We start from the raw sequence: 72,089 nt of genomic DNA on the forward strand, positions 1-72,089 counted from the left end.
CGAAGAGAGAGGAAAAAAAAGTTTCGTATCTAATTTAGGAAATGCTTCTTTCGGAGGACAGTTAGGATTAAATACAGTATGAACATATGGATGGTTAAATAAAGAACAATTTTAGGTAGGAAAATAAGTATTTGGAATTAAAAATTTTTTTCATTCAAATAGTTTGGGGATGTGTTCATATTCTTACTAAAGCTTTTAACATGACCAATTTTTCTTTAATTAAGAGGTATGTGATATTTTATAGAATATTTTTTCTAAACAGAGAAAATTACACATTACACCTAACTATCTGACTTCTGATAGACAAAGCTTTTAGATTTAAAAACCATTATTGTTCATCACACGCTATGTACAATAACATATTTTTCTAATAACTTTTGATTGGACAGTTTGCTTTCTAATCCATAAAAACTCTTTTAGAAAAATGACTTTTCTGACTGCTGATATTTTGTTTTATGTTGTACTACTTCTTGAAATAGGGATTCTTAAAATTGTATTGTGAGTAGGTCTTTTATGTGGCGTGTGAGAAATGATTCCTAATCCTGAGCTCAACACTTTCAATTACCACTTTGTCTATTATAAGGAGTAGCAACCAATCAGCTTCCTTATTCTCCTTATCCTGACAAAATTGTTGAAAATGATCAAACACATGATCACCCAGCACTTCATTCCTCACCAAAAGTTAATCAGTTGGTGGCAATACTTCACATAATAACATTTTCACTTCACCTGAGTATTGTTAGTAATAATAGTGGCAGGTTAATGAAGGCAGAATGAGTAGCACTTGGAGAATTAGTCAGACTTTATAACAAATTTGGAAAATTCATGCATATGATTTTGTTTCTCTACAACCATGTTCAAACCATAGGTGCTAGACTTCCTTCTCTAGAGAAGCAAAAGATATGATAATCATAAATATAATAAACAGAAACATTTTTATCAAGGAAATAGCTCACACAGCTGTAGAAGTGGCTAAGTCCAGTCTGGTTCCAAACACAGAGTGTCCGGTGTTAAGCAGTCGTCTTTTCCTGACCAATGGAGCTTTGTGGGTTCAGTGGTAACAACATGGCTTCAAATGTGGATGAAGTCAATGACATTAGATCAGGCTTCTCACTGGAGATGAGAGCAAATACAAGGCTCACAGGTCAGAGAATTGGTTGCCTATAGCTCTCAGTATTAGCAGGCAATATGGCAGGTCATTGGTTCAAGTCCAAAGAATAAGAACTCAACAAGACAGATGCAATAAGAAGGCCCATCAAGAAGCATCCACATTTTTTCACAGCATCCACTTGTATGAGAACTGGGCTACACACCCAAAGAAATGTGCTTGCAACTGGATCAGGGCTGTGACCGGAGGGAAGAGGTTGCCATCTACACTCATCTCCACAAGCTCATTGACTGTTAATAGGAGACCTCGCACTGGCATTGATGACATTATGTTACAGAACATCATGAAGGATAACCAGGCCTTAACTAGCAACTCACTGAGAATACAGAGCATTCAATGGACACAAACCAACTCTGAAAAACATGCCAATAAAGTTCCAAATCAAAATACTTAGCAAGACTTCACTTTAGAAAAAAGAATCAAAAGGTAAAATATTTCATACCAGAATTGATCACAAGAAATGTTTCCTGAATAGGAATTTGAAAATTTGTATCTCAACGTTTTCAGGTTTGAGAACAATAGTAATGTTGTTCCTATGGGATCATTGTAGGCAGGAATATTCTGTGACTAGCAGTGGAGGATATTTCATGTTTCAATCTGCAGTTGCCCTAAAAGAATTGTCTGTGGAGGACACTGTGTTGAAACAAATAAATGCCTATGAAAGAAATATACAGGACACATTGATGTATTATGTATAAAAAGAAAGCAGATAAATTTGGGATTAAAAGCAGATATGCAAAATAATAAAAGTATGATTTAGATATTCACAATATTCAGCTCTCTTTCTTATGATTAGCTCTCTAATCAAGAGATTTTTTTCTGCTGTGTAGAGAATAATTTTCAACTGCAAAGTTTCCCTAGGGCCTGCTTTATGTCCTTGTTTCTAAGAGTGTAGATAAAGGGGTTCAGCATGGGTGTGCCTACAGTGTACATTACTGAGGCGATGGCACTGGACCTGGAATTTTGAGTAGCAGCTGAACTGAGATAAACCCCAAGAGCAGTACCATAAAACAAGGAAACCACGGAGAGGTGACACCCACAAGTGGAAAAGGCTTTGTACTTGCCCCCAGCTGAGGAAATTTTTAAAATGGGGGACACAATCTTCATGTAAGATAAAAGGATCCCAGTGAGTGGAATAACACCCAGAAGCGCAGTTGCAAAATAAATTACTAAGGTATTGAGGAATGTGTCAGAGCAAGCAAGTTGCACTACCTGGTTAAGTTCACAGAAAAAATGGAAGATTTCCAACTCTGTACAAAAGGACAAACCCAAAACTATTAACCCATATAATAGAGCATCCAGTACACTCAATACCCAGGAGGCCAGAAGCAGGAGACCACAGCATCTTGGGTTCATGATGACTGTGTAGTGCAGTGGGTGACAGATGGCCACAAATCTGTTATAGGCCATCACTGTCCAGAGGAAATGATCCAGTCATGTTAAAAACAAGGTAAAAATACATCTGGGTGATGCAGTGTTCATAAGAAATAGCTCGGTTCTGCATCTGGATGTTCAGCAGCATCTTTGGGACAGTGGTGGAGGTGAAACAGATGTCAGCAAAGGAGAGGTTGGAGAGGAAGAAGTGTATGGGTGTGTGGAGTTGGCTGTCCTTGATGATGGCCAGGATGTTGAGCAGGTTCCAAGTGAAGATGACCCAGGACATAGACAGGGACAGTCCAAAGAGGAGGGGCTGCAACTCTGCCTCTTCTGAGAGCCCCAAAAAGATGAAATGTTGAACATGTGTGTGGTTTCTTGGTTCCATGTAGCCGAAGAAACTCCTGGAAAAGACAAAAGAGCAATGCTAACTTAGACATAAGAAGTTAATACCAATTTAATGGATATGCTGTATATTCTATTATAACATGTAAATTAATTCCAATATAATATTAAGTTGAGAATGTCACAAGTCCCGAATGCTCAATCTGTTGATAACACACCTCACTAGCCTTCCTTTCTTCAAATCACATCTTTTTAAAAAAGCAGTATAAATTCTACAACTTCCATGAAACTTTGTGTTCTTCATTCAACAAACGTGTCCAACTAATTATTGTTTGCCAAGTATTTTCTCTTTTTTTCAATTCTTTTGGGGGCTTGTGCAGCTCTAATCACAATGCACACATCCATCTATTGTGTCAAATACATTTGTACACAGGTTGACATCATCATTATCTTTAAAAAAATAATTTTATATGGGGCTCATGCAACTCTTATCACTATCCATACATCCAACCAGTGTGTGTCAAGCACATTTGGCCACGTGTTGCCTTCATCATGCTCAAAACATTTGCTTTCTACTTGAGCCCTTGGTGTCAGCGTCAAATATTCTGGCAGTCACTGAAACCTGCAATAACATTTTAAACCATTGCCCTAATTTGATGAGTAGTAACTGCAGTATTTCAAAGCTAATAAGAAGTCAGCTGAGCTTTACCTACTGAAATCTCCTCATCCAGAAGAAAGAAGAAAGGTGTAAATTGAAAGACACATGAAAAGAATGAGGCAACGAGACTCACGGGGCCTGCCAACATCAGTCTCCACAACTGTGGATCAGCAGAAGTAGATGATGCTGGTCTACAAATACCATCTGCTCCAAACAAGTTCAGGTTAGAAGATCTTGGATAGAATGGGTTGGGGGGGGGGGATGTTTCCACATCAAAACTCAAAATCATACAAGACACCAGGCTTACTGGCCAAGACAGACTGGTGGAACCCTAGCTCTATAGAGCCCTTATTTTTTCAGACTAGAATTGAATGCACATCCATCTATAATAATTAAATATTTAAGATCAACAGGGCAGAATTTCCTCAAGGACAAAGTTCAGAAATATAACAAAGAAGAAATGGACATAGGAAATATAGGGAACATGTGTGATTTGTAAGAGATGAGTTGATTCAGAATGTTTATGGATTATTGAATGCATAACTATGATCTGATCTATAAACCTTCATCTAATTCATAAAAAAATTATATATTTCTGTCCTCAAATGCTTTTTTTAGGACATATATGTATTGAAGGTGGAAGGTGAATCCCTTAGTCTCACTCTCACATCAACTTGATGCCAACTCATATCGACCCTGTGAGGCAAGCTAGAACTGCCCCTGTGGGTTTCCAAGACTATGACTCACCATGAGTAGTAGACCCAGCCTTTCTCCTGAAGAGAGGCTAGTGCTTTTGACCTGCTGACCTTGCATTTAGCAGTACAAAGGGTAACCATTGCTCCACCAGGGGGCCAGTAGACTATTAATGATAAGTAAATGATTTATAATTATTGCCTTGATGAAATAAAGTAAAGTAGGGCAGTGGCAACAAAAGTTGAAGTCCCTCAATGAGATGGATGGATACAGTGGCTGCAAAATATGTCCTCGAACATAACATTGTGACCATGGTGCAGGATTGGGCAGATTTTCCTATTGTTGTATTCCTGTAGCTAGGAGTCACAACAACAACAAACGGCTATACCTTGGAATGGAAATGCATCGTCGTAGAACAAACCCCACTGTCTTGAATCAATACTGACTCAAAGCGACCCTCCTGCTGGTTCCTGAAACTGAAACTGTTTAAGGGAATGGGAAGCCCTGTCTTACTCCCATGTAGCTGCTGCCGGTTTCCAGATGCCAACCCTGCAGATGTCAGGCCAACGCATGAGCACTACTGCACCAGGGCTCCACTTCGTTGTACAGTCATCTTTAATAAGGAGACTTTGAGCAGAAAGTCTGAAGGTATTTAGGATGCTAGTCAAACAAAAAATGTGAAAACATTTTAGACAAAGAAATAAGTAGTGCAAAGTCTTCAGTACAAGAATATTGCTCACATGTTGTGGCAATAACAAGGAGGATGGTACGAATGAGTGAAACAGGAAGCTGGATTGAGGTTCCAGTTAGGGGTAGAGAAAAACAAGGGGGTCTGATGATCATGATGCCACAGAAGACAGCATGACATGGGACCTTAGAGTTCAATGAGTATTCTTAGATGTAATATTGTATCACATCACTTCACAATACAGTGGATGTTACTGTATTAAGATTACTTGGTGTTATACAATTAAATTATTCTGACCCCCTGGTGGGAGAAATGGTGAAGCACTTGACTGGTACCAGAAAGGTTGCCAGTTGCAGCCACATCAGAGGAGCCTCAGAGAAAAGCCTACTGGCTAGCTTCCTAAAAGTCTCTGCCCTGAAACTTTAGAGAGCGGTTCTGCTCTGCACGCATGCGTCTGCCATGAGTTTGACTCGATGCCATCTAACAACATTATGTTATTTGTATACACTAATAAAAGATACCTAAATGATACATAATTCAGCTTTCTATGAAATGGACTCTCTCTCCTGTTTGGAATAACATTTCCATGTTCTGATTATAGAAGATAACTTAAGATGTTTGCTTAAGATATTTGATCAACGGTTGTCTATTCAGGCATATCTTCTCCTACCCCCTCCACTTTCAACCATAATATTGAAATCTACACCTCAGGCTGAGCTCCTCCAGCAGGAAACACACTCTACAAATGAACTAATCTATTTTTCCCTCCTCTAAGAATTGAATTGCATAATTCAGGTATTCTGAGGGGACAGTCATGGTTGTGGGAATATCAAGGACCAGTCAACCCGGTCGCAGAGATCTTTTGTATTGTAATTGAACCATGTAATAGAGAGAGAAAGAAAGCTAGTCTACTGAGGGGAAAACATGGTGTAGACAAAAAGAGAAGAGAAGAGATTATTAAAATATATGAAAGGATCACAGTGAAGAAGATAGCAGCCTCTCAATCCCTACTTCTAAATTCCACAATACCAAGAACAGTAATATAAACACTTTGTTCTGATAATCTGGCATTCTCTGATGCTCACTTTCCCTACATGATCGCTGACGATATATTGGTGCAAATGGAAATACGATAAAGAAAACTGATGGTGCCTGGTTATCAAAAAACATAGCATCTGGGTCGTAAAGGCTTGAAGAAAAACAAGCGGCCATCTTGCTGAGAAGCAACAAAGTCCACATGGAATTATTACACCAGCCTGTGTGATCAAGAGGTGTCAATGATAACAGGTATCAGGCATCAGGCATCAAAGATCCAGAAGAAAAAATTATATCAATGTGAAAGAGGGGTGGGGTGGAGTGCGGAGTGGAGACCCAATGGCCATCTATAGACAACTGGACATTCTCTTACAGAAGGGTCCCAAGAAAGAGATGAACCATGCCCTGTGCAGTATAGCACTTATAAAACATACAACTTTCCTCTACTTTAATGCTTCCTCCTGGCTACTATCATGACCTCATCTCTAGTTTACAAATCTGATGAGACCAGAGGATGTACACTGCTCCACATTAGAGCTCGCAACACAGGGAATCCAGGATAGATAAGCTCCTCCGAATCAATTAGGAGAATATAGATACCAGGATGGTAAGGTGAAGGTGGGGGAAGAAATAGAGAATTGATCTCAATATGACTCTTTTCAAAGGAGATGGGAATAAAAAGTGGGTGAAGGGAGACAGCGGTTGGTGTAAGACAGAGGGGGAATTGGATTATAAATTTATAAATTATCAAGGGTCCATGATGGAGGGAGGGTTGGGAAGAAGATAATGAGGAGTTAAATCAAGGGTTCAAGTAGAAAGGAAATGCTTTGAAAATGATCATGGTTATATATGTGCAAATGTGCTTGACACAATGGGTGCATGCATGTATTGCGATAACAGCTGTAAGAACCTCCAATAAAAATGACTTAAGAAGAAAAAAAGAGATGTCTCAGTCCAGTCCGACTCAATCCATTATTCCCATACTAGTCCATAAGTCCCTGTTTAGACTCATGCGGCCACGTTCAGTGTTGCAGAACGCATGATCACAAGCTGGGTACAAAGTTGCATGGATCTGAGGTCTGTTGAAACATGGCAGGTCCCCAGCTGTTCTGAGGGTGGCCAGCAAGCAGGAAGACCAAGGGGTGGAAGGAGAGAGAGAGCGAGATGGTGAGACTGGCCCTCAGAGAGTTATTTATCTTCATAACGCCTCAAAGGTAGGTCATCAGACTGGCCTGATTGACAGGCTGAACTCCACCATGTCTTCTTACAGGTGCCGTGTTGGCACAAGAAACCTATCACAGCAGGGGTAGGAAGGAGACATAGGGAAGGGAAAGCAAGCTGCTGTAAGGGAGGCTGATGCTCACTTGGGTGAAGGAGAAGACAATATCCTACAGGAGGAAGAAGAAAAAAAACTGGGGGAGGGAAAAGGTGACAAGACCAGCGATGCAGAGGTTTGATAAGTTGTTGAATACAAAACTGATGTTCTGAAATGGAAACCCTTATGTAATTCAAAATGAAAAATTAAAAAGGGATTATCTCATGATTGTTACTATTTCTATATGTAATTTTTAAAAAGAAAGGCCATTTTCTGGTGAGACTGTTTAGTGAATGCATGTGAATCCTGAGACAAATAATAACCTATTATCTCGGCCAGAACAAATGTCTGTTTCTTCCTATTTGCTTAACACCAGTTTGTAATCTAGAGTCAAACCTTGAGACTTTTCAATCTTTTTGCTGTTTGTCTTTTGTAAAGTGAAAAAATATATTTATTCAGGAATGTAGATTTTGCCCAACTTTCACACTTTCTCACATCCTGTTCTTTGGACCAAAAACACTCCCCATCTTTTAGCAATTGCCTTCAATGGATCCTCCCCTGAAGGTTTGTGCTCACCTCTCCTAATATCTTCATGTCGACTGGATCCGTCACAAGATGCATACAGAATTCTTGGTAATTTCCCTTCATAATATAGAATTCTGGGGCTCAGCATATGAATCTGATTTACATTAGAAACTTATCCTTGTACACAATAATATAATTATTTGTTTATATTTATGTTTCACAAAGAAATCCCAAATTCACCGACATTGAGTTGAAGCTGACTCATAGGGACCCTAAAAACAGGGTAGAACTGCCCCTGTGAACTTCTGAATGTTTCACTGTTTGCAAGATTAGCAAGCCTCTTCTTCTCCCACGGAGTGAGTGTGGGTGGTTTTGAACTACTGACCTTTCAGATCCCAGTCCAGTGCATAATCACTATGCCCCCAGGGCTCCTATTTGTGTAGTGAGCTATGTGAAATACATCATATTCTTAACATGTTGCCTACATGATATATCCTGTTCTATGATGATATTATGAAATAACATTGAGCAGTACGTATAAAATATTCTTAAAATTTTATTTTATTTTGTTGGGGGCTCTTACAGCTCTTATCACATTCCATGCATATATCCATTTTTGTCAAACACTTCTGTACATAGGTTGTCATCATCTTTTTCAAACATTTTCTTTCTACTTGAGATCCTGGCGCCAGCTCTTCATTCCCCGCAGTCCATTTGTCCTTGATAATTTATAAATCATTCTTTTTATTTTCCTGTCTTGAACTGACTGCTGTCTCATTTTACCCACTTTTCTGATGTCTGTCTTCCTGGGACAGGGACCATGTGTGTATCATTGTGATTGGTTCCCCGTTACTCGCCTGACTCCCTTTACCCTCCTAATTTCACTCTGCCCTTTATTGGTCCTGGGGGTTTTATCTCTTATGGATTCCCTGTGTTGTGAGTTCTTATCTGTACTGGTATACATGTTCTGGTCTAGCCAGATTTGTAAGACAGAATTGGGGTCATGGTAGTGGGGCTGGAGGAAGTATTAAAGATAGAGGAACGTGGTGTGTTCAGTGGGTGCAATACTGCACCTGACTTTCTCTTGCCTTCCTTGTGGCCGCTCTGACAGGGGGTGTCCAATTGACTACTGATGGGCTTTGGGTGTACCACTCTGCCCTTTCCTCATTGCCACTGATATGATTATTGTTTGTTTGTGTTGTTTTGTATCTTTGACGACTGATACCTGATCCCATCGGCACCTCATGATCACACAGTCTGGTCTGTATTTTCCACGTGAACTTTGTTGCCTCTCAGCTAGATGACCCCTTGTTTATCTTCAAGCCATTAAGACCCGGACACTGTCAGCTTTCTTCATCACATTTGCTTATGCACCCAGTTTGTCTTCAGCAATCATGTCAGGGAAGGTGAATATCGTAGAGTGTCATGTTATTAGATCAAATTGTTCTTGCATTGAGGGAGTACTTGAGTGGAGGCCCAGTGTCCATCCACTAACTAATACTTTATAAATAAATATATGCACATTGATCTATTCCCCTGTCATTGTATATAAATATACTTACTTATATACATGCCTGTAGTTAGACCTCTATAAACATCCTTTGCCTCCTAGTTTCATCCTCCATTTCATTTTACTTTCTTCCTGTCCCACTATCATGACGGTTTTGGTAATTCCTCTCAGTGACATTGCCCTTGATCGAGCCCGCCAAGCATCCTACACCCTCCTCAGCATCAATTTTTGAGAACTTATTCTTCCCTTGTCCCTGGGTTTGTTGGCACTCCCCTGCTTTCCCCCATCCCTCCCTCTCTCATGTCTTCTAGGAACCGTTGGTCCCATTGTTCTCCTCTCTGGATTGTGCTTCCCGCCTATCTTGTACAGATGGACAGTAATAAACACAAACACAAGGCAGAGGAAAACATAACAAAAAGAGAAGGCAGAAAATAAACCCACAACAGCTAATACAATAAAACAAAATGAAAACAAAACAAAACAAAACAAAAAGAATACCAACAGCTCAAATGGAAAAGCGCTGAAACAGTTTAAGATCTGGATGTTGACCTTTATGAGTGTTTCCGGTTGAGTTCTGGGGTGCCAGGCCCTGACCTCCAACTCCAATTTTGATATTCATTTGAGACTTAGTTGCTTTGCTCCCCTTTCTGCTCCTCTGTACACCCTTAGTGTTCACCGTGGTCCGTTGGTGTCTGATCGGGCATGCCTGTCACAGTATGAAATAGTCTTATAGAAGATCCTCTTCCTGTCTAGGTAGAAATCTAAAGTTGTGTCATCTTCTCTCTTCATTTTTTTGTGTCCTGTATATGTGTAGAGACTTCTTTGAGATAACTCGATAGTCTTCTCTACCAATATCTCACTAACGAGGATGACTTTCTTTTTATTCAAGTATTATTATCAATTCATCACAATGAAAGATGTGGTAAAAATACTGTGGTTAGACTGTGTGGAGTTGTACGTGTTCTTAATAAAACTCCTTGGCCTCAGTGAATTACGTCCAGCTATGTTCTTTAGCCCTCCAGTGAAGGAAATGCACCCATAGCACAGTCATTGTGGGTTACCCTGGATGCCAGAGACACACCAAAATAGAAAGGACAACCTCCTTGGAAGAAGGAGTTTGATGGGATAAAAGGTGAACCTGGAGCTGCAAGTTGTCTTCCCAGGGTCAAAGTGGAGCAAGTTTGCCTTTTCTTTTTCTCTGAGACCCAGAGAAGTAAATTTCTGAAGGTGCATAAGACAAAAGAATACTTCCTTAATGAGGCTCATGGGGATTTCTCCGCTAAAGCCACAGGACTGTAAATACTTCACCTCTCCCGACTCACGGAATTGACAGTTTCAGGTGGTGAGGAAACTCAGTTTCATCTTCCAGAGGCCTCACGAGTACTTACATCCTCATGCCCTTTCTGCAGACACCACTTCTCACTTTAGCAGCCGCACGAGGAAGATGCAGCGCTGTTGGACAGAGACTCTTCCACGAAAACACCTGGATGACCTGCGGCAGCCTCACAGGTGCTGGGACGGGGTGTGAGTGAGGCACCTCACTGTGCTAGCAATGGGGGTATCAACTGCACTAACATATAAAGCAATTTTAATAATACAAAGTCCTGCTAAGTTAAAGCCCCAGGTTCTGAAGGATGATTCTGGATACACTAAATGTCTTCTTTCTCTATTCTTTTTTTTTTGGTGTTGGCTCATTCATGGAATTTCTTTCTTTTTAAAACTTTTTAAAGCAGTTTTATTAGCACTTCATCCACATGCTGTACAATGCAGTAATTCAATCACAGCAAGAAGAGCTGTCAAAGTGTCACCATATTCAATTCTAGAATGTTTTCTTCTTCCCTGTAGTCATTGTTATCAATTTAGTTTTTCTCTAATTGTAGCAAAAATATGCACAACAGAACATTCTCCATTTCCAAAACTTCTACCTGTACAATTCAGTGTCGTTGATTATAGTCTTCACATTGCACAGCCAACTTCTTTCTCTCAACAGCCCTTATCCTTATCTCACCACATCTCTTTCTCCCATGTTGTTAGAAGGAGCCACGTAACCTCACTCAACTATTTTGCTCCTCCAGCAATTCATGAAAGATTTATTTAGCACTAAATTATACTCTGGAAACAAAGAAATGGGAAGATATTGCTCCTGCTCTCAGGAATCTCACAGTTTTCAAAAGGTAATAGACATGTTAAAAAGTAATGGCCATGTCCTAAAATGGTTCAACAATTCTGGTGAATTTGGTCATATCAATGCCTCTTCTGGGAGGGTGATGGAGAATTCACAGAGAAGCTCTTAATCATATTGAACCTCAAAGGAGGTGACAACAGGGGAGCAATATTGGGATCATTATTAGAACTGTCATTTATGCTTAGGAAATGGCATGGACTAGTTCATATCTGATGACCATTGAAGGCAAGGACTGAAAAGTGGTGGATGAGTGTAACCAAGTGGGCAGCAGGGAGATAACAGAAAGCCGTATTCTTACCGCAGGATTGACATTCTGAAAGTTGTGGCGAGTCGGTACAGAGACTGTGGCAGAGGGTGTGTGCAGTCAGGCTCGCCCTGTGGAGAAATCATCTTGGTCAATGTAAGCAACCCAGTCTTGCTGCTGCCAAATCCACGCAGAGAGAAGAGGTGGAAATAACACAGGAGAAGTGAGGGATGCGTCATGTGTGACAGGTTGCAATATAATTCACCCTGGAACCCACTGAGTAGTGGGAGGCACGCTTGACATTTTAAATTATGTATTTTATTTAATTTCTTATCTCCTCTCTGAAACTGCCGTCATGAGTGTAATTTAAGGGATGATGGAGATGAGAATTGTCACAGTGACTCTGCTTGTCCAACGCGTGTCATGGGTCTGGGTGAAGCTTGTTTCCAAGGGGTTTTCATCTAACTCATGTCTCTTATTTGACTGAATTTTATTGTGCGAACACTTTTATGATTACAGAAAACATGCAACTACAGTAAGGTAGTTCTCTTTAGCCTCATCTGTAGTTCCTTGTTATTAATATCTTCCATGAAAAGTCCATGATTGCATTTATTGTTCATGATCTGCTTAGACTCCTCTGGCTGACAAGCACTTCTTGATTTTGAGGATCATATTAGTGTTGAGGCAAACTGGTCAAGCATTTTAGAGACTGTCTTTCAGTTGGCTTTTGCCTAATGCTTGTCACATGCTTCAGTTTATTACGGGATTTCTTTATGTTTTTATGAACCACGAGTTATGTGTCTTATTCACCTATCCATTTAACAACAGCTGTAAATTTACTTGGGTTTTGATTGTGATTGTGGTAAACCTACAGATCAAATTGTGAAGGATTTATATCTTCAGAATAATTAAGGTCTTTCCAATTCATGAACAAAATACATCTTTAAATTTTCTTTTAGAAGTATTTTATAGCTTACATTCTATCAATTTTGCTAGACTTTTATTAGACTAAGTCCTTTGTATTATTATTTTTATTGAAGTGCTTTCTTTGATTGTTGATATGTAGAAAACAGTTCACTGTTGTATATGTTATGATTGTTTCTCTGGGATTTCTCTGTAGACAATGATGGCTTCTGTGAACAAAGAGTGCTTTATTTTTACCTTCTCAATCTGTATACCTTACTTTTAATATTTTTTGCTGTTGTTCTCCCTAGGACTCCCAGAACACTTTAAATGTGGTCATCCTTATGTGTGTCAGGAACTAAAGTGGAAATTTTTTTGCATTTTCAACATTGAGCATGATCCGTATTTGCAAGATTTAAGCTATGTTCTTTATGAATGTAAGGAAGTTTGTGGAAAAAATAAAAACACAAATCTTTATTTTAATTTGTACCAAATGCTTATTGCTCTTCAGTTGATATGATATGACTATTTTTAATGTAGCTTATGTAAGACATTACGTAATCTGAATTTCAAACCTTGAATCAGTCTTTAATTCCTGAAACAACTCCTAATATTTGCATTGTATAATGATTTTCATAAGGTATTTGAATTGATTTTCTAGGATTTTTCTGAGGATATTTGTATTTATGTTCATGAATAATATTGATCTGCAGTTTTGCTACAATTTCCAAATGTGGTTGTGGTATGACATCAATGCTAACTTCACACAATAAGTTGGGAAATGTTCCCTATGCTTATTTTCTGGAAGAGATTGAGAGGATTAATTTCATTACTGTCCTAAAAGTTGATAGAATCCAGTAGCATATATCTAATATGTTAAACAATTATTGCCTCCCAAACATTGAATTTTGAAAAAAAAATTTGAAATCTGCATTTATATTCTCTTGTATTTTTTCCTATGTATATTTCAATTATTTACTGATGTTTGAACAGTATCTTTATAATGCGAATATAGGAATCCTTTTATGTCTTAAAGTTTGAAATATTTATCTAGTTATATTACTGTTCTGGGTATTGTGGGATTTAGAAGGAGGATTTGAAGACTGCTATCTTCTTTAGTGTGATTCTTTGATATCTTTTAATAATCTCCTGTCTTCTTTTTTGTCTACACCAGTTTTCCTCTCTCTAGCTTTCTTTTTCTCTCTATTACATGGTAGAATATCAATACTAAGGATCTCTGCGACAGGTTTGACTGGTCATTGATATTCCCACAACCATGACTGTCCACTCAGAATCCCTGAATTATGCAATGCAGTTCTCAGAGGCGGGAAAAACGAACTGGCTCATTGTAAAGCGCTTTTCCCTGCTGGAGGAGCTCAGCCTGAGGTGTATAATTCAACATTATGGTTGAAAGTGGAGGGGGTAGGAGAAGAGATGACTGAAGTATTGATCAAATATCTTATGCAAACATCTTAAATTGTCTTCTATAATCAGAACATGCAAATGTCATGCCAAACAGGAGAGAGAGTCCATTTTATGGAAAGCTGAATTATGTATCATGTAGGTATCTTTTATTAGTATATACAAATAACATCAAGTAACATAATGTAGTTTTTTTGTATCAAGTCAGTTCCAGCTCCTGGCAGACGCGTGCCTGCAGAGCAGAACTGCTCTCTAAGGTTTCAGGGCAGGGACTTTTAGGAAGCTAGCGAGCAGGCTTTTCTCTGAGGCTCCTCTGATGTGGCTGCAATTGGCAACCTTTCTGGTACCAATCAAGTGCTTCACCATTTGTCCCACCAGGCTCAGAATAATATAATAATGCAATACCAAGTAATCTTAATTCAGTAACATCCACTGTATTTTGATGTGATACAATATTCCATCTAAGAACACTCATTGAGCGCTGAGACCCATGTCACGGTGTCTTCCGTGGCATCATGATCATCACACCCCTTGTTTTTTCTCTACTTCTAACTGAAAACTGAATCCAGCTTCCTGTTTCACTCATTCAGGCCGTCCTCCTCGTTATGGCCACAACATGTGAGCAATATTCTTGTACCAAGGACTTTGCACTACTTCTATCTTTGTCTAAAATGTTTTCATATTTTTCATTTGACTCGCATCATAAATGCCTTCCGACTTTCTGCTCAAAGTTTCCTTATTAAGGATGACTGTACAACGAAGCGGAGCCCTGGTGCAGTAGTGCTCATGAGTTGGCCTGACATCTGCAGGGTCAAAAACCGCCAGCAGCTCCGTGGGAGTATGACAGGGCTTCCCATTCCCTTAAACAGTTTCAGTTTCAGGAACCAGCAGGAGGGTCTCTATGAGTCAGCATTGATTCAAGGCAGTGGGTTTTGTTCTATAATGAAGCATTTCCATTCCTTGGTATAGCTTTGTTGTTGTTGTGACTCTTAGCTACAGGAATACAATAGGAAAGTCCGCCCAATCCTGCTCCATGGTCACAATTGTTAGGTTCAAGGACATGTTTTTGCAGCCACTGTATCAATCCGTGTCATCGAAGGTGTTCAACTTTTGTTGCTACTGCTCTGCTTTACTTTATTTCATAGAGGCAATAATTACAAATCATTTACTTATCATTAATAGTGTACTGGCCCCCTGGGTGCACAATGGTTACCCTTTGGACTGCTAAATGCAAGGTCAGCAGGTGAAACCCACCATCCTCTCTTCGGGAGAAAGGCTGGGTCTACTACTCATGGTGAGTCATAGTCTTGGAAACCTACAGGGGCAGTTCTAGCTTGCCTCACAGGGTCGATATGAGTTGGCATCAAGTTGATGTGAGAGTGAGACTAAGGGATTCACCTTCCACTTTCAATATATATATCCTAGAAGAACATTTGAGGACAGAAATATATAATTTTTTATTAATTAGATGAAGTTTTAAACAACAGGTCATAGTTATGCATCCAGTAATTCATAAACATTCTGATTCAACTCATCTCTTACAATCCCACTTGTTCCCTATATTTCCTGTGTCCATTTCCTCCTTCTTATATTTATGAACTTTGTTCTTGAGGAAATGCTGCCCTGTTGACCTTAAGTATTTAATTATTATAGCTGGACGTGCGTTCAGTTCTAGACCGGAAGGGTAAGTGCTCTATAGTCTTTGGATTTCCACCAGTCTCTCTTGGCCAGTATGCCTGTTGTCTTGTATGATTTTGAGTTCCTTTCTGCAAACTTCCCCCACCTGCAACCCATTCTATATAAGATCTTCTAACCTGAACTTGTTCAGAGCACATGATAGTTATAGACCAGCACCATCTATTTCTTCAGATCTACAGTTAAGGAGACTGAGGTTGGCAGGCTTCATCAGTCTGTTTACTTCATTCTTTTCCTGTGTCTTTCAATTTACATCTTTCTTCTTTCTTCAACTCAGCTGACTTCTCTTAAGGCTTTCAATACTGCAGTTACTGCTCATCAAATAAAGGCAATGGTTTAAAAATTTCATTGCAGTTTTCAGTGACTGCCAGAATATTTGTTGCTGATACCAAATGCTCAAGTAGAAAGCAAATGTTTTGAGCATGATGAAGGCAAAAAATCGCCAAATGTGCTTGACACATGATGGATGGATGTATGGATTGTGATAAGAGTTGTATGAGCACCGTATAAAATGCTTTTTAAAAAAATTTATGATGATGGCAACCTGTGTACAAATGTACTTGACACAATAGATGGATGTATGTGTTGTGATTAGAGCTGTACAAGTCCCCAAAAGAGGATTAAAAAAGTAGAGAATACTTGGCAAACAATAATTAGTTGAACACATTTGATGAATGAGGAAATCATAGTTTCATGGGAGTTGGAGAATTTACATTGCTTTTAAAAATAGATGTGATTCTAAGAAGGGAAGGCTGGTCAGGTTTGTTATCAAAAGATTGAGCATTCTGGACTTGTGAATTCTCAACTTAATATGATATTGGAATTGATTTACATGCTAAAATGGAACATACAGCATATCTGTTAAACTGGCGTGAAATTTTTATTACTAAGTTGCTTTGCTCTTTTCTTTTCCAGTAGTTTCTTCAGCTACATGGAACCAAGAAACCACACACATTTTCAACATTTCATCCTGTTGGGGCTCTCAGAAGACGCAGAGCTGCAGCCCGTCCTCTTCGGACTCTTCCTGTCAATGTACTTGGTCACCTTCACTGGGAACCTGCTCATCATCCTGGCCATCATCAAGGACAACCACCTCCACACACCCATGTACTTCTTCCTCTCCAACCTCTCCTTTGCTGACATCTGTTTAATCTCCACCACTGTTCCAAAGATGCTGATGAACATCCAGATGCAGAACAGAGTTATTTCTTATGAACACTGCATCACCCAGATGTATTTTTTCCTGCTTTTTACAGGATTGGATCATTTCCTCTTGACAGTGATGGCCTATGACCGGTTTGTGGCCATCTGTCACCCACTGCACTACACGGTCATCATGAACCCAAGGCTCTGTGGTCTCCTGCTTCTGGTCTCCTGGTTATTGAGTGTACTGCAGGCTTTATTACATGGGTTAATGGTTTTGCGTTTGTCCTTTTGTACAGAGTTGGAAATCTCCCATTTTTTCTGTGAACTTAACCAGGTAATCCAACTTGCTTGCTCTGACACATTCCTCAATACCTTAGTGATTTATTTTGCAGCTGGGGTTCTGGGAGTTATTCCACTCAGTGGGATCCTTTTCTCTTACACAAAGATTGTGTCCTCCATTTTGAAAATTGCCTCAGCTGGGGGTAAATATAAAGCCTTTTCCACTTGTGGGTCTCACCTCTCCGTGGTTTTCTTGTTTTATGGTACCACTTTTGGGGTTTATCTCAGTTCTACTCCTACTAAAAGTTCCAGTTCCAGTGCAATCGCCTCAGTAATGTACACTGTAGCTACACCCATGCTGAACCCCTTTATCTACACTCTTAGAAACAAGGACATAAAGCAGGCCCTAGGGAAACTTTGCAGTTGAAAATTATTCTCTACAAAGCAGAAACAATCTCTAGGTTAGAGAGCTACTCATGAGGCAGAGAGGTGAGAATTGTGAATATTTAAATCATTCTTTCCTCAGTGCACACCTCTGCTTTGTAATCCAAATTTAATCTGTTTTCTTTTTATACATAACACACAAGTTTTTCCTGTATATTTCTTCCATAGGTGTTTATTTGTATCAATATCCTGTCTTCTACAGATAATTCTTTTTAGGCGACTGCAGATTGAAGCATGAAATCTCCTCAAGTGCTAATCCTAGAATATATGTCTACAATTATCCCATAGGAACAGCCTTATTGTTGCTCTCAAACCTGAGATGCTGAGATATAAATTTTCAAATTCCTATTTGGATAGCCTGTTTGTAACGATCAATTCTAGTATGAGAAATTTGATCTTTTGATTATTTTCTTTAAAGTGAAGTCTTGTTAAGTATTTTGATTTGGAATTTATAAACATGTTTTTGAGAGTTGGTTTGTGTCAATTGAATACTCAGTATTCTCAGTGAGTTGGCAGGTATGGCTTGGTCATCTTCATGATGTTCTGTAGCATAATGTCATCAATGCCAGCGTGAGGGCTGCTATTAACAGACAATTGGCTGTACGAAGACGAGAGTGGATTGTAAACTCTTCACTCAGGTCACAGTCTTGATTCATGTGCAAGGACATTTCTTTGGCTGTGTAACCCAATTCTCTTACAAGTGGATGCTGTGAGAAAATGTGGATGCTTCTTGATGGGCCTTGCTATTGCATCTGTCTTGTTGAGTTCTAATTCTTTGGACTTGAACCAATGGCCTGCCATATTGCCTGCCAATACTGAGAGTTATAGGCAACCAATTCTCTGACCTGTGAGCCTTGTATTTGCTCTCATCTCCAGTGCGAAGCCTCATCTAATGTCATTGAATTCATCCACATTTGAAGCCATGATGTTACTGCTGAACCGACAAAGCTTCATGTGGCAGGAGAAGTCCACTGCTTAACATCGGACACCGTGTTTGCAACCAGACTAGACTTACCCACTTCTGTAGCTGTGTGAGCTATTTTCTTGATATAAAAATTTCTGTTTATTATATTTATAAGTATCATGATTTTTGCTTCTCTAGAGAAGGAAATCTAACACCTTTGTTCTGAACGTGGTTGCAGAGAAAATCATATGGATGAATTTTCCAAAAGTTGTTATAAAATCTGACAAGTTCTCCAAGTGTTACTCACTGTACTTTCTTTAATTTACTACTATTATTAGTAACAAGGGTTCTGTTAACTCAAGTGAATTGACAATGTTATTATGTAAAATATTACCACCAACAGATTAACTTTTGGTGAGGAATGAAGTGGTGGATGTTCATGCGTTTGATCATTTTCAAGAACCGTGTCAGGATGAGAAGTATAGGGAAGCTGATTGGTTGCTACGACTTTTAATAGACAAAGTGGTAATTGAAAGAGTTGAGCTCAGGGCTTAGGAAGCATTTCTCAACTGCCACATAAAAGACCTTGTCACAATAAAATTAAAAGTATGCTTGCTTCAAGAAATAGTACAACATAAAACAAAAACTTAGCAGTCAGGAAGAGTTATTTTTCCAAAAGAAAGAGTTTTTGTTCATTAGAATTCAAACTGTCCAATCAAAAGTTATTGGAAGCAAATGTGTTATTGTACATAGCATATATGATGAACAATGATGGTTTTTAAATCTAAAATGTTTGTCTATTAGAAGTCAAATAGTTAGGTGTAATATATAATTTTCTCTATTTAGAAAAAAATTCGATATAATATCACACACCTCTAAATTAAAGAAAAATTAGTAATTTTAAAAGTTTTAGTAAGAGTACACACACATCCCCAAACGATTTGAATGAACAAAAAATTTACTTCTGAATACTTTATTTTCCTTCTAATGATTGTAGCTGATTTACCCTCCACATATTCATACCTGTAGATAAGGGTAGCTGTTCTGAGAAAGAAGCATTTCCTGAATTAGTCATGAAACATTGTTTTTCCCCTCTCATTTGCTTTAATTTTTAACAAAACAAATACCCAAGTAGAGCTATGGTAGAAAAGAGAGTTGTCCATTGGGTCTGAAATTTAAAACAAGAGCTGTTTCAGAAAAATCCAAGTGGAAGTATAATCCCTATACAGTCTGTAAAGGCCCATGCACACATTTTCAAACTCAATCATCAACCAATATGTAATGGTAGAATATTTTATTTCTGAAAAACAGGAATAAGAATTAAAATGTTCATGAGAAGGTCCGGTTTCCCAGTGATGAGTCTTCATGTCCTGTAATGAATTTTGCAGATTGCATTCATAACAAATCTCTGAGAACTTTAGGTTGTTTCAAGTTAAAGGAAGTAGTCGTCATCTGTGTCCTATTCTAGTTTCTGCTCACATTTCATTACTGAGATGACGCTTAATTCTAGGCTATATCAGACAGTTTATTAAAGCTTATATCACACACCTAGTAAATGTCTAGAAACATTTTTACAAACATTTTGTGATATTAAGAATACCTGGTGGTGCAGTGTGTTAAGTGCTAGGAAATTAGTCCCAAGTTAAGCAATTCAAACCTTCCAGGAGAAAGATGAGGCAGTCTGCTCATGTAAAGATTTACCACCACAGTTACCCTCAGAATTCACCCTTTGACAGTGGACTTGGTCTCCCTTTTCCAGCATTTTAATCAACCACATAGAAACAAGAAGGAACTGCCCCCCCCCAAAGGTCAGAATTTATCCTCATGGGCCTCGCAGAGTGTGCTAGTCGACGTTAACAAGAGAAACAAATTCATAAGACACCCATCTGTGTGTAAGAGTGAACTTTATATCCAAGAGCAACTGTACATTTAAGAAAACATCCCAGCCCAGTCCAGATCAAGTCCATAATTCCAATATTACCCTATATGTTGACCCCAGTTCATAAAGTCCTCTTGAGTCTCACACAACCATGCAATGATCCTCAATTCAGGAAGATAACAGGTCCATGGATATTAAATCTTGTGGATAAAGTGGCAGTGGATGTATCTCAGTCCTGGTGTGGGTCTCCATATGGCTCCTCCAGTTCCAGGGCTCTGGTTCTACAGAAAAGCTCCATGTGGCTTGTCATAAGGAATGTGAAGAGAGAGAGAGTGTCCCATCTTCAATGAGTTATTTATCTTCATCATGACTCTAAATGAGGTCATACAGCTGTGACCTGATTGATATGCTAAACTCCACCCCTAACTCTTTATAGTCTCAAATTGACACCGGATTATGTAATTACCACAGACCACCCCTTGTCACCTGGACACTTTCACACAACTTTTTGGCCATATGTAATTTTCAAATAATAATGCAATTATCTCTGTGTCTAACAGGATAAAACTAAAATGCATGCGATTAAAACATGTGTCACCCTCACTTAAACATAACATTCTACAAGTGAACTAAACAAAAGTATTCTATTCTTATGTAACCACCTACATCATAATCCTATGAACATACTCCCTCACCTATGAAAGTTATAAGCCATCCACTTCATGCCTTTATCTCTCCATTTTGGGAATCTAATTTCATTATGTGGGGTCCTGGTTTACAACTGCCAGCACCAGCACCATGACAGGCTGTATAAAACCAAAGTCTGGGTCAGGCTTAAGCTCTAATTTCAGATTCCTGGACACTGAGGTAATACTGTCAGAGAAGGCATCACCTGTCCCAGATGACCAGTAGGGAGCAGCGACCACCACCCCCAATTGACCAGTCAAGTGAATATGCGTGGAACTACTCACCAACCACCACTGGACAATGCTGATGCCAGAAGTTTTCTCCAATAAGTTTAAAGAACAGCAACACCGGACTTCCCCCGGTCCCTAGCCGCATAAAAACCCAGGGAACAAAGAACTTGGGGCTGATTTCCTTTTGGATGCTGGGTCCCCGCTGCACTGGGAAGTGGAGGGAGGGAAGCCCTAGCTCAAGCTAGCAAATACAAAACTGATTATCTGAAATGTAAACCCTTATGTAATTCAAAATGAAAAATTAAAAAGGGATTATCTCATCATTGTTACTATTTCTATATATAATTTTTAAAAAGACAGGCCATTTCTTGTGAGAATGTTTAGTCAATTCATGTGAATCCCGAGACAACAACCAATTATCTTAGTCAAAACAAATGTCTATTTATTCTTATTTGCTCAACATCAGTTTGTAATCTAGAGTCATACGTTGACACTTTTCAATCTTTTTGTTGTTTGTGTTTTGTAAAGTGAAAAAATAGATTAATTCAGGAAAGAAGATTTTGTCGAACTTTCATGCTTTCTCACATCCTGGTCTTTGGACCAAAAGCACTCCCCATCTTTTAGCATTTGGCTTCAATGGATCCCCCCTGAATGTGCTCACCTCTCCTAATACCTTCATGTCGACTGGATCAATCACAAGATGCATACAGAAGTCTCAGTACTTCTCCACTCGTAATATAGAAACCTGGGGCTCAGTATATCAATCTGATTTACATTATCAACTTATCTTTGTAACAAATAATATAATTATTTGTTTACATTTATGTTTTATAAAGGAAACCCAAATTCACTGACATTGAGTTGAAGCTGACTCATAGGGACCCTAAAAACAAGGTAGAACTACCCCTGTGAACTCCCAAGAATTTTATTCTTTGCAGGATTAGCAAGCCTCTTTTTTGTCCCACCGAGTGACGAGGGTAGTTTTGAACTAGTGAGCTTTCAGATGCCAGTAGAATGCATAATCGCTATGCCACCAGGGCTCCTGTTAGTGTATTCAGTTATGTGAAATATATTATACTCATAACATATTGCCTATATGAGATATTCTGTTCTATGATTATATGAAATACACATTGAACAGTATATATGAAATATTCTTTAATTTTAATTTTATTTTATTGGGGGCTCTTACAGCTCTTATCACATTCCATACATATATCCATTTTGTCAAACACACCTGTACATATGTGGTCATCATATTTTTCAAAACATTTTTTTTGTACTTGAGCCCCTGGCGTCAGCTCCTCATTCCGCACACCCCACCTGCCTTCATGTATCCTTGATAATTTATTAATTCTTCTTTTTATTTTCTTGTCTTGCACCAACTGCTGTCTCAGTTTATCCACTTTTCTGCTGTCCATCCCCCTGGGATGGGGGACATATGTCTATCATTGTCATTGGTTTCCCATTACTCCTCACACCCCCTTTACTCTCCTAATTTCACGGCTCCCCTTATTGATCCTAATTTCACTGCTCCCCTTATTGGTCCTGGGGACGTTTATCTGTTCTGGTCTCCCTGTGTTATGAGTTCTTATCTGTACTAGTATACGTGTTCTGGTCTAGCCAGATTTGTAAGATAGAATTGGGGTCTTGATAGTGGGGGTGGAGGAAGCATTAAAGAACTAGAGGAACATGGTGTGTTCAGTGGGTTCTACACTGCATCTGACTTGCTCTTCCCTTCCTTGTGGCCGCTCTGACAGGGGGTGTCCAATTGACTACTCATAGGCTTTGGGTCTCCGCTCTGACCTCCCCTCATTGTCATTGATATGATTTTTGTTTGTTTGTTTTGTTTTGGATTTTTGACACCTGATACCTGACCCATCAACACCTCATGACCACACAGGCTGATATCCATTTTCCATGTGTACTTTGTTGCCTCTCAGCTAGATGACCCTTTGTTTTTCTTCAAGCCTTTAAGACCCCAGACGCTATGTCTTTTGATAGCTGGACACCATCAGTTTTGTCACCACATTTGCTTATGCACCCGTTTTGTCTTCAGAGATCATTTCAGGGAAGGTGAATATCATAGAGTGCCATATTCGTAGACGAAATTGTTCTTGCATTGAGGGAGAACTTAGTGGAGGCCCAATGTCCATCCACTACCTAATACTTTATAAATAAATATATGTTCATAGATCTATTCCCCTGTGATTGTATGTAAATATACTTAGGCCTCTACAAATGTCCTTTGTCTCCTAATTCTATCCTCTATTTCAATTTAGTTTCCTCCTGTCCTACTATCATGCTTGGTTTTGATAATTCCTTTCAACTACATTGTCCTTGATCGAGCCCTCAAACATCCTACACCCTCTTCAGCATCAATTTTTGAGATCTTATTCTTCCCTTGTTGCCATCCCTCCTCTTTCCCCCCATCTCTCCCTCGCCCACATCTTCCAGGAACCATTGGTCCCATTGTTCTCTCCTCCGGATTGTCAATCCCACCTATCTTGTACAGATAGACAGTAATACACACAATAACAAAGCTGAGGAAAACATCAAAAAGAGAAGACAAACAATAAATCCACAACAGCTAATACAATAAAACAAAATAGAAAAAGCAGATAGAAAACCAACAGCCCAAACGGAAAAGCCTGAAACTGTGTCAGATCTGGATATTGATCTTTATGAGTGCTTCCACTTGAGTTCTGGGGTGTCAGGCCCTGGCCCCCAACTCCACTTTTGGTATGTATCAGGGACTTAGTTGCTTTGCTCCCCTTGCTGCTCTGCTGTATATCTTTATTATTCACTCTGGTTCAATTGGGTTGGATGGGGCATGTCTCCGACAGTATGAAATAGTGTTATAGAAGATTCTATTCCTGTTTAGGTAGAAATCTAAAGTTGCGTCATCTTTTCTCTTCATTTTTTTGTGTCCTGTAGATGTTTAGAGACTTTTTGGAGATGATTCCAATGTACTCTCTGCCAATACCTGAGTAAACATGAACCTTTACTTGTGTAACAAGAAACAGTCTCAGAAACCCACAGCAACTAATATAACACCCTCAGTGTTTAGCCCATTACAATGGAGTCAGATCGCATATGTCTCCCACAGTATGAAACAGTGGTATAGAAGAACCTATTCCTGTCTAGGTAGAAATCTAAAATTATTCCATCTTTTATCTTCTTTTTTGTGTCCTGTAAATGTGTAGAGACTTTTTTTCCAGACGATTCAATAGTCCTCTCTGCCGATACCTGACTGAGAAGGATGACTTTCTTTTTATTCAAGTGTTATTGTCAATTAATCATAATGAAAGATGTGGTAAAAATACAGTGGTTACCCTGTGTGGAGTTATATGTGCCAGAAATATTTCATAAAACTCGGATGCCTCAGTGAATTATGTCCAGCTGTGTTCTTTAGCTGTCCAGAGAAGGAAATGCCCCCATAGCACAGCCATTGTGGGTTACTCTGGATGCTATAGACACACCTAAACATGAAGGACAACCTCTTGGGAAGAAGGAGTTCGATGGGATAAAAGTTGAACCTGGAGCTGTAAGTTGTCTCCCCAGGGTCAAATTGGCAAAAGTTTTCTTTTTGTTTTTCTCTGAGATTCGGAGGAGTAAATTTCTGAAGTTGCGTTAAACAAAGGACTACTTCCTTAATGAGGCTCATGGGGATTTCTCCGCTCCAGCCACAGGACTGTAAATACTTCACCTCTCCACACTCATGGAATTGACAGTTTCAGGTGGTGAGGAAACTCAGTTTCATCTTCCAGAGCCCTCACGAGTACTTACATCCTCATGCCCTTTCTGCAGACACCACTTCTCACTTTAGCAGCCGCACGAGGAAGACACAGCGCTGTTGGACAGAGACTCTTCCACGAAAACACCTGGATGACCTGTAGCAGCCTCACAGGTGCTGGGATGGGGTGTGAGTGAGGGACCTCACTATGCTAGCCATGGGGATATAAAGTGGACTACCCTATAAATCAATTTTAATAATACAAAGTCCCGCTAAGTTAAAGTCCCAGGTTCTGGAGGATGATTCTCGATACACTGAATGTCTTCTTTCTCTATTCTTTCTTCCCGATGTTGGTTCATTCATGCAACTTCTTTCTTTTTCAAAACTTGTAAAAAGAGTTTTATTAGCACTTCATCCACATGCTGTACAATGCAGTAATTCAATCACAGCAAGAAGAGCTGTCAAAGTGTCACCATATTCAATTCTAGAATGTTTTCTTCTTCCCTGTAGTCATTGTTAGAACTGTAGTTTTCTTTCTTATTGTGGCAAAGATATGCACAACAGAACAGTCTCCAAGTCCAAAATTTCTGCTTGTACAGTTCAGTGTCATTGATTATACTCTTCACGTTGCACAGCCAACCTCTTTCTCTCAACAGCACTCATCCTAGTTTCACCACATCTCTTTCTCCCACGTTGTTAGAAGGATCTATGTAAGCTCACTATGCAACCTATTTTGCTCATCCATCAACTCATGGAATATTTATTTAGCACTAAATTGTACTCTGGAAACCAATAAATGGGAAGACATTGCTCATTCTCTCAGGAATCGTACAGCTTTACAGACATGTAAAAAATATGTAAATGATTGCCATATCCTAAGAAGGTTCAACAATCCTGGTGAAGTGGGTCATATCCCGGGCCTCTTCTACGGGGTTTAGTGAAAATCCACAGAGATGCTCTTAATCATATTGATCCTTGAAGGAGGTGACAACATGGCAACAATATTGGGATCATTTTTAGAACTGTAATTTATGCTTAGGAAATGGCATGAAATAGTTCATATCTGATGACGATTGAAGGCCAGGAATGAAAAGTGGCTGATGAGTGTGGCCACGTGGGCAGCAGTGAGATAACAAATAGCCGTATTCTCACCACAGGACTGACATTCTGAAAGTTGTGGGGAGTCGGTACAGAGACTGTGGCAGAGGGTGTGTGCAGTCAGGCTCGCCCTGTGGAGAAATCGTCCTGGTCAATGCAAGCAACCCAGTTTTGCTGCTGCCAAATCCACGCAGAGAGAAAAGGTGGAAATAGCACAGGAGAAGTGAGGGATGCATCGTGTGCAACGTGTTGCAATATAATTCACCCAGAAACCCACTGAGTAATGGAAGGAGTGCTCCATATGTTAAATTACTTATTTTATTTAATTCCTTACTTCCTCTCTGAAACTGTCATCACAAGTTTAATTTAAGGGATGATGAAGATGAGAGTTGCCACAGTGACTCTGCTTGTCCAACGCGTGCAATGGCGTCTGGGTGAAGCTTGTTTCCAAGGGGTTTTCATTTAACTCCTGTCTCTTATTTGACTGAATTTTATTGTTTGAACACATTTATAATTACAGAAACATGCAACTGCAGTAAGGTAATTCTCTTTAGCCTTAACTGCAATTCTCTATTATTAATATCCATGAAAAATCCAACATTGCATTTATTGGTCACAATCTGCTTAGACTCCTCTGGCTGATAAGCACTTCCTTATTTTGAGGATCATGTTAGTGTTGAAGCAAACTGGTCAAGCATTTTAGAGACGGTGTTTCAGTTGCATTTTGCCTAATGTTTGTCACATGCTTCAATTTATTAGGGTTTTCTTTTTGTTTTTATGAACCAGGAGTTATGTGTCTTATTTGCCTATCCTTTTATCATTAGCTGTAAATTAACTTGTTTTTTATTGTGATTGTGTTAAACCTACAGATCAATTTGCGAAGGATTTATATTCTCACAATAATTAGAGTCCTTCTAATTCATAAACAAAGGATATCTTTAATTCTTCTTTTAGAAGTATTTTGTAGCTTAGATTCTGTCAACTTTGCCAGACTTTTGTTAAAGTAACTTCTATGTATTATTATTATTTGTGAAGTGCTCTCTTTGATTGTTGATATGTAGAAAACAATTCATTGTTGTATACTTTTATGGTAGTTTCTTTGGGATTTCTCTGTAGACATGAAGACTTCTGTGAACAGAGAGAGCTTTATTTCTACCTTCCCAATCTGTATACCTTCTCATTTTTAATTTTTTGCTGTTGTGCTCATTAGGACACGCAGAGCAATATAAAAGTAGTCATTCTTCACAGTTTGTTGAGCTAAAGGAGAAGTTGTTTAATTTTTCAACATTGAGCATGATCCCTATTTGCAAGTTTTAATAGATGTTCTTTATGAATGTAAGGAAGTTTGTGGAAAAATTAAAGCACAAATAATTATTTTAATTTTTATCAAATGCTTATTGTGCTTCACTTGATATGATATGATTATTTTTATGTAGCTAATGTAAGACATTACATAATCTGATTTTCAAATCTTGAATGAGTCTTTAATTCCTAAAACAACTCCTACTAGTTGCAGTGTACAATTATTTTCATACAGGATTTGATTTGCTATAATTTTCCTGAGGATATTTACATTTCTGTTCATGAGTGATGATGATCTACAATCTTGCTACAATTTCTAAATCTTGTTTGAAATGACACTAATGCTAACTTCACAGAATAAGTTTGGAAATGTTCCATATGCTTATTTTTTGGAAGAGATTGTACAGAATTAATTTCATTATTTTCTTAAAAGTTGACAGAATCCATTTTTATTTTGCTAACATGTTAAACAATTGTTGTCCTTATACCAAAAATGTCTCCCAAACACACAGAATTTTGACAAAAAAGTTGAAATATTCTGTTGTATTCTCTTCTATTTTTTCCTATGAATATTTCCATCACTTACTCATTTTTGAATAGCATCTTATGAGAGTAAGGAATCCTTTTATGTCTTAAAGTTTGAAACATTTGTCTAGTTATATTATTGTTCTGGGTGCTGTGGGATTTAGAAGTAGGGGTTGTGAGGCTGCTGTCTTCTTTACTGTGATTCTTTCATATCTTTTAATAATCTCCTGTCTTCTCTTTTTGTCTACACCATTTTCCCTCTCAGTAGACTAGCTTTCTTTCTTTCCCTATTACATGGAAGAATAACAATACCAAAGATCTCTGTGCCAGGGCTGACTTGTCCTTGATATTCCCACAACCATGACTGTCCCCTTAGAATCCCAGAATTATGTAATTCAGTTCTCAGAGGAGGGCAAAATGGATGGGTTCCTTTGTAGAGTGTGTTTCCCTCCTGGATCAGTTCAGCATCTTGTGCAAAATGCACCATTATGGTTGAAAGTGGAGGAGGTAGGTGAAGGTACGACTGAAGAGACAACTATTGACCAAATATCTTAAGCAAACATCTTAAACTATCTCCTATAATCCGAACATGCAAATGTTATTCCAAACAGGAGAGAGAGGTCGCTTTATGGAAAGCTGGATCGTGCATCATTTCGGTACCTTTTATCAGTACATACAAATAGCATGTTGTAGTTAGTTGCATCAAGTCAGTTCCAGCTCATGGCAGACATGTGCGTGCAGAGCAGAACCGCTCTCTAAGGTTTCAGGGCGGGGGCGTTTAGGAAGCTAGCGAGCAGGCTTTTCTCAGAGACTCCTCTGATGTGGCTGCAACTGGCAGCCTTTTTGGTACCAATCAAGTGCTTCACCATTTGTCCCACCAGGCTCAGAATAATATAATAATATAACAATGTAATACCAAGTATGGTTCATGCAGTAACATCCACTGTATTGTGAAGTGGTGTGATACAATATTACATCTAAGAACACTCATTGAACTCTGAGACCCCATGTCATGGTGTCTTCTGTGTCATCACGATCATCAGATCCTTGTTTTTTCTCTACCACTAACTGGAAACTCAATCCTGCTTCCTGTTTCACTCATTCATACCATCCTCCTTGTTATTGCCACAACATATGAGAAATATTCTTGTACTGAAGACTTTGACTACTTATTTATTTGGCTAAATTGCTTTCACATTTTTTGTTTGCCTAGCATCCTAAATACCTTCTGATTTTCTATTCAAAGCCTCCTTATTAAAGATGACTGTACAACGAAGCGGAGCCCTGGTGCAGTAGTGCTCATGCGTTGGCCTGACATCTGCAGGGTTGGCATCTGGAAACCGCCAGCAGCTCCGTGGGAGTAAGATAGGGCTTCCCATTCCCTTACACAGTTTCAGTTTCAGAAACCGGCAGGAGGGTCGCTATGAGTCAGCATTGATTCTAGGCAGTGGGTTTGTTCTATAATGAAGCTTTTCCATTCCTTGGTATAGCCTTTTGTTGTTGTTGTGACTCCTAGAAACATGAAAATGGCAATAGGAAAATCTGCCCAATCCTGCTCCATGGTCACAATTGTTATTTCTGAGGACATATTTTTGCAGCCACAGTGTCCATCCATCTCCTTGAGGGTCATCTACTTTTGTTACTACTTCTCTACATTACTTTATTTCATAAAGGCAATAATTATAAATCATTAGCTTGTTGTTAATAGTCTACTGACCCCCTGGTGGCACATTGGTTACCCTTTGGGCTGCTGACAGCAAGGTCAAAACCACCAGCCTCTGTTCAGGAGAAAGATTCTGTTTCTATTCATGTAGAGAGGTACAGTCTTGGAAAACCACAGGTGCAGTTGTACTTTATCCCATAGGGTCAATATGAGTTTGCATCAACTTGAGGGAATCATCCTCCACCTTCAATACACACAAGTCCTAGAAGAACATTTGAGGATATATATATATATATATATATATATATATATATATATATATATATATATATATATGAATGAATTAGATAAAGGTTTATATAACAGACATATTAGGCATTCAGTAATTCCTAATCTTTCTGATTCAATTCATCTCTTATAATCCCACTTCTTTTCTATATTTCTTGTGTTCATTTCTTCTTGCCTAGATCTCTGAACTCCATTCTTGAGGAAAATCTGCCCTGTTGATCTTAAATATCTAAATATTATAGCTGGATGTGCGTTCAGTTCTGGACTGGGAAAATAGGGGATATAGTCTTTGGGGTTCCAACAGTCTCTTTTGGACAGCAAACCTGGTATCTTGTTTGATTTTGAGTTTGATTCCACAAACTCCCCTCCTCACCCACCCATTCTATCTAGGACCTACTAATGTGAACTTTTTCAGATCAGGTGGTATTTGCAGACCAACACCATCTAGTTCTTGGCCTTCAGAATGTGGAGACTGATGTTGGCAGGCTCCATCCGGCTCTTAGCCTCATTCATTTCATGTGTCTTTCAATTTTTATCTTTCTTCTTCCTTCCAGATGAGGAGACATCATTAGATACAACTTAGTTGGCTTCTCATTAGCTTTGAAATACTTCTGTTACTACTTATGAAATAAGGGCAATTGTTTAGAATTTTTATTGCTATTTGCAGTGACTACAAGAATACTTGGTGTACAAAATTAGTCAAACACATTTGTTGAATGAACAAACAACGTTTCATGGAATTTGTAGAATTTATATTGCTTTTTAAAAATACATGTGATTCAAAGAAAGGGAGGCTAGTCAGGCATGCTGTCAAAAGATGGAGCATTCGGGACTTATGAAATTCTCAACTGAAGGGTATACATCTAGATATATTGGAATTGATTTGCATGCTAAAATAAAATTTACACTGTATCTGTTAAACCAAAGTTAACCTCTTATAGCTGTTATCATTGATCTTTTCTCTTTTCCAGTAGTTTCTTCAGCTACATGGAACCAAGAAACCACACACATTTTCAACATTTCATTCTTTTGGGACTCTCAGAAGAGGCAGAGCTGCAGCCCCTCCTCTTCGGACTCTTCCTGTCAATGTACCTGGTCACCTTCACTGGGAACCTCCTCATCATCCTGGCCATCATCAAGGACAGCCACCTCCACACACCCATGTACTTCTTCCTCTCCAACCTCTCCTTTGCTGACATCTGTTTAACTTCCACTATTGTGCCCAAGATGCTGCTGAACATCCAGATGCAGAACAGAGTTATTATTTATGAACACTGCATTGCTCAGATGTTTTTTTTCATGGTTTTTGGAGTATTAGATCATTTCCTGTTGACAGTGATGGCCTATGACCGGTTTGTGGCCATCTGTCACCCACTACACTACACGGTCATCATGAACCCAAGGTTATGTGGCCTCCTGCTTCTGGCCTCCTGGTTATTGACTGTACTGGATGCTCTATTACATGGGTTAATGGTTTTGCGTTTGTCCTTTTGTACAGAGTTGGGAATCTCCCATTTTTTCTGTGAACTTACCCAGGTAGTTCAACTTGCTTGCTCTGACACATTCCTCAATACCTTAGTAATTTATTTTACAGCTGGGGTTCTGGGAGTTATTCCACTCAGTGGGATCCTTTTCTCTTACACAAAGATTGTGTCCTCCATTTTGAAAATTTCATCAGCTGGAGGCAAATCCAAAGCCTTTTCCACTTGTGGGTCCCACCTATCCGTGGTTTCCTTGTTTTATGGTACCGCATTTGGGGTTTATCTCAGTTCTGCTGCTACTCAAAATTCCAAGTCCATTGCGATAGCCTCAGTGATGTACACTGTAGCCACACCCATGCTGAACCCCTTTATCTACACTCTTAGAAACAAGGACATAAAGCAGGCCCTAGGGAAACTTTGCAGTTGAAACTTATTCTCTACAAAGCAGAACAATGTCTAGATTAGAGAGCTACTGATGAGACAGAGAGCTGAAAATCGTGAAGATCTAAATCCTACTTTCCTCAGCGCGCTCATTGCTTACAATCCCAATTTAATCTGCTTCCTTTTTTATACATAATACACCAGTGTTGACTGTATATTTCTTTCAAAGGTGTTCATTTGTCTTAAGATCCTCTCATCCACAGGCAATTCTTTTAGGGCCACTGCAGATTCAAATATGAATCATCTTCAACTGCTAATCAAATAATATATCAGCATACTATTATCCCACGGCAACAGTATAATTATTGTTCTCAAACCTGAAAATGTTCAGATATAAATTTTCAATTTCCTTTTTGAATAACCTGTTTCTTATGATCAAATCATATGAAATATTAGACCTTCTGCATTATTTTCTTTAAATTGAAGTCTTGTTGAGAATTTTGATTTGGACCAGATAAGCATGTGTTTGAGAGTTGGTTTGTGTCAACTGAATGGCCAGTATTCTCAGTGAATTGGTATTTAAGGCCTTACATCCCTCACAATGTTCTGTAACTCAATGTCATCAATGGCAGTGTGGGATCTGTTATTAACAGTCAATTACCTGTAGGAAGACGAGGGTGGATTGTAACCTCTTCACTCAGGTCACAGCCTGGAAGCATATGCAAGGACATTTCTTTGAGTTTGTATTCCAATTCTCATACAAGCGGATGCTGTGAAAAAATTCTGTTTGTATGTGCCTTGTTATTGCGTCTGTCTTAGTGAGTTCTTATTATTTGGACTTGATCCAATGGCCTGCCATATTGCCTGCCAATACTGAGAGCTATTGGCAGTTTGTCATCTGACCCTCTAGCCTTGGATTTCTTCTTTTCTTCAGTCTCAGAAACCCACAAAAGCAAATATAACATGTACAATAGGGTCATTATGAATCAGATTTAGTTTAATGACACTGAGTTTGGCTTTTTTCTTGATACTGATTTGCCTTCTCTGTGCACAGTACTTCTGCCAAAGCTATCTTTCATAGACTTACAGAATGCCTTACACACAGAACATTGCCTCAAAAAAAATCACTTTCCGGGAAATGAAGTAGTATGATGGGTGTGAGCTCCTGGAATACACTTGTCTTCCCAGATTGTCCAACATCCTGAAGTATTTGGCTTTATGCTATCGTGGGCTGGCCTGCTGAAAACTCACTCACAATGCCAGCTAGGTGGCAATACCTTGCAGGATTGGGACAGTGTTCTGCAGGAGGCTGTATATGCTATAACCAATGTTCAATATGTGGTTCCAATGCTCCAATAGCCAAGACTCACAGGTCTAGGAACCAAGGGGTGGAAATGGGAGTGGCACCACTCACTGCTACTTCTAGTGACCCATCTGTACGTCTCTTGGCCATTCTCGATCAGCAGAAAGTAAGGACTCTCCTTGAAGGGTTAGTTCAGAGACACTGATACCACCATCCACAGTGTGAGTACATCTTTCTGCTGACTTTTGTCTTCTTGAATAACATGCTTTTATTCCAAGGTGACCTGAAGGTTGTGACTGTCCTTTCTGTGACTGTTAAGTCTGGTCATTACATTACTTGATTTGATGAGATATTTTTCTGAGAGGAAAGGTATCAAGAGAGACAGGTTATAAGGAAGGAAAGAATGGGTTAATCATGGGCACTATATGATTATATATACATATATATATATAATTTTTGTTCTGGGTCTTTGATCCATGATACCTGATACTATCTTAAACTTGTGATAACACAGATGTATATTACAATATATAATATATCTATTATGTTGTTATATATTCTGTTATCTATCTATGTATCTATATTATAAGCAATCATGACAACTCATCTCCAAAAAGGACTTTCTTTGGGAAAGCTATGGAAATTACTATTTTTCACAGGGTAAACAGGTTGTGAAGTAATCTCACCCATGTGTTGCTATAATGCTGGACAGTTTGCCAGCTGGAATTTCAAATACTAGCAATGTCATTCATGATGAATAGGAAGGATTCAGAGGGCTTTCATAGTAAGAAAGAATAGGAAAAGGAAAGCATGCACTTTATTTCTGACTAAAAGACATATGCTTTAAGTGGAAATATTGAAGGATTCTAAGAATAAAATATTGAAAAATACAGGAAGCAGTAAAAGGAGACATAAAAAAACAAATGGGTCCCCTTACCAAAAAAATTAGTCAATGTTCAGCCATTTCAGGGATAAAACATGATCAAGAACCACTGGGATTGAAGGAAGAAGTTGAATCTGCTCCAAAGAAAGGGATTGGTGAAAAATAAGCTTCCAAGAATTGATAGAGTATTAATTAAAAAATTTCAACAAACCAATGCATCCCTGCACATTTGCGCTCATCTAAAAGAAATTGGACGACAGATTCCAGACCAACTGGCTTGCAGATGCCTGTATCATTTCAAAAGGAAGGTGAACCCAACACAATTTGGAAGTGATCAAATATTGACATTCATATCACAAACAAGTAAAATTGTGCAGACGATAATTAACATTGGTAATGCAGGTGACCACAAACCAATAAGAGGCCACAACAGTCAGAGGAAAGTATTTCAAATCCTCAAAAAGCATGAACGAATACATGTCTGGGTAAAATATTCTACACAGACAATTACTTTACTATGAATGTTCAGCGGAAACTTTGAAGAGTAGTGAAGTGCAGCATTCTGCAAAAAAAGTGATGGGAAGACAAAGGACAGGTGCATGTGAAGGTGGAAGTCAGTAATAAAGAACAGGACAATGAAAAGATTCCCTGTGAAGGTAACCAGACAGAGAAAGGGAGAGCCAAAGTGTTCCTCAAAGGGGTTCGTCTGTGTGCTAGTTACATAATCTGGTGTCAATTTGAGACTATTAACAATGAAGGGATGGACTTTAGCCTGTCAATCAGACCACAGTTTGATAACCTTGTTTGGAGCCATGAAGAAGATAAATTGCTTACCGGAGGTGGGACACTCTCTCTGCTTCATATTTGTGAATACTAGCCACATGGAGCTACTCTGATGGAACCAGAGCCCTGGAGCTGGAGGAACTACGTGGAGACCCACACCAGCACAAAGATGCTTCCACTGCTACAGGATGCACACAACTTTCTATCCATGGGCATGTGATCTTCTTACATTGAGCATCACTACATGACTGCCTTAGTCTAAAGAGGAATGTATGGACTAGGATCATTATGTGGGGTAATATCACACTTATGGAATTGATTAGGACTGGGCTGGGATGTGTTCTTAATGTACAATTGCTCTCTGGTATAAAATTCTCTGTTACACATATATGATTGTCTATGAATTTGTTTCCCTAGTCAACCCAGACTAACACATTATGGTACCTTGGGAGTGGGGTACTGGAGAAACAAATCGTAAAGATGGAGAGTGGATGCTTCCTTGACCTCTGCCTCATGGTAGTTTTTCTTTGGCTAGCCAGAGGTCAGACATGGCCCTGGAGTTATTGGGTAGTTTTCTGGAAAGCATAGGGGGATTTAAAGTTTTCATTTCTAGAAATTATTGCCTTTAGTTAATCTTGTCTGAAATGGTGAGCATGATTGTGATGAATGTAAATTTTGAGCTCAAGTGGCAAAATCGCCTCTTGAATTTCTCTGAGCCCTGGCTGCTTAGTGAAAATGGTTGGCTGAGGTCAAAATAGCTGGTAGAAGCTCCTGCCCTGACTTGAGGAGATGCAGAGGTCTGAGACCATACGGGATAAGTTAAGATAAGAATAGAATTTGATTGTTTTAAGATTGAGTTTAGGATCTGGCTCTAACAGTGAGGTAGTTAATTTATTGTGCCAACCTGGCTGATAAACACATGTGGGGTTAATTGAAGGGCACAGGGATAAATGGCTCAGTGAGCCTTGCCTTTCTAGGTCTAGAGTCTCCAGCTTTCTGAAGGTCAGACCAGGGTGCAGCTGCCTTAGCCAGGTCCCTCCTTTAGCTTTCAAGGCTCACTTTCTGCAAGACCTCCCTGAGCAGAAGCCTCATGGACTTTCCCTGATGTGCCCCTGAGTGCTGAAGCACCTGTGGGGTCCTGGTTTACAACTGCCGGCACCAGCACCATGACAGGCTATATAAAACCAAAGTCTGGGGCAGGCTTAAGCTCTAATTTCAGATTGCTGGACACTGAGGTAATTCTGTCAGAGAAGGCATCACCTGTCCCAGACTGACCAGTAGGGAGCAGCAACCACCATCCCCCAATGGACCAGTCAAGAGAATACATGCGGAACTACTCGCCAACCACCACTGGACAACGCTGATGCCAGAAGTTTTCTCCAATAAGTTTAAAGAACAGCAACACTGGACTGCTCCCCATCCCTGGCCCCATAAAAGCCCAGGGAACAAAGAACTCGGGGCTGATTCCCTTCTGGACGCAAGGTCCTGCTGCGCAGGGCAGTGTAGGGAAAAAGGCCCTAGCTCAAGCTAGCAAATAAACTCCTTTTGTGGTGTTTGCATCTCAACTGGTCGTAATTCTTCCGTGCGCCCAAGGTGAGCTCGCGTTCCTTTCACCAATCTAACATTTGGGGGCTCGTCCGGGATGTGGGAGTGAGAGCACGGCCTCTGCCTCAGACGCACAGACCGACCTTGAGGTAGGAGTTTTTCAGAAATTCAGTCCGGATAGGTTTCTGGGTGGCGCCATAAATTGGGACCAGAACACGGCCGAGGCGGACGCGCCAGAGAGGTCACTGGTCGGGTTCAGAGTGGGAGACCTCCTCCTGTTCCCCTGGGAAGTTCCGGTTAGAGTCCGGACGGAAACTCCGACAGACTGGGTCTGGTCGGACAGGGAGGCACTAGGCGCCTCGGGGAGTCTGCAGACACGTGGCCATCTTCTGTGCTCAGTCTGTACCATTAACTGTTTGTCTGTCTCGCTTTTGTGTTGCTTGTCCGGTCTTTAATCATTTATTTTACTACAGCTATGGGAAATTCCTCCAGCACCCCGTTATCCTTATTAATGAATAATTTCAAGGGAGTGAAATTTCAAGGGCATATAACCTTTCAGTTGAAATTAGAAAAGGGAAACTAATTGTTTTCTATCATTCAGAGTGGCCGACGTTTGGAGTGGGATGGCCGAGCAAGGAAACCTTTTGTCTACAGATCACCCAGGAAGTAAAAATGTCATCTTCCAACCCGGATGAGAAGGCCATCCTGACCAAATACCCTATGTCCTGGGGTGGCAAAATTTGGCACGTAATCCCCCTAAATGAATAAAAATTCAGATCCAGGTCTTGCTCACTAACAAGGTACACCCAAAAGGTTTGCAGGCTGAGGCAGAGTGATGCTCACTCTCCCGACACAACGGCTGGAGCCAAAGTGGGTGAACAAGTAAATGTGGTGAAGAAAGCTGATGGTGCCCGGCTATCAAAAGAGATAGTGACTGGGGTCTTAAAGGCTTGAAGATAAACAAGCGGCCATCTAGCTCAGAAGCAACAAAGTCCACATGGAAGAACACACCAGCCTGTGTGATCGAGTGGTCCCAAAGGGATCAGTTACCAGGCATCAAAGAACAAATAATCATATCATTGACTGCACACCTCCATGATAGAATCGCTGAAGACAAATGGGTGCACAAGCAAATGTGGTGAAGAAAGCTGATGGTGCCCGGCTATCAAAAGAGATAGTGTCTGGGGTCCTAAAGGCTTGAAGGTGAACAAGCGGCCATCTCGCTCAGAAACAAATAAGCCCACATGGAAGAAGCACACCGGCCAGTGCGATCACGAGGTGCCCAAGGGACCAGATATAAGGCATCATGCAAAAAAAAAAAAAAAGATATAAGTGTGTGTATGTATATTTATGTGTATATGTATATATGTATGTGTATATATATTATATTAAATGAAGGGGGAAGTGCAGAGTGGAGACCCAAGGCCCAAGTGTCGGCCAATGGAGATCCCCTCATAGAGGGGCTTAGGAGAGGAGATGGGTTAATTAGGGTGTGAGGTAGTATCGATGAAGAACACAGCTTTCCCCCAGATCCTGGATGCTTCCTCCAACCAACTACCATGATCCGAATTCTACCTTGCAGGGCTGGATAGGACAGAGGCTGTACACTGGTACATATGAGGGTTGGAGATACAGGGAATCCAGGGTGGATGATACCTTCAGGACCAAGGGCGTGAGGGACGATGCTGGGAGAGTGGAGGGTGAGTGGGTTGGAAAGGGGGAACTGATTACAAGGAGCCACATGTGACCTCTTCCCTGGGAGAGGGACAGCAGAGAAGGGGGGAAGGGAGACCCCGAATAGGGCAAGATATGACAAAATAACGAGGTATAAATTACCAAGGGCATATGAGGGAGGGGGGAAAAGGGAGGGAGGGGGGGAAAAAAAGAGGACCTGATGCAAGGGGCTTAAGTGGAGAGCAAATGCCTTGAGAATGATTGGGACAGGGAATGTATGGGTGTGCTTTATACAATTGATGTATGTATATGTATGGATTGTGGTAAGAGTTGTTGGAGTCCCTAATAAAATGTAAAAGAAGAAAAGAGAAAAAAATGATTAGGGCAAAGACTGTACAGATGTGCTTTATACAATTGATGTATGTATATGTATGAACTGTGAAAAGAATTGTATCAGCCCCAATAAATTGTTAAAAAAAAATGCAGAATAAAACCTGGCAGACACCTGCCCCTCCCCTGCGCTTCCACCTTCACCAGTCTCCCCTTCCCCCAGACCTCCTCCTCCCAGTTCTCTCCCTCCTCCCTTTCAAATTCCTGCAGGGCCTCCCCCTAGTTCCCTCCCGCCCCCCCGGAGATTTTAACCCCTCCAGTTCCAGCCCAGGACCTTGTTCCAACCCAGAGCCTTGCTCTGCCCAGGCTCTGCCATTGAGAGCAGTTGGCCTTTCTCTACCAGTGATCAGTATAACTGAAAGTCTCAAAATGCTAGGTTTTATGAGAATCCTCAGGATCTTATTAACCTCTTAGATTCTGTTCTGTTCACACATCAGCCCACCTGGGATGATTGCCTGCAGCTTCTCTGCATGCTCTTCAATACAGAAGAGAGAGAGAGTGAATCCAACAGGAGGCTAGGAGGTTGGTACCGGGTGAAGATGCCAGCCTACAATAAACCTTGGGGTGACCAACTGGACATTTCCCCTGGAAAGACCTGCATGGGACTTCAACAAATCAGAAGGTAAGGAGAGGCTCCAAGTTTATTGCCAGGTTCTCATGGCTGGTCTCCAAGCGGCAGCAAGGAAGCCGACTAATTTGGCCAAGGTGGGTAATGTGAGGCAGGATCCCCAAGAAAGTCCAGCTGTGTTCTTAGAATGCATGATAAAAGCTTATAAGCTCTATACCCCCATAAACCTAACATCAGAGGAAAGTAGGGCTGCAGTAATAATGGCTTTTATTAATCAAGCCACACTAGATGTTAAAAGAAGGTAGAAAGGCTGGGGAAAAAGACTTTGAAGGATTTGTTGGAAGTGGCAGAAAGTTGCAGAAGGTACAAAGGCTGGGGAGAGAAAATTTTGAAGGATTTGTTGAAAGTGGCAGCAAAGGTCTATAACCATAAAGAAACCCCAGAAAAGAGGAAAGAAAGGCAGTGAATGGAAAATCAAAAGTTCCAGGCAGGAGAAACCAAAAAATAATTTTAAATAATTAGGGAAATTGCCCAGGTATTGGTGGCAGCTACTGCAAGTGAAAGGGAAAACAGGGACACCCAAGGAAACGCGTTAATAGAAATGGGAGGCCTAGGCTAAGAAAAGATCAGTGCAGTTACTGCAAGAAAAGAGGGTACTGGGCCAGAGATTGTCTCAAGAGAAAAAGGCTTTGGAAAGAAATAATATGGTGCTGGCATTTCCAGGAGGATTGACACTGGGTTGACCAGTGCTCGAATCTTCATAAGCCAGCACGTCCCCTATTTTATGCGGGGTGGGGGGGCGGGCAGGACCTAGAATGAGAAGGTCGGGGTTTGGAACCCCTCCCTGAACCCAGGGTGACTTTATTAGTAGAGGGGAAACTGGTTAATTTCTTGGTTGACACGGAGGCAAAGCAACCGGCCCTCACCCATGACAATGAAGAACTGTCGTCTCATACCAGCTGGGTGCAAGGTGCCACGGTGCCACGGAGACCAACTGTTACGATGGACTTCTAAGAGCAAAATGGACCTCAGCGTGGGTCAAGTAAGTCACCCGTTCATGCTCAACCTCATCCCTGAGTGACTGACACCCCTGCTGGGAAAAGACATTTTAACCAAGTTAAATGCCCAAATATACTTTAAAAATGGACGAGTCTGCTTGACAGGCTCAAAATAGCAACTTTTAACTACTACACACCACCAACCAGGAAGAATATCAGTTCTCACAGTAAAAAGAAACAGAATTCATAACTGCTGAAGAAAAAATAAAAAATAAGACTGAGGTGCTGCAGCTACTGGAAGCTGTAACATTGCCAGAAGCTGTGGCCGTGGTGCGCACACCCGGCCATCAGAAAAAGGAAGACCCCATGGAAGCTAAGGGCCATCGTGCCACAGACAAGGAGGCAAGAAAGGCTGCGGTTCAAGAGAAGGAAGGAGATGCACCTGGAGAACCAGGTGGGCAGGTATGCCTTGTTCAATTTTCTCTTCCAGGAATGGGGTCCATTCCAAATGTGCCCGGCTACACAGCTGAAGAAGAACTGTGGGCCAAACCAAAGCTGCAAGCCCTACTGAAGAGGGCTCACCATGGTAACGGCACAGGAAATCTTATCCTCCCCGCTGAGGTGGGACGAGAGATGCTGTATAATTTACACCGTACCACTCATTTGGGAAAAATAAAGATGCTGCAATTGTTGCAAACTGCCAAACTACAGTTCAAAGGCGAAGGGCTAACTGCAGATCAGCTGGTGAGCCAATGCCGTGTCTGCCAAGAAATGAAACCAAATACAATTATAAGTGTGCATCAAGGGGTTAGAAAAAAATGTAAGCAACCTGGGCTACATTGGGAGGTAGATTTCACTGAAATCAAGCCAGGCAAATATGGCTATAAGTACTTGTTAGTTTTCATTGATACTTTTTCATGTTGGGTGGAGGCTTTCCCAACTAAAAAGGAGACAGCCCTGATAGTAGCAAAGAAGGTGTTAAAAGAAATAGTTCCAAGATATGGAATGCCTCAAACAATTGGATCCGATAATGAACCTGCTTTTGTAAGCAAGGTCGTTAAAAATTTAGCCGGGCTCTGGGGACAAATTGGAAACTCCGTTGTTTATACAACCCGCAAAGCTCTGGGCAAGTAAAAAAAAAAGAACAGAACTTTAAAGGAGACTTTGACCAAATTAGCCTCCGAGACTGGCAAAAACCAGGTGACTCTCCTGCTATATTCTATGTGCGGTATTCCCCCTACATGTTTAAATTAACACCTTTTGAAACTGTGTTGGTAAACCACCACCCCATTAGCCCTAGAGCGTTCATTGGCCCTATGTAGGGCCTGCTAAGATATCAGGGGCTATGCAAGCCTTGCAGGGGGTGCAGGCCAATGTTTGGCCCCCCATTGGGGCTGTTTACCAAAATGCCATTGAGCAGGCAAACGCAGCTGGAAGTCAACATTAGCATTTGCCTAAAAAATGAGCCTGGGTTCAAAGGTCTGTAGCAAAAATCTGGAAACTAAATAGAAGGGGGATCATGAAGGAAGAAACAAAGGCGGGTATCCATAAGTAAAAAACGGGTTTTATGCAGGTCCAGGGTTTAGGACCGGGAAAATGAGGTGTGAATGTGGGAGAGTTAAGTCTCTTTATTGTGCAGCTTGGAAATGTGTCACTACCAATAATGGGGATGAAAAATGGCAGGTCAAATCTCTCTTCATTGAAATGTCTTATGTCCGACCTTGTTCACGAACCAGGTATGCTCCTGACTGTAACCTGATACATGTAATGTTCACAGAGGGGGGAAAAAAGGAAACAAACAATGAGTTTCAGGGCTTTCCTGGGGAATATATCTCTATCAAAGCCCATTATTTGACACCATAATACAATTAAAGCTAAAAATTTCCCCCGCTGCGGGGGTTGGAGGACCAAATCCAGTACTGGGAGGGGGACAGCAAAAGCAAAAACACCTCACCTAACTGTCGCCCCATCCTTAAACCCCAAAACCCTGGTAAAAATGGAAATTCAAGTAATCCCTAAAGTGTATGAGCTAGGGTATCCTCTATGAAAAATGCTAACAGGAGCATACGAGAGCCCAAATCACACTAACCCCAGTGCTACTGAGGCCTGTTGGCTATGCTATGATATCAGACCCCCGTTCTGTGAGGCAGTAGGAATAGCCGCCCCTTTCAACTGGTCAAGCGCAGAGACCCCTAGGTCTTGCAGATGGGATCATAAAGGCCCAGGACTGACACTCCAGGCAGTCACTGGAAATGGAACGTGCATAGGAAAGATGCCATCTAGCCATGTTCAGTTCTGCGCTAACATCTTCCCTTCTGTGGATACAAGGGGTAAAACAAAATGAATAATTCCGGTGCTCAATAGGTGGTAAATGTGCTCTAAAACCAAACTAACTCCATGACTTAGCCTACCAGTCTTTAATAAATCAATAAAGTTCTGCATCATGGTGCTAATATTCCCCAAAGTTATTTACCACCAGAAAAGAGTAATGTATGACGCATAAACAAGGGGTATGGAAAATACCAAGCTGACCAGGGAGAGGCGAGAACCCTTCACAGCAGTAACCTGGCTACTCTTTTTGGCCTTGGTGCAATAGGAGCAGGAACCGGCATCTCATCCTTGGCAGTACAGCACCGAAAATTTAATAGTTTAAGGCAGCCATAGACGAAGATATAGCTAGAATAGAAGAATCTATCTCCCATTTTTAAAAGTCACTCACCTCCCTGTCCAAGGTAGTGTTACCAAATCTCAGGGGACTAAACCTAGTGTTCCACCAGCAGGGAGGGCTGTGTGCAGCCCTGGGGGGAAAATGCTGTTTTTATGCCGACCACACCGGAGTGGTAAGAGAGTCCATGGCTAAAGTCAGGGAAAGGTTGGCCAGACAGAAATGAGAACGTGAACAAAAGAAGAGATGGTTTAAATCATAGTTTAATAACTTGCCTTGGTTTACCACCCTGCTCTCTACATTGTTAAAACCCCCTAATCATACTCTTGTTCATTCTCACTTGTGAACCATGCATTGTAAATAAGTTAATTGTTTTTGTGAAAGAACGCATCAATACTGTCCAGCTAATTGTACTACTACAACAGTATCACAGGCTAAATCCAGACCCCCGTCTAATAATAAAAAAGGTACAGAACATCACTTATAAGCAAAAGTACTTGTAAAAACATAAAGGGGGCGGAGCTCTAGAGCTCTGCATAGCATAGGAAAAACGTGCTGTTTTTACATAAACTACCCCTGGACTAAAGTAAACCTAATGTAACCTGCTAATTTCTCGCTTCTGTGCACCTGCTTATTGCTGAATCAGGTTGGAGTATGGTTACTCCAAATAGTGACAACATAGAAAGTGGGGGATATGGGGTCCTGGTTTACAACTGCCAGCACCAGCACCATGACAGGCCGTATAAAACCAAAGTCTGGGGCAGGCTTAAGCTCTAATTTCAGATTCCTGGACACTGAGGTAATTCTGTCAGAGAAGGCATCACCTGTCCCAGACTGACCAGTAGGGAGCAGCAACCACCATCCCCCAATTGACCAGTCAAGAGAATACATGTGGAACTAGTTGCCAAACACCACTGGACAATGCTGATGCCAGAAGTTTTCTCCAATAAGTTTAAAGAACAGCAACACTGGACTGCACCCCCGTCCTTGGCCCCATAAAAGCCCAGGAAACAAAGAACTCAGGGCTAACTCCCTTCTGGACGCAAGGTCCCGCTGCGCAGGGTAGTGTAGGGGAAAAGGCCCTAGCTCAAGCTAGCAAATAAACTCCTTTTGTGGTGTTTGCATCTCAACTGGTCGTAATTCTTCCGTGCGACCAAGGTGAGCTCGCGTTCCCTTCCCCAATCCAACACACCTATGTGGACACTGCTGCCAGCCCTGGGATAGTTACGCATTCACTGAATCAGCTCTCCTCCTGCAGTTGGCATCATGACATCTGTTTTGTGAGATAAAGAAGGTCTTTGTGGATTGGTGTTGGACTTATGGGTTAATGGATTAATGCTGGACTTGTGTGCTTGGGCAGCACTCGGTTGGGATGTTTTCTTGATGTGCGCTTAAACTTTATATAAAACACTCTCTTAAACATAAGTTTCTGTGGATTTGTTTCTCTAAAGTACCCAAACTAATATAACTAAGTTTATACTCTTTTCTTCTGCCTATTGTTATAATGATTGATAGAAATGATTTGGTGGAAGTAAGAATAGAGGGTTTGGTAGAATACTTGCCTTTGACCACTACATTGAAATTCAAATGGTTTCAGGACAAGACTGCAAAGAAGGTTCTAAAAGGATAAGCCACACCCAGTATCTTGAGTGTTCAGGACATTCAAGGGTGAAGAGTTTTACCTAGGGGGCTGTTGACAAATTAGGGGGGCAGCGGGCAACCCTGCCTTTTTGAATTTCAAACTAGTGGTTTGTGCCTAAGGCTGGAATAATTTGGAACATGGAAGGAACTCCCTACTATAGGTCTACATTGTTTAAGGGAGCCTGTGGGCAGGATGAAAGGCTTGCTAGGTGACCAGCTGGATCCACTTGTTGAATACAAGTGAGAGAAGTGCAGTAATCAAGAGATGGGTTGAGTCTTGCCACTGACACCTGCGGACCTGGTTCATCGAGACTAGAGGAGAAAATGAGAGCAGGTAATTGGTCCAAAGCTCATGTCCTAGCACAAGAGGGCTAGGGTTGATGAAAATTTGTGATGGGGCCCATGGTCTAAAGTCAAGGCAGCAAATGCTGCACCGGGTTGAAGCAAAGTGAAGCAGCCCACATTGAGTTAACCAGAACCCGACAAGATGAAGAGAAGATGTTTGAGCCTGTGAACTGGTGCCTATATGACTGACTTTATGGCTGGCCTGTTCGGATTTGACTTTGCTTATGGATGCTGAGGTCATAAGGTTACAACTTGAATGCAGAGTCTTCACATCAAAGATTAGGATTGTCTCCTCAGAGCACTGGATTGACAGAAGACAGCAGTACAGAAATTGGATGCCAAAAATGGGGGATAAAGGCATGAAGTGGTTTGCTCACAGCTTTCATAGGTGAGGGAGTATGTTCATAAGATTATGCTGTAGGCAGTCACATAACCATAGAATATTTTTGTGTTGTTCACTGGTAGAATGTTATGATTAATTGAGGGTGACACAAGTTTTAATTGTATGTATTTTAGTTTTATCCTGTTAGATACAGATATGATTGTATTGTAGTTTGAAAACTGTGTATGGTGAAAGAGTTGTGTGAAAGTGTCCAGGTAACAAGGGGTGTTCGGTGGCAGTTACATAATCTGGTGTCAACTTGAGACTATTAAGAGTTAGGGGTGGGGTTTAGCATATCAATGAGGTCACAGCTTGATGACCTCATTTAGAGGCATGATGAAGATAAATAACTCACTGGAGGTGGGACACACACTCTCTCTCTGCTTCTCATTCCTTATGAAAGGCTACATGGAGCTACTCTGGTGGATTCAGAACCCTGGAGCTGGAGGAGCCATTTGGACACCCACAGCAGCACTGAGATGCTTTCACTGCCACTGGATCCACAAGAATTTCGATCCATCGGCCTGTGATCTTCCCGCATTGAGTATCATTGCACAATTGCCTGAGTCTAAAGAGGAATTTATGAACTGGGGTCAACATATAGGGTAATATGGGACTTGTGGACTTGATCAGGCTGGGCTGGGATGTTTTCTTAATGTACAATTGCTCTTTGATATCAATTTCTCTCTTGCACACAGATTGGTGTCTTATGAATTTGTTTCTCTTGTTAACGTCGACTAGCACACTCTGAGAGGCCCATGTGGATAAATTCTGACCCTGCGTCTATGTGGTTGATTAAAGAGCTAGAAAAGGTAGACCAAGTCTACTGTCACAGAGTGCATTGCTTAGATGGTAAATGTTTACATGAGCAGACTGCCTCATCTTTCTCCTGGAAGGTTTGAACTACTTACCCTGGGACTAATTTCCTAACACTTACCACCCTGCACCACCAGGGCTTCTTTATATTACAAAATTCTTGCAAAAATATTTCTAGACATTTAGAAGGTGTGTGGTATAAGGTTTAATATACTATGTGATATAGCCTAGAATTAAGTGTCATTTCTATAATGAAATCTTAGTAGAAACTAGAATAGGACACAGATGACGACTACTTCCTTTAATTTGAAACCACCTGAACTTCTCAGACACTTGTCATGAACACAATCTGCAAAACTCATGACAGGACATGAAGCGTAATCACTGGGAAACAGATCCTTCTCCTGGACTTTCGAACTCTTATTCTAGATTTTCAGAAATAAATTATCTTAACATCACATATGGTTGATGATTGAATTTGGAAATGTGTGCATGTCCCTTTTATAGACTGTGTAGGGATTATAATGCAACTTGGATTTTTCTGAAACAGCTCATGTTTTAATTTCAAATCCAATAGGGAACTCTCTTTTCTACCATGATGCTACTGGGATATTTGTTTTCAAAAAATTAGAGCAAATGTGTGGGAAAATACAATGTTTCATGTCTAATTCAGGAAATACGTCTTTCTCAGAACAGATAGGATTAAGAACAGGTATGAAGATATGAAGGGGTAAATAAAGAACAATCTGTAGAAGGAAAACTAAGTATTTGGAATTAAATTTTTTTTCATTCAAATAGTTTGGGGATGTGCTGATTTTCTTACTAAAGCTGTTAAAATTTCCAATTTTTCTTTAATTTGGAGGTGTGCCATATTTTATAGAATTTTTTTCTACATACAGAAAATTTACCATTATACCTAACTATATAAGTTCTGATAGACAAAAATTATAGATTTAAGAACCATTATTGTTCATCATATATGTTATGTTCAATAACTTATAGATTCTTCCAGTAACTTCTGATTGGAGATTTTGCTTCCTAATCCATAGAATGTCTTTCTTTCAGAAAAATAACATTTCCTGACTGTTGATTTTTTGTTTTATGTTGTCCTAAATCTTTAAATAGGGTTTTGTTTTCACTGTATTGTGACTAGGCCTTTTATGTGGCCTTTGAGAAATGATTCCTAAGTCCTGAGCTCAACACTTTCAATTACCACTATGTCTACTATAAGTAGCAGCAACCAATCAGCTTCCCTATACTTTTCATCCAGACAAAATTGTCGAAAATGATCAAACACATGATCACCCAGCACTTCATTCCTCACCAAAAGTTAATCTGCTGGTGGTAATAATTTACATAATAACATTGCCACTTCATTTGAGTGAGCAGCACCCTCCTAACTAATAACAGTGGCAGATTAATGAGGCATAGTTAGTAACACGTGGGGAACTAGTCAGATTTTATAAAAAATTTGGAAAATGCATCCATATGATTTTGTTTCTCTGCAACCACGTTCAGAACAAAGGTGTTAGACTTCATTCTCTAGAGAAGCAAAAATCATGATACTCATGAATATAATAAACAGAAACATTTATTCCAAGGAAATTGCTCACACAGCTGTAGAAGTGCATAAGTCCACTCTGGTTCCAAACACAGGATGTCTGATGTTACGCAGTCGACTTCTCCTGACCAATGTAGCTTTGTGGGTTCAGCAGTAACAACATGGCTTCAAATGTGGAAGAAATCAATGACATTAGATGAGGCTTCTCACTGGAGATGAGAGCCAATACAAGGCTTACAGGTCAGAGAAGAGGTTGCCTATACCTCTCGGTATTGGCAGGCAATATGGCAGGTCATTGGTTCAAGTCCAAAGAATTAGAACTCAACAAGACAGATGCAATAACAAGGCCCATCAAGAAGCAAACACATTTTCTCACAGCATCCACTTGTATGAGGATTGGTCTACACAGTCAAAGAAAGGTCCTTGCAACTGGATCAGGGATGTGACCTGAGTGAATAGGTTATAATCGACTCTCGTCTTCGTACAGCTAATTGACTGTTAAAAGCAGCCCTCACCCTGGAATTGATGACATTATGCTACAGAACATCATGAGGCATGACCAGGCCTTAACTACCAACTCACTGAGAATACTGACCATTTAATTTATACAAATCAAAACATGATTATAAAGTTCCAAATCAAAATCCTTAACAAGACTTAACTTTAAAGAAAATAATCAAAAGATCAAATATTTCATACAAAAATTGATCACAAGAAACGCTTCCAGAATGGGAATTTGCATATTTATTTCTCAACATTTTCCTGTTTGAGAACAATTGCAACGCTGTTCCCATGGGATAATTGTAGACAGGTATATTCTGTGACTAGAAATTGAGGTTGTTTCATTTTTCAACCTGCAGTCGCCCTAAAACAATTGCCTGTTTAGGAGAGGATTTTGATACAAATATACAACTTTAAAAGAAATATACAGGAAACATTGGTGAATTATGTAAAAAAAGGAAAGCAGACTAAATTGGGATTATAAAGCAGATGAGCGCGCTGAGGAAAGTATGATTTAGATCTTGGCAAAGTTCACCTCTCTTTCTCATCAGTAGCTCTCTAATCTAGAGATTATTCTGCTTTGTAGAGAATAAGTTTCAACTGCAAAGTTTCCCAAGGGCCTGCTTTATGTCCTTGTTTCTAAGAGTATAGATAAAGGGGTTCATCATGGGTGTGGCTACAGTGTACATTACTGAGGCGATTGCACTGGACCTGGAATTTTGAGTAGCAGCAGAACTGAGATAAATTCCAAAAGCGGTACCATAAAACAAGGAAACCACAGAGAGGTGGGACCCACAAGTGGAAAAGGCTTTATATTTGCCCCCAGCTGATGAAATTTTCAAAATGGAGGACACGATCTTTGTGTAAGAGAAAAGGATCCCACTGAATGGAATGACACCCAGAATCCCAGCTGCAAAATAAATTACTAAGGAATTGAGGAAGGTGTCAGAGCAAGCAAGTTGGAGTATCTGGTTAATTTCACAGAAAAAATGGGATATTTCCAACTCTGTACAAAAGGACAAACGCAAAACCATTACTGCATGTAACAGAGCATCCAATACACTCAATAACCAGGAGGCCAGAAGCAGGAGGCCACATAACCTTGGGTTCATGATGACCGTGTAGTGCAGTGGGTGACAGATGGCTACAAACCGGTCATAAGCCATCACTGTCAAGAGGAAATGATCCAATCCTGTAAAAAGCAGGAAAAAATGCATCTGGGTGATGCAGTGTTCATAAGAAATAACTCTGTTCTGCATCTGGATGTTCATCAGCATCTTTGGGACAGTGGTGGTGGTGAAACAGATGTCAGCAAAGGAGAGGTTGGAGAGGAAGAAGTACATGGGTGTGTGGAGGTGGTTGTCCTTGATGATGGTCAGGATGATGAGCAGGTTCCCAATGAAGGTGACCAAGTACATAGACAGGAAGAGTCCGAAGAGGAGGGGCTGCAGCTCTGCCTCTTCTGAGAGCCCCAAAAGGATGAAATGTTGAAAATGTGTGTGGTTTCTTGGTTCCATGTAGCTGAAGAAGCTATTGGAAAAGAAAAGAGCAACACAACTTAGTTATAAGATGTTAACACTGGTTTAACATATATGCTGTATATTCTATTTTAGCTTGTAAATTAAGTCTTATATAATATTAAGTTTGGAATGTCTTAAGTCCCGAATGCTCAATCTTTTGATAACACACTTGACTAACCTCCCTTTCTTTGAATCAGATCTCTTTTAAAGAGCAGTATAAATTCTACAACTTCCATGAAACTTTCTTTTCTTCATTGAACAAATGTATTTGACTAATTATTGTTTGCCAAGTATTCTCTTTTTTAATCCTTTTTTTGAGAGCTAATACAGGTCTTATCAAAATACATACATGCATCTGTTGTGTCAAGTACATTTGTACATAGGTTGCCATCATCATTATCTTTTAAAAAGACAATTTCTGGGGGCTCATACAACTTTTATCACAATCCATCCATACATACACGTGTGTCAAGCCCCCCCCCTTTTTTTAAACATTTGTTGCCTTCATCATGCTCAAAACATTTGCTCTCCACTTGAGCCCTTGGTATTAGCGCCAAATATTCTGGAAGTCACTGAAAACTGCAATGAAAATTTTAAACCATTGCCCTTATTTGATGAGTAGTAACTACAACATTTCAAGGCTAAAGAGAAGTTAGCTGAATTACACCTCCTGACATCTCATCCAGAAGAAAGAAGAAAGGTGTAAATTGAAAGAGACATGAAAAGAATGAGTCAAAGAGACTGATGGAGCCTGCCAACATCAGTCTCCACAATTGTGGATCTGAAGAAATAGATGGTGCTGCTCTACAGATATCATCTGCTCTGAACAAGTCCAGGTTAGAAGTTCTTAGAGAGAATGGGTGGTGAGTGGGGGAGTTTGTGGACCAAAACTCTAAATCATAGAAGACACCATGCTTCCTGGCCAAGAGAGACTGGAGGAAACCCAATGACTAGGGAGCCCTTATCCTTCCAGTATAGAACTGAACTCACATCCCGCTAAAGTAATGAAATATTTAACATCAACAGGGCAGCAATTCCTCAAGAACAAAGTTCAGAAATATAAGAAAGAAGACATCGACACAGGAAATATAGGGAAGAAGTGGCATGATAAGAGATGTGTTGAATCCGAAAGTTTATGAATTACTGAATGCATAACTATGATCCATTCTGTAAACCATCATCTAATTCATAAAATATTATATATTTCTGCCCTCAAATATTCTTCTAGGACATATATTAATTGAAGGTGGAGGGTGGATGCCTTACTCTGACTCTCACATAATCTTGATGCCAACTCATATCGACCTTGTGAGATAAGGTAGAACTGCCACTGTGGGGTTCCTAGAGAATAACTCTATCTGAATAGTAGGTCAGTCTTTCTGCTGTAGAGAGGCTGGTGGTTTTGACCTGGTGACCTTGCACATAGCAGTCAAAAGGTAACCATTGTGCCACCAGGGGGCCAGTAGACTACAAATAATAAGTAAATGATTTATAATTATTGCCTTGTTGAAAGAAAGTAAAGTAGAGCAGTAGCAACAAAAGTTGAAGACCCTCAATGAGATGGATGGACACAGTGGCTGCAAAACTATGTCCTTAAACATAACAATTGTGACCATGGAGCAGGATTGGGCAGATTTTCCTATTGTCGTATTCCTGTAGCTAGGAGTCACAGCAACAAAGCTATACCGAGGAGTGGAAATGCTTCCCTACAGAACAAAACCTACTTCCTTGAATCAATGCTGACTCATAGCGACCCTCCTGCCGGTTCTTGAAACTGAAATTGTTTAAGGGAATGGGAAGCCCTGTCTTACTCCCACGGAGCTGCTGGCAGTTTCCAGCTGCCGACCATGCAGATCTCAGGTCAACTCATGAGCACTACTGCACCAGGGCTCCGCTTCGTTGTACAGTCATCTTCAATAAGGAGGTTTTGAACAGAAAATCAGAAGGCATTTATTTATTTTTTTGTTTTTGCTTTTACATGTTTTTTTTGTTTTAAACGTTTTATTAGGGGCTCTTACAACTCTTATCACAGTCCATACATATACATACATCAATTGTATAAAGCACATCTGTACATTCTTTGCCCTAATCATTTTCTTTTCTTTCTTTCTTTTCCCTTTTCTTTTTTACATTTTATTAGGGACTCATACAACTCTTATCACAATCCATACATATACATACATCAATTGTATAAAACACATCCATACATTCCCTGCCCCAATCATTCTCAAAGCATTTGCTCTCCACTTAAGCCCTTTGCATCAGGTTCTCTTTTTTTCCCCCTCCCTCCCCGCTCCCCCCTCCCTCATGTGCCCTTTGTAATTTATACATCGTTATTTTGTCATATCTTGCTCTATCCGGAGTCTCCCTTCCCCCCCTTCACTGTCATCCCTCTCCCAGGGAGGAGGTCACATGTGGATCCCTGCAATCAGTTCCCCCTTTCCAACCCACTCGCCCTCCACTCTCCCAGCATCGCCCCTCACACCCTTGGTCCTGAAGGTATCATCCACCCTGGATTCCCTGTGCCTCCAGCCCTCATATGTACCAGTGTACAACCTCTGCCCTATCCAGCCCTGCAAGGTAGAATTCGGATCATGGTAGTTGGGGGGAGGAAGCATCCAGGATCTGGGGGAAAGCTGTGCTCTTCATCGGTACTACCTTGCACCCTGACTGACCCATCTCCTCTTCTAAGCCCCTCTATGAGGGGATCTCCAGTGGCCGACACTTGGGCCTTGGGTCTCCACTCTGCACTTCCCCCTTCATTCAATGTGGTATATATATATATATATATATATATATATATATATATATATATATATATATATATATACACACACACACATATTCTTTTTTTGTGTGTGCATGATGCCTTATACCTGGTCCCTTTAGCACCTCGTGATCACACTGGCTGGTGTGCTTCTTCCATGTGGGCTTTTTTGCTTCTGAGCTAGATGGCCGCTTGTTTATCTTCAAGCCTTTAAGACCCCCGATACTATCTCTTTTGATAGCCAGGCACCATCCGCTTTCTTCACCACATTTGCTTATGCACCCATTTGTCTTCTGCGATCCTATCATGGAGGTGTGCAGCCAATGATATGATGATTTTTTGTTCTTTGATGCCTGATAACTGATCCCTTTGGGATCACTCGCTCACTCAGGCTGGTGTGTTCTTCCATGTGGGCTTTGTTGCTTCTGAGCTAGATGGCCGCTTGTTTATCTTCAAGCCTTTAAGACCCCAGTCACTATCTCTTTTGATAGCCGGGCACCATCAGCTTTCTTCACCACATTTACTTGTTCACCCACTTTGACTTCAGCAGTTGTGTCGGGAGAGTGAGCATCATAGAGTACCAATTTAATAAACAAAAGTATTCATGCATTGAGGGAGTGCTTAAGTAGAGGCCCAAGGTCCTTCCGCCACCTTAATATTAAACCTATAAATGTAGACAATTAGATCTATTTCCCCATCCTCATATATATGTTTGCATGTACACGTCTTTGTCTAGACCTCCATAAATGCCCTTTGACTCCTAGCTCTTTCCTCCCTCTCCCTTGACTTTCCTCCAGCCCTACTACCATGCTCCGTCCCCACCTTGGCTACAGCTATACCTCTTCTCTACGCAACCTTACCCTTGATCGTTCCCCATCAGACCTGTCACTCCCCCCTCACTACCGTTTTGGGTCCCATGTTGTTCCCTTGTCCCTGTGTTTATTAACACCACTTCCTTACTCTCCTTCCCCTCCCCCACCCGGATCTGTCTGTCCCCCGGAACTGTCTGTCCTATTGTTTTTCCTCCAGATAGTTCATCCAGCCTGTCCTATTCAGACAGACCTGTGGAGACACTAACATGCACGAAAACAAGATAGAGGAAAACAAAGCAACAGTATACAACCAGACAATAAAACAACAAAAACAAACCACTGACAAAAGACAAAACAAAACACTTCACAAAAGAAAGGCTTGTAGTTCGTTCAAGGATCGTTTGCTGGCCCTTAGGAGCGTTTTCCAATCCAGTTTGTTGGGGCACAACGCCCTGGCCCCAAAGTCCACTTTCAGCACAGAAGGCATTTATGATGCGAGTCAAACAAACAATGTGAAAACATTTTAGACAAAGATAGCAGTAGTGCAAAGTCTTTGGTACAAGCATATTGCTCACATTTGTGGTAATAATGAGGAGGACGGAATGAATGAGTGAAATAGGAAGCTGGATTGAGTTTTCAGTTAGGGGTAGAGAAAAAACAAGGGTATGATGATCATGACGCCACGGAAGGAAGACACCATGATATGGGGCCTCAGAGTTCAATGAGTATTCTTAGATGGAATATTGTATCTCACCACATCACAATACAGTGGAAGTTACTGCATTAAGATTACTTGGTGTTACATTATTATATTATTCTGAGCCTGGTGGGACAAATGGTGAAGCACTGGATTTGTACCAGAAAGGTTGCCCGTTGCAGCCACATCAGAGGAGCCTCAGAGAAAAGCCTACTCACTAGCTTCCTAAACACCCCCGCCCTGAAACCTTAGAGAGCAGTTCTGCTCTGCACGCACACGTCTGCCTTTGAGCTGAAACTGACTTGATGCCAACTAACCACATTATGTTATTTGATGTTATTTGATGTTATTTGTATATACTAATAAAAGATACCTACATGATTCATAATTCCGCTTTCCATAAAATGGACTCTCTCTCCTGTTTGGCATAACATTTGCGTGTTCTCATTATAGAAGACAACTTAAGATGTTTGCTTAAGATATTTGCTCAATAGTTGTCTCTTCAGTCATATCTTCTCCTACCCCCTCCACTTTCAACCATAATGTTGAATTATACACCTCAGGCTGAGCTCACACAGCAGGAAAAACTCTCCACAATGGGGTCAATCTGTTTTGCCGTCCTCTCAGAACTGAATTGCATAATTCAGAGATTCTGAGGGGACAGTCATGGTTGTGGGAATATCAAGGACCAGTCAGCCCTATTGCAGAGATCCTTTGTATTGTTATTCTACCATGTAATACAGACAGAAAGAAAGCTAGTCTACTGAGAGGGAAAGTGGTGTAGACAAAAAGAGAAGACAGGAAATTATTGAAAGATATGAAAGAATCACAGTAAAGAAGACAGCAGCCTCACAAGCCCTACTTCTAAATCCCACACCACCCAGAACAGTAATATAACTAGATAAGTATTCCAAACTTTAAGACATAAAAGGATTCCTATACTCACATTATAAAGATACTATTCAAACATCAGTGAATGATTTAAATACCTAGAGGTGAAAACAGAAGAGAATACAACGGCAGATTACAACCATTTTTTTCTCAAAATTCAATGCATTTGGGAGACATTTTTGGTATAAGGACAATAATTTTTAAGCATATTAGAGAAATGCTAATGGTTTCTATCAACTTTTAAGAAAATAATGAAATTAATCCTGTACAATCTCTTCCAGAAAATAAGCACAGAGTACATTTCCCACCTTATGCTGTGAAGTTAGCATTAGTGTCATATCCAAACCATAAACAGAAATTGTAGCAAAACTGCAGATCAACATCACTCATGAACATAAATGCAACTATCCTCAGCAAAATACTAGCAAATCAAATACCATTTGAAAATAATTGTATACAGCAACTAGTAGGATTGGTTTCAGGAATTAAAGACTGATTCAGGATTGAAATTCAGATTATGTAATATCTTATATCAGCTACATAAGGAGTAATTATGTCAGATCAACTGAAGCACAATAAGCATTTGTAAAAATGAAAATCATTATTTGTGCTTTTATTTTTTCCAAAAGTTTCCTTACATTCATAAAGAACATTTATTAAAACTTGTAAATAGGGATTACACTCAATGTTAAAAATTAAACAATTTCCACTTTGGCCCAAGACACAGTTAGGATGACCACGTTTATGCTTCTCTGTGTGTCCTAACTAGCACAAGAGCAAACACTTAAAAACAAGAAGGTGTACAGACTGGGAAGGTAGAAACAAAGCACTCTTTGTTCATAGAAGTCATCATTGTCTACAGAGAAATCCCAAAGAAACAACCATAAAAATATAGAAGACTGCGACAGGGAATCCAGGGTGGATGACACCTTCAGGACAGGAGTGTGAGGGGCGATGCTGGGAGAGTAGAGGGTGAGCGGGTTGGAAAGGGGGGAACCGATTACAAGGATCTATTTGTGACCTCCTCCCTGGGGGATGGACAGAAAAGGGGGTGAAGGGAGATGCCAGATAGGGAAAGATATGATAAAATAATAATCTATAAATTATCAAGGGCTCATGAGGGAGGGGAAAGCGGGGAGGGAGGGGAAATAAAAAGAGGACCTGATGCAAAGGACTTAAGTGGAGAGCAGATGCTTTGAGAATGATTGGGGCAGGGAATGTATGGATGTGCTTTATACAATTGATGTATGTATATGTGTGAATTGTGATAAGAGTTGTATGAGCCCCTAATAAAATGTTTAAAAATATATAGCAGACTGAATTGTTTTCTTCATATCAACAATCAAAGAAAGCACTTCAATAATAATAATAATAATAATAATAATAATAATAATAATAATAATAATAATACATAGGAATTAGTCTTACAAAGGTCTAGAAAAGTTGACAGAATCTAAGCTACAAAGTACTTATAAAAGAAGAATTAAAGATATCCTTTGTTCATGAATTGGAAGGACCCTAACTATCATGAAGCTATAAATCCTTCTCAATTTGTTCTGTAGGTTTAACCCAATCACAATCAAAACGCAAGTTAATTTACAGTCATTGCTAAAAGGATAGGTGAATAAGACATATAACTCCTGGTTGACAAAAACAGAAATAAATCCGAAATAAAACTGAAGCATGTGACAAGCATTAGGCAAAAGACAACTGAAAGACAGTCTCTAAAATGCTTGACCGATTTGCCTCAACACTAACATGATCCTCAAAATCAAGAAGTGCTTCTCACCCAGAGGAGTCTAAGCAGATCATGACCAATAAATGCAATGTTGGACTCTTCATGGAAGATATTAATAACAGGGAACTACATATGAGGCTAACGAGAACTACCTTACTGTAGTTGCATATGTTCTGTAATCATAGAAGAGTTCAAACAATAAAATTCAGTACAATAAGAGACATGAGTTAAATGAAAATCCCTTGGAAACAAGCTTCACCCAGACGCCAAATCAAAATACTCACTTTCTAGGATATCAACTAGTATGATTAGCGCTACTCCTGGGATACACTGGTCTTACCAGGTTCTCTAACATCCTGAAGTAGTTGGCTATATGGAACAGTGGGCTGTGCTGCCGAAAACTCACTCACAATGCCAGCTAGGTGGCAATACCTTGCAGGATTGGGACCGTGTTCTCCAGGAGGCTGTATATGCTATAACCAATGTTCAATATGTGGTTCCAGTGCTCCAATAGCCAAGACTCACAGGTCTAGTAAGCAAGGGGTGGAAACGGAGTGGCATCACTCACTGCTACTTCTAGTGACCTACGTGTACCTCTCCTGGCCATTCTTGATCAGCAGAAATAAGAACGCTCCTTGAAGTGTTAGTTCAGATACACTGATACCACCATCAACAGTGTGATTACATCTTTCTGGTGACTTTTGGTTCCTTGACCAAAATACCTTTATTCCAAGATGACTTGAAAGTTGTGACTGTCCTATCTGCGCATGTTCGGGCTGGTCATTACTTGATTTGAAGAGATATTTTTCTGAGAGGAAAGGCATCAAAAGAGACAGTTTATGGAACAGGAAATGGTCCAAAATCAGTGGTGAGGTGGGTGTAGGAGACCTGTTAGGGCTTAAGCAAAGGTAATGCGACAGAGAGGAAATGCTGAAATCCAAATGAAGGCTGAGCATGATAGTGGGAAAAGAGGAAAGCAAAAGAAAATAGAGGAAAGAACTAGGGGGTAGAGGGCACTTATAGAGGTCTAAGTACAGGCATGTGCATATGTAAATATATTTATTTATGAGGATGAGGAAACAAATCTATGTGCATATATTTATAGGTTTAGTACTAAGGTACCAGATGGACATTGGACCTCCACTCAAGTACTCCCTCAATGTAAGAACACTTTGTTCTATTAAACTGGCATTTTGTGATGCTCAGCTTCCCAATAGGATGGTGAAGACAAATGGGTTCATAAGCAAAGGTGGTGAAGAAAGCTGATGGTGCCCGATTATCAAAATATATAGTGTTTGGGGTCTTAACGACTTGAAGATCAATAAGTAGCGATTTTCCTGAGAAGTAACCAAGCCCCCGCAGAAGAAGCACACCAGCCTGTGTAATCACGATATTTTGAAGGTATCAGGTTTCAGGCATCAAAGAAGGAAACATCATATCATTGTGTAGTCGCCTTCCAGATAAAATCGCTGAGGTATATGATGGCATAAGCAAGTGTGGTGAAGAAAGTTGATGTTGCCTGGTTATTAAGAGATATAGCTTCTGAAGTCTTAAAGACTTGATGGTAAACAAGCGGCCATCTAGCACAGAAGCAACCAAGCCCACATGGAAGAAGTGCACCAGGGTTCGGGTATCAAGCATCAAGGCACAAAAATCACATCATGGTGAATGATGGGGAGTGCAAAGTGGAGACACAAAGGGTATTTGTGGGCAACTGAACATCCCCTCACAGAAGGGTCTTCAGGAGGAGACTCGCTGGTCTGGGGACAGTGTAGAAATGATGAAACATACAATTTTCCTCTAGTCTTAAAATGCTTCCTCCCCAAAACTACCATGATCCCAATTTTACCTTACAAATCCAGCTGGACAGGAAGATGTACACTGGAACAGATTGGATCTGGAAACACAGGAAACCCAGGGCGATGGACCTGCACGTCCCGGGGTGAGAGGGGGTGATACATAGAGGGTGGAGGAAAAGTGGGGTAGAAAGGGGAACCAACTACAAGATCGACATGTGACCTCCTCTCTGGAGGTCGGTCAACAGAAAAGAGGTAGAGGGAGACGTTGGACAGTGTAAGATATGACAAAATAATAATGACGTGTAAATTTTCAAGGGTTTATGAGGGAGGGGAGGGACATCAGAGGGGGAGAAGGAGGAGCTGATGCCAGTGGCTCAAATGGAAATCAGATATTTTGAGAAGGATGATGCAACAAATGTGCAAATGTGCTTGACACAATGGATGTATGTAGGGATTATGGTAAACGTTGTATGAGCCCCCCCATAAAATTATTTAAAAAAAGAGGGAGACAGGTTATAAAGAAGGAAACTATGGGTTAATTATCGGCACTATATGATTTTATATATGTATTTCTAATATATATATAATTTTTTTTCTGGGTCTTAGATTCCTAATACCTGATCCCATAAACATCTTATGATCACACAGATATATATTACAACATACACTATATCCATTATGCTGTAATGTTGATGTTGTAAATATATATAAAACAATGACTTGTGACAATTCATCTAGTAAAGGGAGTTTGGGAAAGCTGTGAAATTGCTACATTTCACAGGGTAAGCAGGTTGTGGAGTGATCCTCCCCACATGTTGCTATAATGCTGGACACTTTGCCATCAGGAATTTAAAATACTACCAATGCCACCCATGGTGAATAGATGGGATTCAGAGGGCTTTCATAGTAAGACAGATGAGGAAGAAGAATGAAACGATCTTTATTTCTGACTAAAACACATAAGCCTTAAGTGGCAATATTGAAAGATTCTAAAAAAATGTTGAACAATACAGAAAGCAGCAAAAGAAGACATAAAAAACAAACAAGGTCATATTACCGAATGAATTAGTCAATATTCAGCCATTTCAGGCATAACACATGATTAAGAACAGCTGGGATAGAAGGAAGAAGTCGAATCTGCTCCAAAGAAAGGCATTAATGAAAAATAAGACTCCCAAAATGGATGGAATATTAATTAATGTGTTTCAACAAACCAATGCACCCCTGCACACTGGCACACATCTAAAAGAAATTGGATGGCAGGTACCAACTGGCTTGCAGATCCTTGTACCAAGTCAAGAAAGAAAATGAGGTCAACACAATATTGAAGTGATCAAATATTGTCATTCATATCACAAACAGGTAAAATTTTGCTGAAGATAATTAACACTGGTGATGCAGAGGATGACAGGTGACCACAGCCATTAAGAGAACACAACAGTCAGAAAAAAGTAGTTCAAATGATTAAAAGGCATGAACAAATACATATCTGGGTAATAGAGTCTGCATAGATAATTACTTTACTATGAAAGTTCTGCAGAAACTTTGGAGAGTAGTGAAGTGAAGCATTCTCCGAAAGAGAGAGTGGAGAAGATGAAGGACATGCAAATGTGAAGGTGGGAGTCAGTAATACAGAACCGGATAATGAAAAGATTCCCTTTGAACGTGACCAGACATGGAAACGAACAAAGTGTTCCTTTGCACGTGGCAGTTACATAATGTAGTGTGAACGTGAGAGTATTAAGAATAAAGGGGTGGAGTTTTGCCTGTCAATCAGGCTGCAGTTTCATGACCACATTTGGAGGTATGACAAAGATAAATAGCCCACTGGAGGTAGAACACTCTCACTGCTTTGTACTCCTGATGACAAACCACACATCTCTAGAGCCCTGGATCTAGAGGAACGACGTGGAGACCCACACCAGCACTGAGATGCTTCCACTGTCACAGGATGCACAAGACTTTCCATCCATGAGCCTGTGATCTTCCTACATTGAGCATCATTGCATGACTGCATTAGTCTAAAGGGGAATTTATGAACTAGGATCAACATGTGGGGTAATATCGGACTTATGGACTTGGTCGGGACTGGGCTGGGATGTTTTCTTAATATAAAATTGCTTTCTGGTATAAAGTTCTCTGTTACACATACATGCATGTCTATGAAATTGTTTCGTCAACTCGAACTAACACATTATAGTATTTGGGAGTGGGGTACTGGAGAAACAAATCATAAAGATGGAGAGTGGATGCTTCCTTGAACTTTGCCTCATGGTAGCTTTTCTTAGGCTAGCCAGAGGTCTGATATGGCCATGGAGTTTACTGGGTGGTTTTCTGGAAAGTATGGAAATTTAGTTTTCATTTTTATAAATTGCCTTTGGTTAATCTTGTCTGCAATGGTGAGAATGTTTGTGATAAATGTAAATTTTGAACTCAAGTGGAAAATCACCCCTAGAATTTCTGGGAGAGCCAGCTGCCTAGTGAAAATGATTGACTGAGGTCAAAATAGCTGGTAGAAGGTCCTGCCCTGGCTTCAGGCAATGCATACAGAGGTCTAAGGCCATATGGGATAAGTTAAGATAAGAATAGAATTTGATTGTTTTAAGATTGAGTTTGAGATCTGGCTCTACTACTGAGGTAGTTAGTTTATTGTGACAACCTGTCTGATAAACATATGTGGGATTAATTGAAGGGTGGAAAGATAAACAGCTCAGTGAGCCTTGCCTTTCTAGTTCTTGAGTCTCCAGCTTCTGATGGTCGGACCAGTGTGCAGCTGACATTGCCAGGTCCCTGCTTTAGTTTGCAAGGCTCACTTCCTGCAAGACCTCCCTGAGCAGAAGCCACATGGCTCTACCCTGATGCAGCTCTGGGTGTTGGAGCACTTGTGGGGACACCCCTCCCAGTGCTGGGATGCTTACACATTCACTGACTTGGCATCATTACATCTATTTTGTGAGATGGAGGAGGTCTTTGTCAATTATTGTTAGACTTATGGGTTAATGGATTAATGTTAGGCTTGTGGGCTTGGGGAGCACTGGGTTGGGATGTTTTCTTGATGTGCACTTAAAGTTTACATAAAATATTCTCTTATACATATGTTTCTGTGGATTTGTTTCCCTAAAGTACCCAGAATAATACAACTAGGTCTATATTTTTTCTTCTGCCATTTGCTTTAATGATTGATAGAAATAATTTTGGGGGGAAAAGAATAGAAGGTTTAGAAGACTAATTGCCATCAGCCATTAAATTGAAATTTGAATGGTTTCAGAACAAAACTGCAAAGAAGGGTCTAAAAGGATAAGCCCCACCTAATGTCTTGAGTGTTCAGGACCTTCACTGGTGAAGAGTTTTTCCCAAGGGGCTGTTGACAAATTGGGTGGGGGGGGGCGCTGTCTTTTTGTATTTCAAACTAGTGGTTTGTGCCTAAGGCTGGAATAATTTGTATCATGGAAGAAACTCTACACTATAGGACTGAACTGTTAAAGGAGTTGTGGGCAGGATGAAATGCTTGCTAGGTGACCAGCTGGATTCACATACTGAGTCCAAGTGAGTGAAGTGCAGCAATCAAGAGATGGGTTGATTTTTGCCATTGACACCGTGGACCTGGTTCATAGTGACCACAGGAGAAAAAGAGAGCAGGTTGACTGGTCTAAAGTTCACATCCTAGCACAAGAGGGCTAGGATTGTTGAAAATTTTTGATGGGTCCCATGGTCGAAAGGCAAGGCAGCCAATGGGGCACCTTGTTGAAGCAAAGTGAGGCAGCCCCCACAGAGTTAACTAGAACCCGACAAGATGAAGAGAAGATGTTTGAGCCTGTGAACTGGTGCATATTGCAGCTGACTTTATGGATGGCCTGTTCAGATTTGATTTTGCTTATGGATGCAGACATCACAATATTACAACTTGAATGCAGAGTCTTCACATCAAAGATTAGGATTGTCTCCTCAGAGCATTGGATTGATATAAAACGGCAGTACAGAAATTGGATATAAAAAATGGGGGATAAAGGCCTGAAGTGGTTGGCTTACAACTTTCATAGGTGAGAGAGTATGTTCATAGGATTATAATGTAGGTGGTCACTTAAGCATAGAATATTTTTCTTTTGTTCACTTGTAGAATTTTATGTTTAATTGAGGGTGACACAAGTTTTAATTGTATGGATTTTAGTTTTAACCTGTTTGGTACAGATATGATTGTATCATTGTTTGAAAATTATAAATGGTGAAAACTATATATGGTAAAAAAAAGTTGCGTGAAAGTATCCAGGTGGCAAGGGGTGGTCTTTAGTAGTTACGTAATCTGGTGTCAACTTGAGACTCTTAAGAGTTAGGAGTGGGGTTTAGCATATCAATCAGGTCACAGCTTGATAACCTCATTTAGAGGCATGATGAAGATAAATAACTCACTGGATTTGGGACATGCTCTCTCTCTACTTCTCATTCCTTACGACAAGCCACACGGAGCTACTCTGGTGGATCCAGAGCCCTGGAGCTGGAGGAGCCATATGGAGACCCACACCAGCACTGAGATGCTTCCACTGCCATTGGATCCAGAAGACTTTCCATCCATGGACCTGTGATCTTCCTGAATTGAGCATCATTGCGTGGTTACATGAGGCGAAAGAGGAGTTTATGATTTGAGGTCAACATATAGGGTAATATTGGACTTATGGACTTGTTCTGGAATGGGCTCGGATGTTTTCTTAATGTACAATTGCTCTTTGATATAAAGTTCGCTCTTACACACAGATGAGTGTCTTATGAATTTGTTTCTCTAGTTCACGTGGACTAGCACATTCTGTGAGCCCCATGAGGATGAATTCTGACATTTGTTGAGGTTTTCCTTCTTGTTTCTCTGTGGTTGATTGAAGTGCTAGAAAAGGGAGACCAAGTCCACGGTCATAGGGTGAATTCTAAAGGTTGCTGAGATGGTAAATCTTTTTCTGAGCCTCATCTTTCTCCTGGAAGGTTTGAACTGCTTCCCTTGGGACTAACTTCCTAACACTTAACACACTGCACCACCAAAGATTCTTAATATCACAAGATGTTTGTAAAATTATTTCTAGACATTTATTAGGTGTGTGATATAATCTTTAATGCAATATGTAAATATAGCCTAGATTAAGCATCATTTCTGTAATGATATGTTAGTAGAAACTAGAATAGGTCACAAGTGATGACCACTTTCCTTACTTTGAAACATCCTAAACTTCTGAAAGACTTGTTATGAATACAATCTGCAAAATTGGTTACAGGACATGAAATCCCATCGCTGGGAAACAGAGACTTCTCATGGTCATTTGAACTCTTATTCTTGATTTTCAGAAATAAAAGTTTCTATCATCACACATTAGTTGATGATTGAATTTAGAAATGAGTGGCTGTCCCTTTTATAGACTGTGTAGGGATTATAATTCAACTTGGATTTTTCTGAAACAGCTTGTGTTTTAAATTTCAAACCCAATAGGGAAATCTTTTTCTACCATGACTCCACTTGGATGTTCGTTTTTTTTAATTAAAGCAAATGAGAGGGAAAAAGCAATATTTCATGTCTAATTCAGGAAATACTTTTTTTGCAGAGCAGTTAGGATTAAATACAAGTATGAACATATGGAGGGATAAATAAAGAACAATTTTCAGAAGGAAAACAGGTATTTGGTATTAACATTTTTTTCATTCAAATAGTTTGGGGATGTGTTTGTATTCTTACTAAAGCTTGTAAAATTACCAATTTTTCTTCAATTTAGTGGTGTATGATATATTTTAGAAATTTTTTATAAACAGAGGAAATTACCCATTAAACCTAACTCTCTGACTTCCGTTAGACAAGCATGTTAGATTAAAAACCATTTTTGTTCATCATATATTCTATGTAATATAACTTAAATATTCTTCCAATAACTTTTGATTTTACAGTTTGTTTTCTGATCCATAAAAACTCTTTCTTACAGAAAAATCACTGTTCCTGATTGCTGATTTTTTGTTTTATGTTTTACTACTTGTTGAAATAGGGATTTTAAAAATTGTATTGTGACTAGGCATTTTATATGGCATTTGAGAAATGATTACTAAGTCTTGAGTTCAACATTGTCAATGATCACTTTGTCTATTATAAGTAGCAGCAACCAATCAGCTTCCCTATACTTCTTATCCTCACAAAATTGTTGAAAATGATCAAACACATGATCACCCAGCACTTCTTTCCTCACCAAAAGTTAATCTGCTGGTGGTGATACTTTATTTAATAAAATTGTCACTTTATTTGAGTGAGCAGCACCCTTGTTACTAATAATAGTGGGAGGTTAATAAGGAAGAGTTAGTAACACTGGGAGAACTAGTCAGATTTTATAACAAATTTGGAAAATGTATACATATGGTTTTGTTTCTCTGCAACCACATTCAGAACAAAGGTGTTGGACTTCCTTCTCTAGAGAAGCAAAAATCATGATTCTCAGAAATATAATTAACAGAAACATTTATATGAAGGAAATAGGTCACACAGCTATAGACATGGATAAGTTCAGTCTGGTTCCAAACACAGAGTGTCCGGTGTTAAGCAGTCGTCTTCTCCTGACCAATGTAGCTTTGTGGGTTCAGCAGTAACAACATGGCTTCAAATATGGATGAAGTCAATGACATTAGATCAGGCTTCTCACTGGAGATGAGAGTAAATACAAGGCTCACAGGTCAGAGAAGAGGTTGCCTATAGCTCTCAATATTGGCAGGCAGTATAGCAGGCCATTGGTTCAATCCAAAGAATAAGAACTCAACAAGAGAGATGCAATAACAAGGACGATCAAGAAGCAAACACATTTTCTCACAGCATCCACTTGTATGAGGATTGGGCTACACAGCCAATGAATGTCCTTGACACTGCATCAGGGCTGTGACCTGAGGGAAGAGGTTGCAATCCACCCTCATCTTCACATACTTCATTCGACTGTTGATAGTAGCCCTCATGCTGGCCTTGATGACATTATGTTACAGAACATCATGAGGGATGACCAGGCTGTACTTGCCAACTCACTGAGAATACTGACCATTTTATTGACACAAACCAACTCTCAAAAACATGCTTATAAAGTTCCAAATAAAAATACTTAACAAGATGCCACTTTAAAGAAAATAATCAAAAGATCAAATATTTCATACCAAAATTGATCACAAGAAATGCTTCCCAAATAGGAATTTGCATATTTATATCTCAACATTTTCTTGTTTGAGAACAACAATAATGCTTTTCCCATGGGATAATTGTAGACAGGTATATTCTGTGATTAGCACTTGAGGATGTTTCATCTTTCAATCTGCAGTCACCCTAAACAAATTGTCTGTTGGGGAGAACATGTTGATACAAATAAACAACTTTGAAAGAAATATACAGGAAACATTGGTGTATTATGTATAAAAAGAAAGCAGATGGAATTGAGATTATAAAGTAGATGTGCATGCTGAGGAAACCATGATTTAAATCTTCACAAGTTTCAGCTCTCTAATCTAGAGATTGTGTCTGCTTTGTAGAGAATAATTTTCAACCACAAAGTTTCCCTAGGGCATGCTTTATGTCCTTGTTTCTAAGACTGTAGATAAAGGGGTTCAGCATGGGTGTGGCTACAGTGTACATTACTGAGGCAATGGCACTGGACCTGGAATTTTGAGTAGCAGCAGAACTGAGATAAACCCCAAAACCTGTGCCATAGAATAAGGAAACCATGGAAAGGTGGGACCCACAAGTGGAAAAGGCTTTGGATTTGCCCACTGCTGATGACATTTTCAAAATGGAGGACACAATCTTCGTATAAGAGAAAAGGACCCCACTGAATGGAATAATACCCAGAAGCCCAGCTGCAAAATAAATGACTAAGGTATTGAGGGATGTGTCAGAGCAAGCAAGTTGCACTACCTGGTTAAGTTCACAGAAAAAATGGGAGATTTCCAACTCTGTACAAAATGACAAACGCAAAACCATTAACGCATGTAATAGAGCATCCAGTACACTCAATAACCAGGAGGCCAGAACCAGAAGTCCACAGAACTTTGGGTTCATGATGACCGTGTAGTGTAGTGGGTGACAGATGGCTACAAACCGGTCATAAGCCATCACTGTTAAGAGGAAATGATCTACTTCTACAAAAACCATGAAAAAATACATCTGAGTGATGCAGTTTTCATATGTAATGACTCTGTTCTGCATCTGGATGTTCATCAGCATCTTTGGAACAGTAGTGGAGGTGAAACAGATGTCAGCAAAGGAGAGGTTGGAGAGGAAGAAGTACATGGGTGTGTGGAGGTGGCTGTCCTTGATGATGGCCAGGATGATGAGTAGGTTCCCAGTGAAGGTGACCAAGTACATAAACAGGAACAGTCCAAAGAGGAGAGGCTGCATCTCTGCCTCTTCTGAGAGCCCCAACAGGATGAAATGTTGAAAATGTGTGTGGTTTCTTGGTTCCATGTAGCTGAAGAAACTATTGGAAAAGAAAAGAGCAATGCAAACTTAGTTATAAGAAATTAACACCGGTTTATAATTCCAATATAATATAAAGCTGAAAATGTCACAAGGCCCCAATGTTCAATCTTGTGATAACACACCTGACTAGCCTTCCTTTCTTTGAATCCTTTTTTTAAAAAAAAGCCATATATGATTCTACAACTGCCATGTAACTTTATCTTCTTCATTCAACAAATGTGTTCAACTAATTATTGTTTTCCAAGTATTCTTTTTTTTGAAAACCTTTTTTGGGGCTTGCACAGTTCTTTTCGCAATGCATACATCCAACTATTGTGTCAATTACAAATGTACATAGGTTGCCATCATCATTATCTTTTTAAAAAATCATTTCATAGGTGGCTCATTCAACTCTTATCACAATCTATATATACATCCATTATGTGTCAAGCACTTTGGACATTTGTTGCCTTCATCATGCTCAAAATATTTGCTTTCGACTTGAGTCTTTGCTATCAACGCCAAATTATCTGGAAGTCACTGAAAACTTCAATAAAAATTTTAAACCATTTCCCTCATTTGATGAGTAGTAACTGCACTATTTCAAAGCTAATGAGAAGTTCGCTGAGTTGTACCTACTGACATCTCCTCATCCAGAAGAAAGAAGAAAGATGTAAATTGAAAGACACAGGAAAAGAATGAGTGTCAAAATGCCGATTGACGGAGCCTGCGAACATCAGTCTCCAAACTGTGGATCTGAAGAACTAGATGGTGCTGCTCTACAGATATCATCTGCTCGACACCATGCTTACTGGCCAAGAGAGACTGGTGGAAACCCAAACACTATAGAGCCCTTATCCTTCCAGTCTAGAACTGAACGGACATCCAGCTAAAATAATTAAATATTTAAGATCAACAGGGCAGCAATTCATCAAGGACAAAGTTCAGAAATATAGGAAATAAGAAACGGACACAGGAAATACAGGGAAGAAGTGGAATTGTAAGAGATGAGTTGAATCCGAATATTTATGAATTACTGAATGTATTACTATAATCTGTTCTGTAAACCTTCATCTAATTCATTAAAAAATATATATATTTCTGCACCCAAATGTTCGTGTAGGGCATATATGTATAGAAGTTGGAGGGCGAATCCCTTACTCACTCTCACATCAACCTGATGGCAACTCATATTGACCCTGTGAGACAAGGTAGAACTGCCCCTGTGGGTTTCCAAGACTATAGCTCTACATGATAAGTAAGTCCAGCCTTTCTCCTGAAAAGAGGCTGGTGGTTTTCCCGTCCTGATCTTGCAGTTAGAAGCCCAAAGGGTAAACATGGTGCCACCAGAGGCCCAGCAGATAATTAACAATAAGTAAATGATTTATAATTATTGCCTTGATGAAAAAAGTAAAGTAGAGCAGAAGCAAAAAAAGTTGAAGACCCTCAATGACATGGATTGATACAGTGGATGCAAAACCATGTCCTCAAAAAATAACGTTTGTGACCATGGAGCAGGATTGGGCGAACTTTCCTATTGTATTCATGTAGCTAGGAGTCACAACAACAGCAAAAAGCTATACGGAGGAATGGAAATGCTTCCTTACAGAACAAAACCCACTACTTGAATCAATGCTGACTCATAGCGACCCTCCTGCCAGTTCCTGAAACTGAAACTGTTTAAGGGAATGGGAAGCCCTGTCTTACTCCCACGGAACTGCTGGCCATTTCCAGCTGCCGATCCTGCAGATCTCAGGCCAACGCATGGCCTCTACTGCACCAGGGCTCCGCTTCGTTGTACGGTCATCTTTAATAAGGAGGCTTTAAATAGAAAATCAGAAGGCATTTAGGATGCTAGTCAAACAAAAATGTGAACACATTTTAGACAAGGACAGAAGTAGTGCAAAGTCCTCGGTACAAGAATATTGCTCACATGCTCTGACAGTAGCAAGGAGGACGTTATGAATGAGTGAAACAGGAAGCTGGATTCAGTGTACAGTTAGGGGTAGAGAAAAAACAAGGGGTCTGATGATCATGATGTCACGAAAGACACCATGACATGGGGTCTCAGAGCTCAATGAGTATTCTTAGATGTAATATTGCATCACACCACATCATGATACAGTGGATGTTACTACATTAAGATTACTTGGTATTACATTATCATATTATTCTGAGTCCTGGTGGGACAAATGGTGAAGCACTTGATTTGTACCAGAAAGGCTGCCAATTGCAGCCACATCAGAGGAGCCTCAGAGAAAAGCCTGCTCGCTGGCTTCCTAAATGCCCCGCCCTGAAACCTCAGAGAGCGATTCTGCTCTGCATGCATGTGTCTGCCATGAGCTGGAACTAACTTGATGCCAATTAACTACATTATGTTATTTGATGTTATTTGTATATACTAATAAAAGATACCTACATGATACATAATTCAGCTTTCCATAAAAGGGACTCTCTCTCCTGTTTGGCATAACATTTGCATGTTCTGATTATAGAAGACAGCTTAAGATGTTTGCTTAAGATATTTGGTCAATAGTTGTCTCTTCAGTCATATCTTCTTCTACCCCCTCCACTTTCATCCATAATGTTGAATTATACACCTCAGGCTGAGCTGACCCAGCAGGAAAAACACTCCACAATGGGGTCAATCTGTTTTGCCCTCCTCTGAGAACTGAATTGCATAATTCTGGGATTCTGAGGGGACCGCAATGGTTGTGGGAATATCAAGGACCAGTCAGCCCTGTCGCAGAGATTCTTTGTATTGATATTCTACCATGTAATACAGACAGAAAGAAAGCTAGTCTACTGAGAGGGAAAATGGCGTAGACAAAAAGAGAAGACAGGAGATTATTGAAAGATATGAAAGAATCACAACCCCTACTTCTAAATCCCACAACACCCAGAACAGTAATAGAACTAGATAAGTATTCCAAACTTTAAGATATAAAAGGATTCCTTTACTCAACATATAAAGATAATATTAAAAATCAGTAAATTATTGAAATAAGTATAGGAAAAATTAGGAGAATACAAAGGAAGATTTCAACTATTTTTTTCTCAAAATTCAATGTGTTTGGGAGACATTTTTGGTAGAAGGACAGTAATAATTTTTAAACATATTAGAGAAATGTTCATAGATTCTATCAACTTTTAAGAAAGTAATGAAATTAACCTGTACAATCTCTTTGAAAAAGATAAGTATAGGGAACATTTCCCAACTTACTTGTGAAGTTAGCATTAGTTTCATATCAAAACCAGATTTAGAAATTGTAGCAAAACTGAAGATCACCATCATTCATGAACATATATGCAAATATCCTCAACAAAATACTAGTATAACAAATCAAATACCATATGGAAATAATTGGGCACTGCAACAAGTAGGAGTGGTTTCAGATATTAAAGACTGATTCAAGATTTGAAAATCAGACTATGTAAACTATGTCATATCAGCTACATAAGAAATAATCATATCATATCTACTGAAGCATAATGAGTATTGGTAAAAATTAACATAATTATTTGTGCTCTTATTTTTTCTACAAACTTCCATATATTCACAAAGAACATTTATTAAAACTTATAAATATGGATCATACTCAATGTTAAAAATTAAACAATTTCCACTTTGGTTTGAGAAACAGTTAAGAATGACCACTTCTAAAGTGCTCTGCGTGTCCTAATGAGCACAATAGCAAAAAATTAAAAATAAGAAGGAATACAGATTGAGAAGGTAGAAATAAAGCACTCTTTCTTCACAGAAGCCATCATTGTCTACAGAGAAATCCCATAGAAACTACCATAAAACTATAGAAGAGTGAATTGTTTTCTACATACCAACAATCAAGGAAAACACTTCAAAAATAATAATAATAATACATTGAAGTTAGTCTAACATACGTCTGGCAAAGTTGATAGGATCTAAGATACAAAATACTTATAAAAGAAGAATTAAAGATATTCTTTGTTGATGAATTGTAAGGACCACAACTATTGTGAAGATATAAATCCTTCTCAATTTGTTCGGTAGGTTTAACCCAATCACAGTCAAAAATCAAGTTAATTTACATCTATTGCTAAAAGGATAGGTGACTAAGACACATAACTCCTGGTTCATAAAAACAAAAAGAAAAACCGTAACAAATTGAAGCATGTGACAAACATGATGCAAAAGCCAAATGAAAGACAGTGTCTAAAATGCCTGACCAGTTTGCCTCAATACTAACATGATCCTCAAAATCAAGAAGTGCTTATCAGCCAGAAGAGTCTAAGCAGATCATGAACAATAAATGCAATGCTGGACTTTGTATGGAAGATATTAATAACAGGAAACTACAGATGAGGCTAAAGAGAACTCTCTTACTGTAGTTGCATGTTTTCTGTAATTATAAAAGTGTTCAAACAATAAAATTCAGTAAAGCAAGAGACAGGAGTTAGATGAAAACCCCTTGGAAACAAGCTTCACCCAGACGCCATGACATGCGTTGGACAAGCAAAGTCACTGTGGCAACTCTCATCTTCATCATCCCTTAAATTACACTTGTGATGACAGTTTCAGAGAGGAGATAAGAAATTAAATAAAATCCTTAATTTAAAATGTCGGATGTACCTCCCATTAACTCAGTGCATTTCAGGGTGAATTATATTGCAACCCATTCCACACGATGCATCTCTCACTTCTCCTGTGCTATTTCCACCTTTTCTCTCTGCATGGATTTGACAGCAGCAAGACTGGGTTGCTTACACCGACCAGGACGAGTCCTCCACAGGGCGTGCCTGACTGCACACACCCTCTGACACAGTCTCTGTACCGACTCCCCAAAACTTTCAGAATGTCAATCCTGTGGTAAGAATACGGCTTTCTGTTATCTCACTGCTGCCCACTTGGCCACACTCTTCCACCACTTTTTATTCCTTGCCTTCAGTCATCATCAGATATGAACTATTCCATGTTATTTCATAATCATAAATGATAGCTCTAATGATAATACCAATATTGTGCCCCTGTAGCCACCTCCTATCAGTATTAATATGATTAAGAGCCTCTCTGGGAAGTCTTCACTAACCCCCCCGAAGAGACAGTGATATGACCCACTTCACCAGGATTGTTGAGCCATCTCAGACTATGGCAATTATTTACTTATTTATTTTTTTTGCATGACTGTTACCTTATGAAAACTGTAAGATTCCTGAGAAAAGGAGCAATAACTATGCATTTATTGGTATCCAGACAATAATTTAGTGATAAATAAAAATTTCATGAGTTGCTGGATGAGAAAAATAGCTGAGTGAGGTTATGTAGATGCTTCTAAAAACATGGGAGAAAGAGATGCGGTGAAATTAGGATGAGTGCGGCTGAAAGAAAGAAGGTGGCTGTCCAACATGAAGACATGGAATTGTACAAGCAGAAGTTGTAGACTTGGAGAATGTTCTGTTGTGCATATTTTTGCCACAATTAGAAAGAAAACTACAATTATAGCGATGACTACAGGGAAGAAGAAAACATTCTAGAACAGAATATGGTGACACTTTGACAGCTCTTCTTGCTTTGATTGAATTAC

At 39.9% G+C, this 72,089-nt stretch overlaps 4 protein-coding genes across 4 annotated transcripts; 2 read left to right on the top strand and 2 right to left on the bottom strand.

Annotated features, from left to right (window-relative positions):
* Positions 1–16,691: 16,691 nt before the first annotated feature.
* LOC142446028 (olfactory receptor 7A5-like) lies at positions 16,692–17,612 on the top strand. Its single transcript, XM_075547860.1, has one exon. It carries the CDS (start codon positions 16,692–16,694, stop codon positions 17,610–17,612), a length of 921 nt encoding a protein of 306 aa, XP_075403975.1.
* Positions 17,613–30,928: 13,316 nt separating this feature from the next.
* Positions 30,929–31,849, top strand: LOC142446133 (olfactory receptor 7C1-like). The gene has a single exon (XM_075547910.1). The coding sequence runs from the start codon at positions 30,929–30,931 to the stop codon at positions 31,847–31,849; it is 921 nt and encodes a 306-aa protein (XP_075404025.1).
* A 16,605-nt stretch (positions 31,850–48,454) lies between these two features.
* LOC142431941 (olfactory receptor 7A5-like) lies at positions 48,455–49,375 on the bottom strand. Its single transcript, XM_075536953.1, has one exon. The coding sequence runs from the start codon at positions 49,373–49,375 to the stop codon at positions 48,455–48,457; it is 921 nt and encodes a 306-aa protein (XP_075393068.1).
* Positions 49,376–65,613: 16,238 nt separating this feature from the next.
* On the bottom strand, positions 65,614–66,534 carry LOC142446222 (olfactory receptor 7C1-like). Its single transcript, XM_075548024.1, has one exon. It carries the CDS (start codon positions 66,532–66,534, stop codon positions 65,614–65,616), a length of 921 nt encoding a protein of 306 aa, XP_075404139.1.
* Positions 66,535–72,089: the final 5,555 nt, after the last annotated feature.

This window comes from Tenrec ecaudatus, chromosome 1 (assembly GCF_050624435.1).
Source record: "Tenrec ecaudatus isolate mTenEca1 chromosome 1, mTenEca1.hap1, whole genome shotgun sequence".
Taxonomy (NCBI): Eukaryota; Metazoa; Chordata; class Mammalia; order Afrosoricida; family Tenrecidae; genus Tenrec; species Tenrec ecaudatus.

Coding starts and splice junctions, on each gene's coding strand:
- LOC142446028 (XM_075547860.1), top strand. CDS start 16,692: ATGGAACCAAGAAACCACACACATTTTCAACATTTCATCCTGTTGGGG.
- LOC142446133 (XM_075547910.1), top strand. CDS start 30,929: ATGGAACCAAGAAACCACACACATTTTCAACATTTCATTCTTTTGGGA.
- LOC142431941 (XM_075536953.1), bottom strand. CDS start 49,375: ATGGAACCAAGAAACCACACACATTTTCAACATTTCATCCTTTTGGGG.
- LOC142446222 (XM_075548024.1), bottom strand. CDS start 66,534: ATGGAACCAAGAAACCACACACATTTTCAACATTTCATCCTGTTGGGG.